At 42.2% G+C, this 72,089-nt stretch overlaps 1 protein-coding gene across 1 annotated transcript; it reads right to left on the bottom strand.

Moving 5' to 3' along the window:
* Nucleotides 1–17,681: 17,681 nt before the first annotated feature.
* Nucleotides 17,682–65,382, bottom strand: DIRAS2 (DIRAS family GTPase 2). Its single transcript, XM_088470046.1, has 2 exons — nucleotides 65,155–65,382; nucleotides 17,682–24,482 (listed from the first exon to the last, which is right to left on the bottom strand). The coding sequence occupies exon 2, from the start codon at nucleotides 24,441–24,443 to the stop codon at nucleotides 23,844–23,846; it is 600 nt and encodes a 199-aa protein (XP_088326172.1). The 5' UTR covers nucleotides 24,444–24,482; nucleotides 65,155–65,382; the 3' UTR covers nucleotides 17,682–23,843.
* Nucleotides 65,383–72,089: the final 6,707 nt, after the last annotated feature.

Here is a 72,089-nt window from a genome sequence, read left to right as displayed (position 1 = left end):
ATAATATAGTGCACCTGAGAGAAGGCCATGGCCTCATGGGGAAGGGCCAGGGAAGAGATAGGGGAGGCCAGGAGATGCTGGGGATAAATAGGGACATAATATAGTGCACCTGAGAGAGGGCCATGGCCTCATGGGGAAGGGCCAGGGAAGAGATAGGGGAGGCCAGGAGATGCTGGGGATAAATAGGGACATAATATAGTGCACCTGAGAGAGGGCCATGGCCTCATGGGGAAGGGCCAGGGAAGAGATAGGGGAGGCCAGGAGATGCTGGGGATAAATAGGGACATAATATAGTGCACCTGAGAGAGGGCCATGGCCTCATGGGGAAGGGATAGTGGAGGCCAGGAGATGCTGGGGATAAATAGGGACATAATATAGTGCACCTGAGAGAAGGTCATGGCCTCATGGGGAAGGGCCAGGGAAGAGATAGGGGAGGCCAGGAGATGCTGGGGATAAATAGTAAATAGGGACTTAATATAGTGCACCTGAGAGAAGGCCATGGCCTCATGGGGAAGGGCCAGGGAAGAGATAGGGGAGGCCAGGAGATGCTGGGGATAAATAGGGACATAATATAGTGCACCTGAGAGAGGGCCATGGCCTCATGGGGAAGGGCCAGGGAAGAGATAGGGGAGGCCAGGAGATGCTGGGGATAAATAGGGACATAATATAGTGCACCTGAGAGAGGGCCATGGCCTCATGGGGAAGGGCCAGGGAAGAGATAGGGGAGGCCAGGAGATGCTGGGGATAAATAGGGACATAATATAGTGCACCTGAGAGAGGGCCATGGCCTCATGGGGAAGGGCCAGGGAAGAGATAGGGGAGGCCAGGAGATGCTGGGGATAAATAGGGACATAATATAGTGCACATGAGAGAGGGCCATGGCTTCATGGGGAAGGACCAGGGAAGAGATAGGGGAGGCCAGGAGATGCTGGGGATAAATAGGGACATAATATAGTGCACCTGAGAGAAGGCCATGGCCTCATGGGGAAGGGCCAGGGAAGAGATAGGGGAGGCCAGGAGATGCTGGGGATAAATAGGGACATAATATAGTGCACCTGAGAGAGGGCCATGGCCTCATGGGGAAGGGCCAGGGAAGAGATAGGGGAGGCCAGGAGATGCTGGGGATAAATAGGGACATAATATAGTGCACCTGAGAGAGGGCCATGGCCTCATGGGGAAGGGATAGTGGAGGCCAGGAGATGCTGGGGATAAATAGGGACATAATATAGTGCACCTGAGAGAGGGTCATGGCCTCATGGGGAAGGGCCAGGGAAGAGATAGGGGAGGCCAGGAGATGCTGGGGATAAATAGTAAATAGGGACTTAATATAGTGCACCTGAGAGAAGGCCATGGCCTCATGGGGAAGGGCCAGGGAAGAGATAGGGGAGGCCAGGAGATGCTGGGGATAAATAGGGACATAATATAGTGCACCTGAGAGAGGGCCATGGCCTCATGGGGAAGGGCCAGGGAAGAGATAGGGGAGGCCAGGAGATGCTGGGGATAAATAGGGACATAATATAGTGCACCTGAGAGAGGGCCATGGCCTCATGGGGAAGGGCCAGGGAAGAGATAAGGGAGGCCAGGAGATGCTGGGGATAAATAGGGACATAATATAGTGCACCTGAGAGAGGGCCATGGCCTCATGGGGAAGGGCCAGGGAAGAGATAGGGGAGGCCAGGAGATGCTGGGGATAAATAGGGACATAATATAGTGCACCTGAGAGAGGGCCATGGCTTCATGGGGAAGGACCAGGGAAGAGATAGGGGAGGCCAGGAGATGCTGGGGATAAATAGGGACATAATATAGTGCACCTGAGAGAGGGCAATGGCCTCTTGGGGAAGGGCCACAGAAGAGATAGGGGAGGCCAGGAGATGCTGGGGATAAATAGGGACATAATATAGTGCACATGAGAGAGGGCCATGGCCTCATGGGGAAGGGCCACAGAAGAGATAGGGGAGGCCAGGAGATGCTGGGGATAAATAGGGACATAATATAGTGCACCTGAGAGAGGGCCATGGCCTCATGGGGAAGGACCAGGGAAGAGATAGGGGAGGCCAGGAGATGCTGGGGATAAATAGGGACATAATATAGTGCACCTGAGAGAGGGCCATGGCCTCATGGGGAAGGACCAGGGAAGAGATAGGGGAGGCCAGGAGATGCTGGGGATAAATAGGGACATAATATAGTGCACCTGAGAGAGGGCAATGGCCTCTTGGGGAAGGGCCAGGGAAGAGATAGGGGAGGCCAGGAGATGCTGGGGATAAATAGGGACATAATATAGTGCACATGAGAGAGGGCCATGGCCTCACGGGGAAGGGCCAGGGAAGAGATAGGGGAGGCCAGGAGATGCTGGGGATAAATAGGGACATAATATAGTGCACATGAGAGAGGGCCATGGCCTCATGGGGAAGGGCCAGGGAAGAGATAGGGGAGGCCAGGAGATGCTGGGGATAAATAGGGACATAATATAGTGCACCTGAGAGAGGGCCATGGCCTCATGGGGAAGGACCAGGGAAGAGATGGGGGAGGCCAGGAGATGCTGGGGATGAAATAAGAGGAAGCTACATGCAAGAATGATAATAAACAGAAATTTGACAGGCCCAAACAGCGCCCCCTGACCTGTGGTGCCCTGTGCAATGGCACCGGCCGCACTACCCTAGCTACGGCCCTGTGTACGCAAGCCCTGGAGCGAGAGAGAAGTTCTCTCGCTCTGGGACTCATTACAAAAGGGGTGGCTGTTGATGGTGATCAACAGCTCGCACCGTTTTGTAGGCGGAGCGGGGGGTGGCTGGCCAAACGGAGACATTCCCGACGGAACGCCTGCAGTTTGGAGGCGGCCCCACTGACATCACTCGTGATGTCCACTGGATTGCTTTGGTTGGCCTGCTTCAGGGCATCGCATTATATACACATTTTTCCTTTCTTTCACTTTAGCACTTCCATTGTTTGTTTAATATATGTATTATTTTCACATCTTTATTTCTCACCTCCCTACATGCAGCAGCAGCTGCTCTTATCTATTCTACACCTTTTTACACTTCACCTTTCCTTATTGGAGTGATGCCCTGGGGTGGCTCAGCTGGGCTGGTTTGGGGGTGTCCTGCGCTCTGGATTCAACCCCAGTATGTTAGGGACCTACCCAGAGGTTACCTGGGCACGGTGGGTAGGCCCATAAGCATGGCCATGATTATGCTAAAACCTCTAATTATTTGCAAAATGCTATTGCAAAATGTATTATACATAATGAGTAATGTTGGAGTTGTGCATCTGTAAATCTTTTTTTTTGTATATTTTTGGAGTGTGTTAGGAAACCAGAGCACCCGGAGGAAACCTACTCAAGCACAGGGAGAATATACAAACGCCGCACAGTTAGGGCCGTGGTAGAAAACGAACCCACGACCTCAGTGCTGTGAGGCAGTAATGCTAACCATTACACCGTCTGTGCTGCCCATATAACATTGCATGTGTGTATGGGTGACCCGCTGACAGGACCGACGTTACCATTAGGCAGCTGCCTAAAGGCTTGGCACCTGGAGGGTGCCGCTGGGGCTTCCTGTCGCAAAAATGATGAAGGTCTCTGTAAGAGACTTTCGTCTCTACGTGCTGCTTATAAGCTGCAGCCACTGCTATCCCCACACTCTGCTCTAGCTCTCTGGCTACAGCAGCCCTTTTGATGTACAGATATAGCTGCTCTCATCATTACTGCGATGCACGCGCACAGTGTCACGCATCGCAGCATTACGGACCTCTCATCGAGTTGCGACTAGGCGCGGCCGGCATTCTCCTCATTAAAGACTATGGCGTGCACGTGGGAACACTAGTCGTGATGGATGAGCGTGGCTACATCTGAACCTGCTTTTTTGTGATAGACTGACTCCAATGATAGTCATCTCTCCAGCAATGTCTGTCTGTCCCCTGCCATCTGACCTCTCCTTCACTCATAGCCAGACAGCTCCGCCTCCCAGTATCAGCTGAAAGCAGCTCCCTGCTGTGCTTGCCTAGTATGGATGTACACAGAGGGGAAGGGAACATTGACAGACAGGTTCCTCCCACCATGACAAGGAGCCACAGCACTACACTGTAATGGGGCCATCACTATCAGCCGCCAGCATCACACAAATGCTCTTTTAATAATAATAATTAATAATAATTTTACTTATATAGTGCTTTTCTCACGTAGGACTCAAAGTCGCTTTACAGACATCAGAAAACAAGGTACATTGTACAAGGATTTGGTGTTGCAAAATACAGAAAACCACATAGAGATAATGAAAATCAACCGAAACCTAGGGCGAGGGTCAGGTGAGTATAGGATCTTTGTTGCAGGTAGTCCCATTGGATTCCCATTGGATTCTATGGAGACAGAAACATGGCCTGGGGTTCGGGAGAGGGGGGACCCTTTTTTTATGGGATCACCACTTCCACTGAGATCACCGGCTTGGGATGAGAATGCTTTGGCCCTGGAGACCCGGTAATAGGGTCTCCGGGCTGTGGCATTACACCCCGGTCAGTTTTTGTCCGGTGCTGGTTTTAAATATAGGGGTACCCCTATGCATTTTATTTCCCCTATATTTAAAACCAGCACTGGCCCTGCAGCCAGGTGCTGGTTCTTAAATTACGTTGGTACGCTACTCGTTTTGTTCTCTGTAATTTTAGGAACCAGGACTGGCTGACCAGTCCCGGGCTGGTTAGCCTTTTCGGGGGCAGTCCGGGGCTGGTTAGCCCTACGTCATTTTTTTCATAAAAATAAACCCTAAAAACACAGGAATCATTAGTGAACATACACAAATAACACTGATTTGTGTATGCTTGATGGCAACTCGCAGATAAGGAGTTAGTGCATTAAAAACTTCTATTGACTCCCCGATTTGCCTGTAAAACGTCCGAATATAGCAAAACGAAAAATGGTAAATTCCCGATTTATGCAGAAAGGAATGAAAAGTACTTCAGATTAGAGCTGATGGTGAATTCATTTCTATTGACAAAAACAGCCGAATTTGCGGCATTAAACCACCCGAGTTCAACCACAAAAAATTAACAAATCACCCAACTTTAATGATAGTAAATTCCCTATTTGCAAAAAAGTTATGTTATCACCCGAGAATGCAAATCGGGACCAACACAAATCTTAGTAAATTTACCCCCTAGAGAGCACAATAAGCGTACTGCAGGGTTGGTGCAGACATTTTGGGAATTAACTTCCATGGGTTATATATTCCACCCACAAAAGGTATCAAATGAGGCAGCCATCATGGGCGCACTATGTAGGATTACCCTGGGTAGAATAGGTTACACCTAGAAGAAATGACACAAAATGGGTGGTTGCAGTGTCCTGACGCTAGGAGTAAGGTCACAACATAGTAGGGTCCCAACATAATAGTCAGGTCCATGTATTTTTCATCCCATCCACGAGTGTACCAGGTGAGGCAACCATGGTGGGTGCACTACTAAGGTTGCACTGTGGGTGATGAACCATGCAAGGACCCAAGTCATATATGGGAAAACTGATATATGTGTGGCAGTATGATATACCCTTTGTGAATAGATCCACATAAAGTACATCCTGCCCATGGAGGATGCACTTCAGTGGTTGTATAGCACACTAGTATATTATACAGGGGGGGTGGAAGTACATTTTATAAAACAGGGAATAGCAAATACAGCAAATAGTGCTGCAGTTCGGCATGACATATACAGATGAGTGAAACATTTTAAATATGAAATGCACTGAATGAATAGATCCACATGTTTGTTCATCCTGCCCAAGAAAGAACCAGCCAAGGCAGCCATCTGGGGCGCACTGCGTAGGTTACATCTGGCAGGGTGCAAGTAGCTTAAGTATAACGTCCAGGTGGAGAAAAAAATTTAAATAAACGGTGACCACATTACAAGTTAAAAACCATGTTAATCTTAATCAGAAATTAAAAAATGATAGAGTGATCTGCAAAAAGCCACAGCAGTCTTGTCGCATCCAGCAGTTTGCGGGGTTCGATTTGGCTGCAGCATTAGACAGCACCCAAACCCAGTCTCAGGGGAGTGTAAATGAAAGTGGAGTGGCAGCATTCCTGTGCTGGGGTGTTTGGGAAACAGTTTAATTTTTGGTTAGAAAGTAGTCAAAAGTCCAAATTCAGTTCAAACTCCGGGTTCTAAAAACAATTCCTGTAATAAAGAACTTTTTAATACCTCTGTCTAGGCTCACCAAGGGGTAAATTTTGTAAAGTGAGAGTTTTTAGAAGTGAGTTTGAGAAGATATGTTGCCCATAGCAACCAATCAGAATCTACTTAACATTTAACTAGCACCTTCTAGAAGATAATAGCTAGAATCTGATTGGTTGCTATGGGCAACATCTCTTCTAAAACTCACTTCTAAAAACTCTCACTTTACTAAATTTACCCCCAAGAGAGGGGTAAGTTCAAGCATATCTCATATATACTAAGATTCTGCCTTCTTTATGTTGTTCCACTGGCCCACTGCAGCCTTATATATTATATACAAGAAACATTGTCTTCATCACAAGTATTTTAGCTTGTAGAACCAAACCCTGTGTTATTGACTCTCCCCACCCACTTACCTGTGGGACATCTGGTGCGGACTCCTCCTGGGCAGCTAGTTGTGCGCCACGGGCTGGCTAAAAAGGGGCGTGGAGGGGGGTGGCATCGTGATGGAGGAAGCGTGACCTCGCGGCACGAACCCCCTGTTAAGTCTCTCCAGGGGTCCAGGAGGTGCAGATTGCCCCTGGGGATCAGTAAGTAAATTTCGTTTTCATATTTACTCTGTCGGTTGTTACTTCTACTTCATACATTTGCATAAAGTGACCCCTGTACTGTGCTTTTATATGTATATATACAGTATATGGGGGTTTTTAAGCTCCTGTCTGGAAATCCTTCATTTGCACCTAGAAGATGTGCAGCCGATAAAGGAGATGTACTGATTTTGTGTGGGTATAGGTTAATGTATGGTGGAGAGGGGTGTGGATGGTATTATTGTAATGTGCAGGGATATTGATTTAATTTATAGTGGGAGAGTATGGACACTATTAGTGTAATGTGCAGGGAGAAGAGGCTTATTGCATTTTTTTTTTACCTTATTCTGAAATCTGACATTTGCAAACCCCTTCCTCTAGGAATCCTGCTTTCACTCTACGCAGCATTCTGCATCAGACCTTAGTACATCTGGACATTAATGCATCTGAACTGCAGGCATGCCAGCCAGGAGGAGGTAAGAGTTGTTATTTTAATTTTACAAAAGTTAAGTGTGTGAAGGCAGGTAAATGGGTAATGGGTAGGGGCGGTAGGCTGTAACTTTGCCTAGGGCACCGAGAAACCTTGCACCGGCCCTGCCCGTCGACCTCCCATACACTGGCTACAGGGAACCCTAAATGCCCACCTGGTTGCGACGTCAGCCCAGACACACTGAGAGGCTGATTGGTAAGAGTGTATATATTTTACCAATCGCCCACTCTGACAGCGGATCAGTCTCCTGACCAATCCGTTGTCTAAATGTGTACCCAGCATAAGATATGATATATCACCCTTTGATTGCAGTGTACACCCACAGTGTACACCCACATGTCTATCATATTAAAATGACAACAATCCTTTGTGTATTAAGCTGCAGTGACTGCAGTCACAATGTCAATATCAAGCACACCACATCTAGTGTAAATATCACTGATAGATATGTGCCACTTTCAATGTACCAAGTTTATTCATCACAAATCAGAGTGCTATGATATAGTCGCTCTCATACAATAAAATCTGTGTTTCTAAAGAGAGAAAGGTGCTGGGATGTAAAATAAATACAGAAATATTTAACAAGTTGTACATCCTGTTGTATGTAGGGGACCATAATAAAACCCAGTCTAGAGTCTGCTAGCGAGACCTGGGATAGATTTGCCTAGCTGGCATACTAAATGGCCTTAAACGCTATGATCTAATGTCTGTCTATGTTCTCTCCTTGCAGGTAGCAATAACACAAGTCCTAATAAATATAAAATAAACACATATAAACAAGGGTGTATCTAGTGATCCAAGCGCCCCTGGCAATGTAATGGTCTGGTGCCCCCCCATGCAGTGCCCCCAATAGTAATCCCCCTACGCTGCATTGCCCCCAGTAGTAGCCCCCCTATACAGTGCCCCCAGTAGTCCCGCCATTCAGTGCCCCCCAGTAGTAGTCCCCCCAATACAGTGCCCCCAGTAGTAGTCCCCCCTATACAGTGCTCCCAATAGTGGCCACCCCCCTAAGTTGCCCCCAGTATTGGCCACCCCTATACAGTGCCCCCAGTAGTGGCCACCCACTCCCTAAATTGCCAACAGTAGTGGCCACCCCTAAACAGTGCTCCCAGTAGTGGCCACCCCCATAAATTGCCCCCAGTAGTGGCCACTCCTATACAGTGCACCCCAGTAGCAGGCACCCCCCATAAAGTGCCCCCAGTAGTGGCCACCCCCTATTTCAGTGCCTCCCCTGTAGTGCCAGGCTTACACACACACAAACACACACACAAAGAACAAAAAAAAAATACAACTTACCTGATCCCCGCTCCTGACGCGACCGCCGCTATCCGATTTGAGTCCCGGACGCTCTTCTCCTGGTCCTGGATGGGAGAGACGTCATGACGTCTCTCCCATCACATGCTGCGGGGGGAGCCGGCACACGGAGCTCATTAGTGAGCTCCAGCTGGCTCCCTCCGTGGACGATGCAGCAGCAAATGAGAGTCTGTCTGACTCATTAGCTGGCTGCTATTACAGGCACACAACCGCTGCTGGCGGCTGTGTGTTTGTAAACGGTGTAGAGCAGACCGCTATCACTGCGGTCTGCCCTACACTTGTGGGGCCGGGGGACTTGTCCACCCCTTGGCTACTGGTGGCACTGCCGGGCGGCACCCCCCCTTTGGTCGGCGCCCCTGGCGAGTGCCATCCTGGCCAATGGGTAGATACGCCCCTGCATATAAACATATTGGTGGGGGGAAAAGGTCAGCTTTATTTAAGAACTAGCTGGAGTACCCCGCGTTGCACGTGATTTTAAGAATGTTTGTTTACACATCATCCTCCAACCAACCTCTCCTTAGGCAGGCCTCACGAAAAGTGTGACAAACTTCCCCATCAAAAGTCCTAAGGTCTTCGAAGGACGTAGGACCTGTAATGGTGTAAAGCAAACTTTGTAGATAGAAGCATTCAAAATTTGTCGGATGTACAGTGTAAACACGGCCAAGAGCTTCTCTTGCTCTGATACCAGGATGACCATCTACAGCAACTCCCTGTTTTCTGCACATAAAAACTTTTCGAGAAGAATTCCATGTGTAATATTTTGGCAGCTCACAGTATAGCAGGGTACTTGCAAAGTCATCATTTTGATACAGTTCGAAGAAAGAAGCCAATGTTGTTGCGTAATTTGGTATAGTCAGAGAGCTGAGAATCCTGGCAAAGCCTGCTAAAGCGCTCTTCGATAATAAACATTAAGATCATGACAAAACATGACAACACAAAACGCTTGCTCCGAGGCCCTACCCATATGCCGTGAGGCCCCACAATCAGCATCCAGCAAAAATTGTGTTTTTTTAATCAATTAAAAATTAACAGTAATTAATTTCGACTTCGACGTGTTTTAATACGCTCGTATGTAAAATTTCACGATCTTGGCTTGTAAACTGTGGATTTGTATAGAAAGACAAATTTTTGCTTTTATATAGTAGATAAGTAAAATAAAATTAAAAGAAAGTATGGCTCCACACAACTGTGTTGCTATCTGCATACCAACCCAATCAGGTCTACATGGGCAGCCTTCTAGCAGCCCATCACACACACTTGAGGTAATGAAACTCCCCTCTCAATGACACACAAAGGTGCACCATGACTGACCCCAGTAAGGTAGAATCAGCCTAACCCATGTACTGTATTGGTAGGGAGAGCTCCACAAGACCTAATAGCTAGATAGCCACTGCTACAGTTATTTTCTGCAATCAAGGCCGACACAAAACAAAAATAAAAGGGCAAGTGGAAATGTCCAAAATCAAAAGACCTATCCTACTCTGAGACAAATCAGTATAACATTAAAACTACATCCACAAATACTCCCCTAATCATCCGATTAGTTAACTAACAACTGCTCATATCACAAGTACCTCCCAACAATATTTTATCCCTTGCAAGAGAGAATATATCAAGACACAGACTAGTTGTTTAATCCACGACATGCATATAAAATGCATTCTGTACTTCAGTTCTCGGGGACCTGAGCCTAGACATAGTTGCATTAGGAACTCATTAATCAGGAGAGTTTCCTAACAGGTGGAGGCTATCTGTGTTACATTTGTATTTAATAGAGGCATTTGCAGCTTACGGTATGGCTTTTTTATGCTGTTACTTGCTCAGTAAGATTCCAGGTTTGGTTGGTGTATAGAATTTATTTCCTCTTCAGCCACATTTGTCTATCAGTTGGCTGCACTTTCCCATACTAGTTCCACTTGAGTTGAATATATGACATGGACTGTTCTTGATTGTGTGCTCTCAGCCATGTTTCCCTCACCCACACTAAACTCATGAGGTTGGTTCAGAATATGTATGTACAGTATTGGTAATCTGTTTAGTGTTGGATTGCTCCTCCGTACCTAAGTCTCCATATCTAAATCTAGTGAGTCCATCACATCATACTTTAGGTCTTTAACAAAAGTTAATTTGTTGTTGATAGTCACCATGCCAGTCCTTAGTTCTAAGATTTTGTATCCTTTGGGATTCTCACCATATCGAGCAAGAATCTCTACCACTGCTCGGTGTTGTAGGGTACTGAGTTTTTCTTCAGGAATGTAAAGAAATTCTTTGCATACAAAAACTTGTAATATAGGTTTGTCATCATGCCAAAGTTCATATACTGTACAGTAGTGTTTTGCAAGTAACTTTCATTGCTGCTTCACTCACGTCCTTTTAGGTAATTTTGAGCATGCATTTGATAATTTTAGTCAGGGTTCCGTTCTTTTTCTCAGTGACCACATTTTGCCCTGTGGTATAGTATATAGAACTGTCTTTAGATGCTCTACGCCATGTTGCCTGTTTTGTGTTCTGTAAATTAACCTCCATTGTCACATCAAAATGTCAGTGGATTTTTACTTTATTTATTGAAACTTGTCATTGTTACATAGGGGCATACTTGCCTACCCTCCCGATTTGGTCGGGAGCCTCCCGAAAATCGTGTGCCGCTCCCGACCTCCCGGGAAGGCAGACAAGTCTCCCGGCAGCTGCCGACCCTTCCTACCCCCCACCGCAATTACAAGAAGCTCCCCGGCAGCGGGGGGCCTGTGATGCGATTCACGCAGAATCGCAACATTTTGGCCCCGCCCCCTGCTTCACACTGCCTGTAATATCGGCAGTGTGTAGCGGGGGCGGGGCCAAAATGACGCGATCGCGTGGCTCCACCACCTGCTCCACCCGCCCAACTCTTGTAGTCTGGCCAGTCCCACCCCCGTCTGCTGCCCATGCCCCCCCCACTCAAGCCGATCTGGCTGCTCCCTCCCGGAAGGGGCAGCCAGATAGTCGGCAAGCATGCATAGGGGTACATTTACAAAAGTGAGAGTTTTTAGAAGTGGAGATGTTGCCCATAGCAACCAATCAGATTCTACTTAACATTTAACTAGCACCTTCAATAGCTAGAATCTGATTGGTAGCTATGGGCAACATCTCCACTTCTAAAAACTTTCACGTTAGTAAATATAGCCCATAGGGATCTATTTACTAAGCAATGTCAGGAGACAGAGTGAAAAGTGATAAGGTGCCAGTCCTCAGCTCCTAACTGCCATCTCACAGGCTGTGTTTGAAAAATGACAGTTAGGAGCTGATTGGCTGGCACCTTATCACTTTTCACTCTGCCTTTAACACTGCTTAGTAAATAGACCCCATAGTCTCTAATTTGTCCAATAATTCATCTTTGTTCTACATTAATCAAAGTCTATAAAATCACTATGTATCTGTTGCCTCCTGGTGTGAGTAATTTCATATCACCACACAAGTCACTGGGATAAATTTACTAAAGTGAGAGTTTATAGAAGTGGAGATGTTGCCCATAGCAACCAGTCAGATTCTACTTAACTTTTAACTAGCACCTTCTAGAAGTTAATAGTTTGCTATGGGCAACATCTCCACTTCTAAAAACTCTCACTTTAGTAAATTTAGTAAATTTACCCCTCTGTGTATGAGACTGAGGGTCTGATTCAGAGCCGGACGCTCTGAACGAGCGCCCGCTCTGAATCAGGGCGTTGTTTTTTTTTGGTGCTTCCTCCTGGACGCTCGCATAGTTGTGGGTTACCACCCACAGCTTATGCGAGCGTCCATGATGATGGTCGTGATGGTCAAGACCATCGCGACCATCGGGCTTGCGACGAGACCCTGCAGTAGGGTCTAGCTGCCACAAGCCCTGGAGTGATTTTGGCTCTATCAGAGCCAAAATCACTCCCACTGACATCACTAGTGATGTCAGTGGGGCCGGACTCAGACGGTAGGCGTTCCCATGAGAACGCCTCCGTCTGGGTAGCCACGCCCCGGCATGCCCACCAAAGGGGGCGTGCTGTCACTCACCATCGACAGCATGCCCCCTTTGGTTGCGAGACCCCGAGCGACGGCTTCCCCGTCGCTCGCCGGGTCTCGCACATGCGCACGATGGAGCAGCCTCCGTCGTGCGTATGTGCATTTGGGTACCATCGACCCGCTTGCGAGCATCCTGAGCTCGCGAGTGGGTCTGAATGAGACCCTGAGTGAGCTTGAGACTTTGCTCTTACTTGCTCTTCTGGCTGATGCTTCTATGCAACACTCACACATCATAATTACTGGACAGGCTGATAGTATGAGATACTTTGTCAGGCCTTGCTTTTGCAGTTCCTCTATGCTTTTCGGGTGCAACATATGAATGCAATTACTCTATCTTGTCTTTGTGTGCGTTGCCTTCTTTTGCTGTGTGAGACAATACAGTTGTTCATTGACTTTGGCTCTGGATATCACCTTCTATTCAGTATAATACACTATTCATTTTGGAATTTGATGGTCTTTTAGCCACTATTAACTCTATTTACTAAGCCTTGGATGCAGATATAATACCAGCCAACCAGCTCCTAACTGCCATGTCACAGACTGTGTTTGAAAAATGACAGTTAGGAGCTGATTGACTGGGACTTTATCTCCGTTCACTTTATCTCCATCCAAGGCTTAGTAATAGAACCCTTTGCTTTTTATAGACAAGAGTGCACCTTTCAGCCCTGGAACATAAAACACATACTTTACTGGTATTACCCGATTGTTAGTTTATATTGGAGCACATGAATAACCTTTAGCTAAGACTTCAGAAGTGATGGACTATCTCTATGTGATGCAAGTCAAATTCTATAAAGAAATATCTATCACTCACCATGTGACTCCCAAATCTATGCAACAAAAAAAGGCAGATGACCATCTGTTGATGGCACCCCACTGATTTCTGCATGCATTGGAACATTTTTCACAATTTTTCTCTGTTGATCCTTTCTGCACATTGGGCCTGATTCACTACAGTTTGCTTTTGCGATCGCAACTGCGATTACGCACGCAGATCTGCTGCAAAAATATGGTATTTTTTCAACGCAAAGCCAGCAGAGACACCCACTACCACTTTCTCACATCCATAAGGCCTCGCAGACCTGCGTATACATCGGTACCATCCCGTAACATCGACCCCTCATACATAATTAAAACAGGTCTGACAGTACTCTGAAATTGCAAATGTCGTTGCACACAGTGAGTACTCAAGCTGCGTATGCCGTCACAGTTGCTAATTTATGCACGCCCAGGAAACGGCGTTCAAATGGACTGGCACGCCTGCGTTTCTACAACCACTCCCCCGTCACCACCCCCAAATGCTGAGTCCTGTCCCTCGATCTGCGATGGCTTTGTATCTGCATAAGGATCGCAGTGCGACCGCGATGCTAACTCACGCACGCACACTGTGGTGCATACACATGTGCAGTACGCACCATCAGCTGATCTGTGTACGCTGTTGCAGTTGCAATCCGTAATGAATCAGGCACATCGAGCAATCTTTCCTCAGGTGTCCCTGTTTCTTCCAAACATGATCAGAGGCGATCAGAGCCGCCGGGTACATTATACAGTATTGCGGCCCGGGCTGCCGCTGAGCTCCTCTGGGATGCTCTGGCACGCCCGGGCCATCATCTGTAAAGACGTGGCAGCGTTACATCACAGGGGCTGCCAGCCCGCTCTCTTTCTACCGCCCGCCTGCATGCCCGCATGTTCGCCAGCTGCTGACAGCTCTGCAGTATGTGAGGGACAAGTTTTTTTTTCTTGTTGATCAATGTGAATATTTCTCTGTGGTGGCCAGCCAAGGTTTTTTTTGTGGGACCAATGTGTTTTTTTTCTTTGTTTGTTTCTGTGTGTTTGTTTCTGTGGGGGCTTTTTTTCAGTGGGGAGCAATGTGGCATAGTTTTTTTTTCTTTCGGGAGCAATGTGATAGTTTTTGTTTATTCTGTGAAAGCCACTGTAGTGTGTTTTATTCCTGTGGGGGCCAATGGGTATGGGAGCCAATATGTATGTTTTTTCATAAGTCTTATCGCCAGATGGTGTGCCTTGGCAATTTCAAAATCTTGCGTAATGTGCCTCGAGTTGAGAAAGGTTGAAAATCACTGTTCCAGTCATTCCTGTTGATAATCTGTAGTGTACCTAATAATAAATGTATTGTTTTACCTTCAGTTAGGGACTTTTCATATTCTATTTATCCTTTTGCTGCTTCATCAAATAAAGGTCAATGGAAGCCAATGTCCTCACGACCAGAGTGGCTGTTTCCCTCCGGCTCACTGCTACGCCATTATTATACTCTGACAAAGATGTTATATGTTAGGTTATATTACAAGTTTACATATGTTAGGTTAGTGTACTCCATGTTCTGAACCTTTACTAAAATCCTATAGGAACTGGGAGGACATCATATGATAGTATATAAGATCACTTTTTAATAGTTTTCTAATTTTCCCCTGGCTGCAGAAAGACATATGTTTGTACATATGATAATAAATGAAATTATGAGGTAAATAAGAGCATATTAACATTAGTTCGTTCCTTTAATATAAAAGCCATAGAAAAACAAACTACAAAATGAAATACACTGACAAATAAGGAATTTTCCTTTAGAGGTTTATGATAGTCAGCTGAGGGTGATGATAGAGCCAATGTTCCACTGTGACATCACTCAACATAGAGACTGCAGAGAACAGACAGTTATAGATTGTTTACATTTGAATCAGGCTAATGTCAGTTGACGGTCAGTTTAGAGAACAACTCATCTGAGGGATAAGAGACTGTAGCCCTGATCAGAGATATTATCCATCTGTACCTTACATCTGTATCATGGCAGATAAAAATTAAAAAACAAAAACAAATTGAATACATAAAGATAGCATGCGATGGTAGGTGACAAACAGTAGGTCATATGTGTTATTTTTCTCCAATCTACATGCAAACATCTTATGACTTATGAACCTATCACACATAACATTACAATGCTCACCAGTGGTTTCCACTGGTCACCCAGAGGGGCCATTAAAAAGCTGATAGGTGTCCTTACCTGAAACCAAGTTATGTAACCACAATGCCAGGCTTCTCCGTAGCAAGCTCACTTCCTTTCATGCTGGAAATCATTTTGGTAAGTAGGAAAAGGAAGTAATAAAATGAAGTCAAAGAATAAAATAAAAAATCGCCCATACAACACCACAGTATCTCATCACTTCCCTGGTGTAAACCTGTAGAAAGTTCCATTCCTCCTTTTCTAATTTATTGGCCTAGTTTCATCTCTCAGAGTTTTGAAACTCCTTCAAGATAATATTGTTACAGACAGTATAAAAATGGCTAAACTCATTTTATGATGTTTTCTTTGTAGAACATTTACCAAATAACAGCCGAGGTCCATGCAGTCGCTTCACCAAACCGACCAGCTATCTGGAGCTGGAAATTTCCACACCAATTCCACAATAGAAAAAATACAGTATCTGAAGAGGAAAGGCCAGAAGGAGAAGGAGCAGGAGGCATCCAAATACATCAAGAGAGGGCCAATACTGTTAAGCAAAAAGATAGAGCACAAGACTGCTTATTTTTACGGCTATGGATTTAATTAAGATTTCTATATATAAAATAATTTTTTATAGATAATTATTCCTTAATTAACTTATATCTAATAATTTTTTGGTAGATTTTCTTAACTTTTCTTAATTTCATGTAAATAGTTTTTCTCTTAATATAAATATCTACTGCAACATCATGTTACTGGTTGTTTCTCTTCAGGACTACTGATTATTCTGCAGTGGCAGCAGCAGCATATTTCCAACAGCAACCAGTGGAATTACTACTGATACAGTAATGATGGGAACAGGAGTGCAGTCACCAATCACTGTTGTTAGTAGGAGATAACAGTCTTATGCTGGGTACACGCTATGCGCTATGGCATTCAATCCGCTGACATATCGCATAGTGCATCTGTATGAGTGTATAGAAAATATGTCTGTGAACTACGTTGGTCCATACTTGCCCACTTTAAGTTTTTCCTCCCTGGGAGAAGCCTTGGGAGAAGCAGGTGGGTGGTGATGGGGGCAGGGCCGGATGGGTTGTGTTATGATGAATACAGCATATTTAACTAGGGGACGGGGCCAAATGATGTGATTCTTATAGAACTGCGTCAGTAAACTATGCCCCCTACTCACCCGACCGCTGATCTCCTGGAAAATTCTCCCCATTCTGCCCACTTCACTAGGAAGTGGGCAGGATGTGGGAGAGGTGCCTACACTCCCGGGGGTGAGGGGGGGTTACCCGAAAAATTAGGAGCCTCCCGCAGTTCCCATGAGAGTAGGCAAGTATACATTTGTCACAGACTTATCACATCGGACCTGCTGCTTAGCTGATGCCATTATATCTTGCAGATATATCGGTGCATCTGGCTGTGTGTACATGCAACCTGCCTACAGCCCATACACTTGCCAGTAACTGACGTCTAAATCTGCTGCTCGGTCTGTGGATCCCTGGGTCGGCGGACATGTCACACAGGTGTGTACCCAGACTTAAAAGGATATATAGGGCAATCAGTCACCAGGACCATAAATGGGTAACAGTTTGCTGGATCCTAGATGCTTGTGTTTGGCATACTGTGAATTGGGATGATAGATTGTTGAAGGAGAACTCAACGGTACCAAAAACAAAACAGATCGACAGTGAGTTTAGATAGTACATATAAAGCAATAGCCTCTATGGGCGCATACAAGTGAGAGGGATGTAGAGTCATATGCATCTCGACTGCATTCACACGTGCAACTGAAGAGTGATCTATCTATCTATCTATCTATCTATCTATCTATCTATCTATCTATCTATCTATCTATTGTGCTGGAGGGAGGGAGAAGGGTGAGGAAGACCAGGCCAAGGTATCTTGTTGTAAAAAGGTGCAATAACTAGGAAACAAATTGATTCATTGTGGGAAATATATACAGAAGGTGGAGTTATTGTGTAGTAACACTTGGGATTACAATAAAAACTTGTATAGGCATTTTTGAAATGTTTTCAAATATAAAATATTATCCTCACAAATGAGTGACTACAATATTTTCTTTTACTGTGGCTTTTATATTTCCTTGTTAAGTTAACATCATAATAACATTCTACAAACAAGAAGATGTACTTTAAAGCTTTATTTTTGTACAAGTCTTTATATTTATAACAGCACTGGAAACATAGAAACATGTAGGCACAGATGACTTTTAATCTGTATATTGAGTAAAATAGATGACATTTCAACAATAAATACAATCTGAATGCTACCATGTAGTAGTATAATAAATATCATGCTCTTGTGTTAAAATTATCCATTCATCTTACATGTTCAATATATCCAATGGTTTTTACATATTAAAGACCTTGTGTACATTTGCATACATTCCATAAAGGGAAAAAAACATAAAATATATTAAAGCTGTATATTATTTTATATTTTCTACAATTTATTGTCTTTACTACCAAAATAAGCATTTTGTACCAATGATAGCATAACAATCATTTTAACCAGCATACTCTATGCAAAAAATACTCAAAAACTACAATAACCATACAAGGGTATAAAATATGATAGGATTTACCAGTTCATATATATAATATTGCTTAGTGGCCTTGCTTGTATCCATGCAAGACAATTATTTAGATGGCTTTGCTAATTGATTTGTTTGAGAATGAATGTAATTGTGAATGGATGTCCAGAATCTGATTATTAGTTTATGTTGTTAATCCTGTAAAAGCATGAATAAAAAAATATACAAAAAATATATAAGTTATGAGTCCCATTGAAACTTTCATCATAAAATGTGTTGATGCATTTTTCCTTTTGTGAAAGATCTGTTCTTCCAACTTTTACATATTTATTTACATAAGTGCTCCAAAGTATTACAAACCCTTTGTATTTACTGCCATATGGACATAAATGATGTAAATGCTGCTTAAACTATAAGGAAAACACAATAGGGGGAAAATGCCCCACATGAAAAAATGTGCCATACAGTACAAACTAAATATGGCTTGGTAAAGAAATTATCCAAGTAGTTATATAATTTGGAAAATAATGAGGATAAAATTACTGTATATATATATATATATATATATATATATATATATATAAATCAGGCTAATTGTTACTGCTAATGAAGTTACTACTTTGCCCTACTGCAGACTGGATAGGGGTGGAGCAAGTGTGAGTATTACGGTATGGTGCTGCCTATAAGACCCCATTCCAATTTTGCTATGGGACCCAGACATTTCTAGTTATTTACTTCTACAGAAATATTTAAAATTTAATTTCCAAAATAATGTTTTAGGACTTAGACAAACGGCATTTGAAACAAATCAATAATCCTTACTGAAGATGTTACAAAGACATATTGGGCAGGATGCACTATAGCGTTTTATGCAGTCAAACTTCAGAAAATGAAGTTTTCAGAGGTTTGGCCACTCACCGCAAATGCACCAAGCCCAGTAGAAGCCTATGGGCTTCTATTTGCGACTCCCTTCTGAAAGGGATCCAATCGGACCTGCACACTTGCAGAAGGATGCCAGAGGAAGTTCGGGGTCATCAAGCCCGGAAGTCCCCATATCGTATAGGACTGCTCTTACCGGGAGAGCTGTCCTTTGTGATTTTATCCATGCATACCGGCGTTATATATGTCGGTATGCATTCAATGAGTGGCGGAATGCATTGCATGCAAAATGCGATGGTTGATGCTTCCCGCCCATTGCGTAGCGTAAATATAATACAATATCATACAATTGCTCCGAGCATGTCCGCATGCGCCTATGCAGATTTGTGTGATCTGGTGCTTACACATTCTTGTACCTGGAGAGGCAAGGTGGTGGAGGGGAGGGGCATTCTGACCTAGACTGAAAACCTTAATATTTGCGCCATTGCGAACACATGCAGACCGGTACAAAGACGCATATACATTTGTGAAAAGCTATTATTTATGGGTGGTCATGGGCATTTGCAAATACAGGTTGAGTTTCCCATATCCAAATATTTTTTAGCACAACTGAGATAGTGACACCTTTGCTTTCTGATGTTTCAATGTACTCAAACCTTGTTTGATGTACAAAATTATTTAAAATATTATATACACTTCAGGCTATGTATATAAGATGTATATGAAACAAATGCATTCTGTAATTAGACTTGGGTCCCACTCCCAAGATATCTCATTATGGTATGCATATATTCCAAATATGGAAAAATCTGATATCCAAAATACTTCTACTCTCAAGAATTTTACATATGGGAGACTCTACCTGTACACAATAATGATCACAGTCATTTAGCATTAGCGAACCGTCTGTGATTGGCTGATGTGAGTGCACCACTGACACAGGTGCTTTCTTTATTGCTCTCTGTGAATATACAAAGTTTTTGTGTGCATATTTTGGCAAACAATGCCATTGGACCACGAGATGGAGAGTTTTATCTGATGTATTAAATATGTTTTTTTAAGTATTACAGTAAGACTAAGGGGCCTATTCATCATCATCACTTAATTTCTACAAAATCAGGTGAAAATTAAAATTTTCACCTGCAATTGTAGAAATTAAGTTATCGGGCCATTCATTAAGAAGATAAAGCAGGAGATATCACAGATATCTCCTGCTGACCTTGCTTTCGCGGAATGGCCCGCTGTCCCCATACACTAGTATGGGGACAGAATTCATCGAACTCTGAAAATACAATATTTTCGGAGCTTTATTGCGGCAGCATTCACGGATCCCTCCTCCCCTGTCCGGCTCCTTCCGCCGGGGCTCTTGTGCACCAGGCTTGCCTACCCTCCCGATTTGGCCGGGAGCCTCCCGATTTTTGGGTGCCGCTCCCGGCCCCCCGGAGAGGCAGGCAACCGTCCCGGAAGCCTGCGGCCATCCCGACCTCCCCCCAGAAAAACAAGAAACCCCCGCAACAGGGGGGCCGGTGACACGATTCGCGCTGAATCGCGTCATCGTGGCCCCGCTCCCTGCTTCACAATGCCGAAAATAACGGCATTGTGAAGAGGGGACGGGGCCACGATGACGCGATCATGCCGCCCGCCCACAATGTGCCGTCAATGGCCGGCTCTGCCCCCAATGTGACATCAATGGCCAGGCCGCCCCCGCTGTTAGCCGACAATCAGCTCCCTCCCGGAAGGCTGGAGTTGATTGTCGGCAAGTACTGTATGCGTAACACTGCTTTGAAAGCAGTGAAGTCGCTCGCAGGGACGGCTGATTTTCGGATCAGCTGTCTCCGCGCCGGAGCAAAGATGAATTGCTCCGGCGTCCGCAGCGAGTTAGAATGTTAATTATCAGGGGCCGTTTTTACCCCGATAATTATCATCATGAATAGACCCCTTTTAGAGAATGCCTATTTCACAAACAAAATACATAGGTAAAAGCTTGGATGCACAGTATGTGTATGTGACGTATACCTAACATAAACATGGTGCAAATGCTAATGATGCAGACCTATAACACATCTTGCTAGAGTAGCATCTGTGCACATGCATGCAATTGCGGGTATTTTAGTGAATGCATGCTTTCGGCACAGTTGCGGTGAACTCACCATCAGCCCCAAATGGTTCACCAATTCTTCTGGGCAACAAAAAGACATTGAAAATAAGTCACTTTGTATTTGGGCAAGAAATGACTGGTGAATGAGAAATATAAAATGCCATTCCAGATGTGTATTGTGCCATGTAAGGAACAGTTAGTGGCAAGCTAGAAGCACTGAAAACTGCTTTCTATTTGTGAAATAGTTTTGGAAATAGCTAATGCATGGCATCTAAAGACACATGTGTTCTATGGAATTTAAGAACAGTTCTTAAACATACACTGACCATTCTGTTAGTTATACTGCTGAAAAATATTGTAGCCTTAATTGATCAAATTTAAATAGTACCACAAAGCTACCATCTGTAGACTCAGACCTTTCAGACAACTTTTGTTATATAACATACAATAGCACAGTTCTCTAGAGTCAAACCACAAAGTGCTAATGGATGACTAATGCACCAGGAATATGGAATGTTGTAAAAGGGTTTAATTCTAGTTATAGTTTTTGGAACAGATGCACACTACAGGTATATAGACCTAGCAACTTTTGCCCATTGTGCTTTATCATAGAGACCATATTACTATACAGAGCTTGTCATATACTGAATGCCATGCTCACAAAAGCTTTCAAATTGTAATAATTTGTGTTTATTAAATAACCATCAGTTTGTGGTTGAAACAGTGTTTTTTTATTTATTAACTGATATATGTGAGTAATGTATTGTACCCTCACAACACCACTAAAGTAACGGTGTCTTTGATGTTTTCAAAATGTATTGATTGCCTCCAGGGCACAGATTTGATTTGTTGACATCAACAAAAACTAACATTAACAAATTACTTTCATATACTGTTGAACTGTATGTACCTTATACTGTGTTATAGACAACATACTCCTTATATCTATTTATTGTGTTTAGTTACTTCAAACAATGTAGCCCATCACTTCCAAGAAGATGGACAGCACTGCCGTATGGGAAAATCTATACAATATTATTCACTTCATTTACTTGAATTCAATTGTTGATGATGCAGCAATACAGAATAACAGAGACATGTTGCCAGCCAAGGTAAATTTAGACTGATATATCTAGCCCTTAATGGCCGGTCTAGAAGCTCTCAGTAAGACAAGGAGTGATTGTGATGATGCTAGTATTATGCATTTAAGAAAAGAACAAATAACCCTTTCAAGACACATAGTAGGCATTGTATAGGAAGCAAAATGTAATTTCATATTCTAGCCAATAACTTATTATGGTACTTCTTTTAGTCTTAAAAGCCATTTATGCAATTTTATTCGAATGATTACAAATTTCTATTGACTTAAATACATTAACCATAAAAGATGTGTAGCAAAATGTAGGATTTATTCAATATATAAAATGAATGTGCTTTTATTCCATACATTTTTTGCTGTAATTTGAGTGTTAAAATAATAATAGTAATAATTAATAATAAATAATGAGGACCAGGTATAGCAGAAAGGCTGTTACAGGATTTCCCACCAGCATTCTGTACTATACAGTATTTTACAGTACACCTGAATTGCATGGAATAACCAGCTGTACAGTTACTTTTTCCATAAATGTAAAGGAATTAGACTGCTCCCTGGAGTAAAGCCAGTCTTATGATGATCAAATAAACAACAATATCACTCATGGGGGGAAACAATATCACTCATGGGGGGAGATTTATCAAATCTTGGAAAGAGATATAGTGAGGTTGCTCATAGCAACCAATCAACTTTTAACTGTAATGTATCTAGTACAGTCTGTAAAATGACAGAAGGTAATTGGTTTATACTTTCTCTCTCTCTCCAAGCTTTGATACATCCCCCCCTTTATTTCCAAGACTTGATAAATCTCCCCTGTGGTATTGGATAATTTCCACAATGTCAGCACATATGTTCTTACAAAATTGCAATGATACTTGATTATGATTTTTTTCAATATAGATAGGGATATTAGCTGGATATGGAAAACAACTGCCGGCTTGCCAGGACCTGCTCTGTAGCTGATCACTGGGGAATAGAGTGACTTCCTTTAATGCTGGCTTTACATCAGAAGGTTTTCCAACCCCTCTAACAAGTAAGAAATTGGGAAGAGAAGACTATAATTTGGTAAAGACATTCAATGAACAAATTATATAAATGATGCCAAAACCATGACAATCATTTTTCCCTATGTTATATATATAAAATATGTTCTAAAAATGGATACAGTTGCTGCTCATATGTTCTGTCATGCATGAAAGTTAAAGATCATATATTTAACATTTGCGCTTAATATGTCCTCAGTAAAGCCAAATGCATGACCAGTTGCAAAAGCCAAAACCCTGTGCTTAAACATCACACAGGTATATTTAATCTTATTTTATTGTCATTCTGAAATGCATGTTTATTGCATGCAATTTAATATATTCAGTCTGTATCTATTAAAAAAAAATCTGCATTTCCTTTACAACCATTTGTAGCAAGTTACATGCTGGAAATGATAATTTAGTCCCTTTGGATGATACCAACCAATGTGAAATTGAAATGAAATTGGCGCTAAAGTATTTTTGAGACTAGGGATTGGTACCTCTAACCCTTTTGAAGTGACCATGGAAAATGATGGGCCATTTATTTCTAGATGATATATTAGTGCATTTGCAAGTGTTGTACATGCTGTGTGTCTATCTTCTGCAGTGCTGCAAAGAGTACAGCACTACTGCATTGCTTTGAGATCATTACACCTTTACATGACCACGCATTTCCCTTTCAGCTTTTCCTTCCGTTTCTGCTGCTTGCTCTTTTTGCCATCTATCTGAAGGCTCACAGTCCTACGTTTCTCAAGGTTTAGAAGCTCTTGAAACAGCTCTTTCACATTGTGGTTCATCTTGGCGGATGTCTCCATGAAGGCACATTTCCATTTTTTTGCTATTGCTTCTCCTTCTGTGCTGTCAAGTTCCCTGTTTTGGCTTTCATCACTTTTATTTCCAACTAGCATGATGGGGATGCTCTCTACGTCCCCTTTAATCTGGCAAATCTGTTCATAGATCGGCTTCAGTTCTTCCAGGGATTGCCTACTGGTGACGGAATAGACCAAAATGAAGGCATGTCCTTTTGATATAGACAGACGCTGCATAGCAGGAAACTGGTGGCTTCCCGTGGTGTCAGTTATTTGCAAAGTACATATACTTTTATCACAGCTGATCACTTGTCTGTAGGTGTCTTCAATTGTCGGTATGTAGCTTTCTCGAAATGTGCCTTTTACAAACCGTAGTACCAGGGAACTTTTACCCACTCCTCCGGCTCCAAACACCACCACTCTGTAATCATTACTTTGTTCTGGCATTTTCACAGATGGGTCAGATGCTTTTCTTGGGAAAAACACCTAAGATAAAAATATATAGATCTATTATTATTATTTTGCTCTTGTATTTTATTTCTTATTGATTCAGGGCTGATTCAGAGTTGGAAGCTGTGTATGCCGTCACAGTGGATCTCAGTGCATATGCTAATGCCACAAGTGGCGTCTTTTGTTAAAAGACACCTACTGCCAGCTTCTCAGATCCACTGCCCGTGCCCAAAGATACAGCATTGGATCCACAGTGCAAACATCGTCCTAACCATCAGACATCTGAGTAACCCTCCGGCAATACTATGCTACTGAAGCCAGGGAAACTGCATTTGAGAACGTATCCACTGGCTTCGGCATGCACAGAAAACGGGGCCCGTTTTCTGTAACGCTCCTCTCGAAAAGCCTACAGCCTGTCAATCAGGCTGCGTATAGCAGGGCACTGTGAACAACGTTGCAGCTTTATCAAGGCACATGCGCACTGCTCCGACGCATACACAGTTCACAAAACATCACAAAACATCACCCATCTACATTACAATTGGAACCGTTTCCACCTCTGAATCAGTCCCGCAGTTCTTACATATAAGAAAAATGTTACATTTCAAAAGTAATAAGAAGCAAGATCAGAAAACAAAAATCAATACACACATTTCACCTGTAGATTACAATGTAATTAAATAATGTTAGACCATACACATAGAGATCTATTCATCTTTTGTGAAGCTGAGACAGTACATTTCTGCTAGCTCCTGTAGCTTTCGAGTTCCAAAATGTAATTGTTTTCTCTTTGAGCACATAGTACACCCAAATTACATGTTATCTTGGCATTCTCTTGGAGCATTGGTTTATACGGACAAAAATAATGTAAGATTAGATTTTTTTAACTGATATTTTATTATGTTTTTACATTTCTACAAATAAAGGCTATTAACACATTCCATTTTCTTGAAAGAGGAAAAGAATGGAACAAAAAAGTATCATTTCCTAAGTATATATATTTCATCAGACACCTAGGTTTTTATGTTTGCAAAATTTTTGTAGTGCTTTATACAATATCAATTTACTGTACTATTCATTGTTTTCCCCTGGCAACCAAGCCACTGAAAAAATCTTTATATAAATATATATTATAGTTTCCATCTCTGTTGGTTGAAACTTTGGTAAATTCAGTTGATCTTGGTTTTCCCATATCTTTATAGCAAGGGTGGGGAACCTTTTTTCTGCCGAGGGCCATTTTAATACATATATAACATTATTTGCGGGCCTGGTTTAGGCCATGCCCCCTCCATGTGACGTCACATGGGGGCAGGGCCACAATCGCCAGTGTTACAGCAATGCCCGGAGCATCCTGAGGATGTTCCGGGGCTGTAAGGGCAGCGATGTGACCGTCTGAAGCATCCTAAGAACACTCCAGGAGGCACTGCTGCATAGATTCTGGCTGCAGTATGCCATTCTAGGAACCCTGCTAGCCAAATGAGGCTAGCAGAAAAAAGCTCTGAGGGCCAGACCAAATGATACCTAGGGCCTTATAAGGCCCCTGGGCAGGAGGTTCCCCATCCCTGCTTTACAGATTAGGAATCAGTTTTATTGCGCCACTACTGGCTCCAAATGGAGAGAGTACTGTGGCAGTGCAGTAGGATGTGTTACTTTGCTGTTGTTATGGTGTTGCTTCAGAGGTAAGGAAATATGTTGCTACAGGGGGAAATGGAAATGTATTGCTATGTGGGATGGCCTCACCCTCCTGCTGTGTAGCATTGCACACGCTTCTGTCTCCATAGGGACCTTTTAACAATTCTACAAGGCTTTTTCCACTAGTAAATTGTAAGTATGTCTAAGCCATAGTTGCCTACCTACCTATATCCTGTGGGATAGTCCCATTTCAAGCTATAATCTGCAGCTGAACCAAATTGTAAATCAAAACCCCCAGATTCTCTGGATTCGTCACTGCAGCCGAGGCCCCATCAAGGAGTTTCTGGGCAAGGACAGTGATTTGCCGCAGTCCCTATGACTGTTGTCCGGACTCTTTGCTGGACCCCTGGCTGTAGAGATTACAGCTTGTCTGACCCCTGCAATCAGTGTCTTCTTATCTCAGCATCTGCTGCTATTGCTAGTGTGAGCTGTGACCACAGTAAGAATTTTTAATTAGTAATCTTTAGTTAAACACACAAAAGGACAATACAGCAAAAAGTTTTAAAATCCTTTTTTTCCCAAGAGATGATCATTAAAGTATGTCTATAATTTCTTATCATATGTTCGCAATCGTAAAGCGAACGGACTATGCTGCGCTATATAAGTAACTGTTAATAAATATATAATAGTACTAATAATAATAATAAATAATAATAATAAATATGTGGTAAACTAACTAAATCAGGCGAAATATAGGTTCAAATATACAATATATATAACTAAAATAGAACATCAAAATAATGGCTACCTTGAAAAGCTTGATCTAAAGGTAAGTATATTTATGTACCTGGTTAATACAGCAAATTGTGGTGCACTAACAGCAGTCTGTTTAAATACTATCAGGATCCCAAACACAATATTCCTCTTAGCAAGATATTCTCAGTCGACACAGCAAGAAGTATACAGTCAGGTGCATAAATATTGGGACATTGACAGAATTTTCATATTTTGGCCTCTATTCACCACCACAATGGCTTTGAAATGAAACAAACAAGATGTGCTTTAACTGCAGACTATCAGATTTAATTTGAGGGTAATCACATCCAAATCAGGTGAACGGTGTAGGAATTACAACGGTTTCTATATGTGCCTCCCACTTTTTAAGGGGCCAAAAGTAATGGGACAAACTAAACAATCCTAAATCAAACTTTCACTTTTTAATACTTTGATGCAAATCCTTTGCAGACAATTACAGCCTGAAGTCTCGAACGCATAGACATCACTAGACGCTGGGTTTCATCCCTAGTGATGCTCTGCCAGGCCTCTACTGCAAATGTCTTCAGTTCCTGCTTGTTCTTGGGGCATTTTCCCTTCAGTTTTGTCTTCATCAAGTGAAATGCATGCTCAATCGGAATCAGGTCAGGGGATTGACTTGGCCATTGCATAACATTCCACTTTTTAGCCTTAAAAAAACTCTTTGGTTGCTTTTGCAGTATGCTTCAGGTCATTGTCCATCTGCACTGTGAAGCGCCGTCCAATGAGTTCTGAAGCATTTGACTGAATATGAGCATATAATATTGCCCGAAACACTTCAGAATTCATTCTGCTGCTTTTGTCAGCTGTCACATCATCAATAAATACAAAGGAACCAGTTCAATTGGCAGCCACACATGCCCACGCCATGACACTACCACCACTATGCTTCACTAATGAGGTGGTATGTTTTGGATCATGAGCAGTTCCTTTCCTTCTCCATACTCTTCTCTTCCCATCACTCTGGTACAAGTTGATCTTTGTCTCATCTGTCCATAGGATGTTGTTCCAGAACTGTAATGGCTTTTTTAGATGTTGTTTGGCAAACTCTAATCTGGTCTTCCTGTTTTTGTGGCTCACCAATGGTTTACAACTTGTGGTGAGCACTCTATATTCACTCTTGTGAAGTCTTCTCTTGATTGTTGACTTTGACACATATACACCTACCTCCTGGAGAGTGTTCTTGATTTGGCCAACTGTTGTGAAGGGATTTTTCTTCACCAGGGAAATAATTCTTCTGTCATCCACCACAGTTGTTTTCCATGGTCTTCCGGGTCTTTTGGTGTTGCTGAGCATTTAGTGCATTCTTTCTTTTTAAGAAATTTCCAAACAGTTGATTTGGCCACACCTAATGTTTTTGCTATCCCTCTGATGGGTTTGTTTTGATTTTTCACACCTAGAATCAACTCCAGACCTTTTACCTGCTTAATTGATAATGAAATAACGAGGGAATAGCCCACAACTGTCCATGAAATAGCTTTTGAGTTGATAGTTCCATTACTTTAGGCCCCTTAAAAAGTGGGAGGCACATTTAGAAACCGTTGTAATTCCTACACCGTCCACCTGATTTGGATGTAATTACCCTCAAATTAAATCTGAAAGTCTGCAGTTAAAGCACATCTTGTTTGTTTCATTTCAAAGCCATTGTGGTGAATAGAGGCCAAAATATGAAAATTCTGTGAATGTCCCAATATTTATGCACCTGACTGTATGTTTAGGGTTGAATTCACACAAGGTCAAATTTAATTTGGAATGTATTGCATATGCATCACATATATCATGTATATTGTGCTGAGTGAGAAGAAAATAAATATCACAGTGAATACTTACAAACAAGAAACCGAGTATTGCAGGCAGCAATGTTAGTTGCTACTAATGTTATATAGAAATATATTGCAACAAGCATTTAAGCAGTTACACTCATATGTGGAGCTAGACACGCCCTTTGCGTGGAGCATAACACGCCTCCCTCAACGGAGTGCTGTGCATTCTACTACCAGCTATAAATTCCCTGAAACTAGTTTTCAACAGTAGGCAAGTATGGTCTAAGCAAGTAAAGTTTTATTTATGCCCACCTTCATTGAGTGTGATCTTCCAATGTGGATCCAGGACTAGAAAATGTTGTGCATCCCTGATCTAAAGAATTTAAATAAATAACAGCCATTATCTATAGATTTACCAACCATGAAATTCCCTGGACTTCCCGTTCTGTAGCATTTAATGTTACAGTGGGAGAAATGCACTCTTCAGAAACGATTACAACTGTACAGTAAATGCCGAAACACCAAGCATGACAATCCTTGATGGGAAAAAATAGAGTATATCTTACTTTATCCAGCCCATAGATTGTCATTTGTTATGTTATAGTATTCATGTGCATTTCCTATAGGTATCAATTATCCTTTCCTACTCTGCCCTCCTTCCAGCAAACCTTAATTCACCGTTTGTAAAAACACAACAGATGTTAGATGCTAGGAATACACTACTATGCACAAGCCCTAGCCAAACTGCATTAATGCAGAGAGATATGTTGATGTTTAGTGTCTACTGTATAAATTGGAGAATAGAAGGCAGTGTATACAATTACAGATGGATTAAAGTGTAACACAATGAATCATGACTATGAAAGGATTAAGTAGTTATTCTGTGCTCTCTTGTGACAGATTTCTGTGAATCACTCAGTATATTTTATTCACTGCATTAAAAGCTGGTATAAAGAAACATTGACTGCAATACTCACTGCACAATATTTGCCATAAAGGACATGTTCAGTGTATAAACGGAAAACTATTACAGTATATGCTGAAGCATTATTATTATTATCAGTTTGTCTTTGTACACAAAAGTTCACAATTATAGATAGATGTTTACAGGTAAAAAAAGGCACTGGTAGAGCATTATAGGTTATATAGAAAATTGTCTCAATTCCAGAAGAAAAATAGGCACCAATCTAATCTAATAATATAATCCCAACATTGGGATTTTTACAGTATTCAAGTAAATTAACGCTCAAAGTTCATAAAGCTATTAGGACTGTCGTCCAAAATAAGTGTTACTATATGGATGGTTTCTGTTTCATTGCAATGTAAGATGCGAAAAACAAGAATAATGGTATTATGAATTCTTAGAGTATAAAACTTAATTTCCCTATCATTAGATTTGTTCAGTGTATTGGTTAAATACTTCTAACATATATTATAAGGTCATACACTAAGGTTCAGTTTTAGCAATGTTACACAATTGCTACAACATAGCTATAATACTTGATGAAATAAATCTCTCAAACACAGTGAAGTGGGAGACATTAAAACATGATTCCAAAACCACATCCAACATATTTAGGACATTATATTAAACTGGATTTGATGCAGGTCAAAAAGTCTGCAAGGTGGTCACTCACACTCTGATGGCTCAGATAGAGAGGCTACTATCTCTGTTTGTGAAAAATATCTCATATCACCAAACACAACTATAATTGTATAACATCATGGGCAACAGCTGGCAAGATAATTCCATATATGGCACTGTTATGTCACTACAACTATGCCCTTTGCTGCATTACCTGCACAAATGCTGGCAGTGCTATCCAATAACGCTTTATGTCCCCTCCATCCAACATGACCAAGATGAGAGCACAAAGTGCTGATAACCCTGATGTAGGACCGAAGGTACTGTAGTGTGAAGATTCCAGTGTGTATTTGTTACTAGCATAGAAAATATCTTAGAAGGGCTTTCCTGTAAAGAATTCACGTAAAACTTGCAATGGTAATTGCGTAGTATGAGAAATGCACCTGTGACATTTTTGTTTTTTTGTTGGGGACTATTCACCCCAAAATCTGTCCTGTGCCAAGTTCTCACAGTCCTTATACTTTTACTCCTCTGGATTTCGGACATCTGCTTCCATTGCTCTGTATCTTGCTAAACAAGATCTATTCTTAAACCTTCACTCTCAGGATCCCGTCCTACAGTATACACTCTTCACCATGAATTCTTATTAACTTCAGACCTTCAACTGTATTGTTACTTCTCTTCTTTCTTTTGCTTAGTTCACCATCTGCCTGCTTGATCATATTCCATCGACACATCATGATGTGACTCAGCACTAGAATTAATGTTTAATCTCTCTTTTCCTCTAGCCTTAAAGCATGCCACGATCATCTCAGTTCTCAAAAAGCATTTGCTGGGACCTATGGCTTGATCCAGCTACCATTCTGTGTCTCTTTTTACAAGTCCCTTTTTCTTTGTCCCCATTCTTTTATACACTCCATATAACCTGTCTTGCACCTTCTTTACTTCATGGCCAAGAATCTCATTATTGTTAAATCAAAGAATAATTTTCACCCCATTGCTTTCATTTTTCATTGGGTCATTTGTCAATTACAATGGGAGATCCTCTTCCAGAACTCAGCTTACAGTATGCCACATACTCCTGCCATGTGCAATGTCCCCATTAATCCTCATCTACGTAAGTCATGTCATTATAGATGTAGTCTAACTCTATACTATACTTTTTTCCATTACTCTCTCCATCTGCATAGCTGAATCTATTTTAACTTCCATAGTCTCTTTATGGGGCTGTTTCTGAGTAGAACGGATCTCTGTGCGCAGCAGCAAATTGCACGTTTTTTGCATAGAGCACATGCGCAGATATGGATATACGCATCTTCATATATCTCCGTCCTATTCTGAGTCCGACAAAACTCGTCGGATCTGTCTTTCAGTGAAATTGTGGGTTTCGGGGCAGCAAATAACGCAAGCACATGGAACCACACTGACTTGCTGTAGTGTCATGGGAGTGTCTTAGGTGTGTAACTAAAGCTCTGTATGAGCGGAAGCCTGCAACTGTTGGATCTCTTGCACCTAGCACGGGGCTGGTGCAGGTGGCGTAAAATCAGTGGAAGGCAGGGGTTTTTCGCTTGCAGCAGCACGGATTCTCTCATTAGCTGAACGGAATCTTACATTAGCATAAGGCAGTAAATCAGGCTTCTGCAGCTGTACGTGCAAATCAGTATCAGCCCCTATGTCTGCAGATAACGGGCAACTTACTGCAACTTTGGTCCTGCCCCACCATCAATGATATCCTAGGGCTAAGCAGAAAGTGTCTGTGTGCAACATGAATAGTAGAGTAACTCTGCATATTACTGTATATTATAAGGGCAGCACATGCTATTATCTTCCTCCCAATTACTACAGTCACCAGAAGCTCACTGCTGTTGTACAGGGACCAAAATCAGTGAGCAAGTGTTATTTACCCATATAAACTCCATATCCGTTTCATCGTCCCATGGCTTCACGTCAAGTAGGATGGAAGACTTTGCGATAAGTGCTGGTTTTTTAGATTTCTTTAGGAGAAAAGGATGGTCAGTTAGTAGTGAGTTCACGTTTTCAGACGTGGATAGACAAGTTACCCAGAATGTGGAAGCTGCTCTAAATCTTGTATAAACTTGTAACTTTAGGCGAGTACTGGCACCTTCCTCCATGGTAAAAAATACACGATACGGTAGATTGAATGGATATAGATAGATAGATAGATAGATAGATAGATAGATAGATAGATAGATAGATAGATAGGAATCCTTCCACATTTTAGATGAAGTGAGAAGTAACATGCTGAATGTAAGGCAGAGCTTGCAGCAGATGCCGATAGCTTGTTGCCAACTCCCTGCCTCATTGTTAGTGAAGTCACTGGTGGCTTTTTATAGCTATAAGGATGCACGTATGTGGGGAAGCAAGCTGTAAATATGCTGTCGTCACAAAATAAGTGTAACATATGTTCAACATTTTATAGCCAAGAGCTTATTAGCACTGTAACTAAGCAGCAAGACTGTAAATGACCACGACTGTCTTCTCATTATGTCACATAGTGTGTCATTATTCAAATGTAGCTTTTACTAAATAAACTAATATGATGTGTGACTTACAGTGGGTATAAAAGGGATACAATATCTAAATCACTATTAGAAACACACTGACTTCTGTATGCTTCCAACAAATGCCATGTTACAGCCCAGCACATAAGCAATATAATAGTAAAGTAGAACTTGTGAGCCCACAACTTAGCGTAAGCTCTTACGAGCAGGGCCCTCTACCCTCTTGTGGTTCTCCCTACTTTACTTTCATCTACTTCTTACTCCCCAATAAGGCACCTAACACTTGGTTGCTTATGCTTTGCTGCTTATGTGGGTGTTATGGTCACTCATGTAACAATGTTTATTATACATGTCCATGTCCTGTACTGTATTGTATTGTAAGTCACTGGTCACCTATTTGTTTATGTACTTTGTAAGGTGCTGTGGAACACTTCTGGTGCCATTTAAATAAATTATAATAATAATAATAACAATTACATACATGTCAACATTCCAAAATGACATTCTAGGCTATGCCTCCAATCCATCCAAACCATACCCAAATCTGTATTACCACTATACACCAAAGGAATACCCATTCTTAGTTGCTTTGGGAACTTCTCAACTTTATCTCGCTTAATAATCCCCTATGTGTGATAGCAGAGAGCAATAGTTGTACTAACTAGCAAATATAAATGCAATTAAAACATCTATGTCAAAATATGTAAACTTTGACTTTATATATTGAGCCGGAAGCTCACTACTGACATCACTGGTGATGTCAGTAGGGCCGCCCACAAATGGCAGGCGTTCCTTCAGGAATGCCTCCGTTTGTCCAGCCACCGCCCCACCCCGCCTACAAAACGGGGCGAGCTGTCTATCAACATCGACCACCGCCCTGTTTGTAGCAAGTGAATTTTTCACTCACTACGGGGCTTGCGCACACACACTGCGCACGCCACATGTGCGCAATGCACAACCATCGACCTGCTTCCGGGCGCATAGTGCTTGCGAGCAGGTCTGAATGAGACCCTAAGTCCCTTGCCACCATATTGGGGTAAAAATACATATTATAGTATGTAAGTGCAACACTGACTGCCTTACTGTACAGAGAATAAGAGCTCTGCAGTTCAAGCCACACAATAAATGATGGTGCGGCAGTAAACCAAAATGCAGCTGTCTCATTTTGATTTGCTCCTATGCTGCTTGTTGAATGCCCACTGGCAGCAGGGATAAATGCAGAATTTCTTGCCTGGGAATTTTTAAATGTTAGATTTCGCTATGAAGGAGAAAAATAAAATACTTTTTCACATACAATATCAGTATATTTAATTATATATTTACGATTTTTTATTATAATGCCCCCCGTCTGCATTATTCTTCTAGTACACAATGTCTGTATTTTTTTATAATGTTATAATGCTCCCATGTATGCAATATTCTTCTTGTGCCCCCTCTCTGTATCTTTATTATAAAGGTCCCCTGTCTCCATTATTATTATTATTATTAAAATATTTTTTTATATGGCGCCACAAGTGTTCCGCAGGGCCTTACAAAGTACATTATCAAATAGTCTGACAAGTGACTTACAGTACAATACCATACATGACGAGGGCAAGAATAATATACATTGCTACATTAGCGACCATAACACCCAGATACGCAACAGAGCAAAGCAACCAAGTGTTGGGTGCCCTAGTGGGGAGTAAGAAGTAGATGAAAGTAAAGTAAGGAGAAGCACAAGTGGGTAGAGGGCCCTGCTCGTAAGAGCTTACATTCTAAAGGGGAGGGGTAGACAAATAGGTGTGACACAGATGGGGTAGGCAGGGAGGAAGGAGCATGTAAAGAAAATGAAGATGAGAGCTGGAAGGCTTTGATGAAGTAGTGGGTATTGAGAGCCCGTTTGAAGGATTGTAGAGGTTATTAATGTGCTCCATCCTCACCCCATTCTCCTCGCACATACACCCCGTCTGTATCTGCCACAATGTGTATTCTGACCCTTCTCCACCTGTATGTTCCTGATAGGGCTCTCCTTCCCCCACCCGCGATTCATACCATGCTCCCCCAGAATTATAGCCTACTCACCTACCAAGAAACTGCCTGTTCCTTCTGTCTTCTCCAGGCGGCTCCTCTGAGGCATTGTCGTCGCGTCATCATTACATCATGAGCGCAATGCTGCCGGGAGCTAGGTGCAGCTGCTGCATCCTGGTCTGCAGTGAACACTTCAGAGAGATCATCGGTGCCGGACATTTTTAGGAAGGAATACTGGGCTCCTGTGCAGCCCTCATCCCGCCCTTGTTACGCCACTGATAGTACTAGGAGCAGGCAGAACCCCCCTCACCCAAGTGTCCGGCCGCAGCATCGATAGGAGGCAGAGTGGGGGTGTGTCTTTGGGCTGGGCCATTCAGTCAGTGCTATTGTGCGCTGGCGTCAGGGTATGAGTGGGCGGCCTCCAGAGTGTCCGGGACTAAAGTCCCGGAAGTCCCCCACTGATGGCGGGCCTGTGCGCAGGATCCCCGGCACAGGAGTGAAGAGACTGCTGATGCGGTCACTTCACTCCCAGCACATCACAGGAATGGGCTCATTTCGTAGCCCCTTTCCTTGTATGTGCTTTTTCATACCTCCCGGTGTTATGATCGCATGGTGGAATGTGATCATGGGTGCTAATATCGCGTCCAGATCACATTGCAAATGCGATCATTAATTAATGGGCCTCTAAGTGCGGGGGGCGTGATGCAGTTTTCATCATCATGAAATTACACAAAATGCATCTCCCACCACTGCGTAATTATGAAAATCGTAATGTGTGGTGCCACATTTATAAATGTGCCTCCATAAACAGCGGGTAAAATAAGTTCACATCAACATTTTTCTCAGTAAATATATTTGTAATGGGGCTATTGTAATTAAATTTTCACCAAATGTCTGCAACAACCCATGCAGTCCACACATGCAAAGAAATCAAACCATATATATCCATAAATTAAGTTCTGTGATTGATTTCTCTGCATGTGTGGATTGCATGGGCTGTTGCTGACATTTGGTGAAAAAGTGTTTAGGTTTGGTGAAAATTACATTACAATAGCCCCATTACAATATATTTACTGAGATAAATGTTGATGTGTTCAATAGTTATTTTACCCGCTGTATGTTGCCCTCTTGCCTCCTCCTCAATAAAGGGATAAGGTAGCATATTAGCAGATACAAGCAGGTAAGGTATGAGATCATGTTGATTCTATTTCTATACAGTGCTGAAAACTGATTCTAGCAGTTATCTAAAACACTACATAGTAACTGCTCTCCAAGTAATGTACTTGAAGTATATTATTGTAGTAGGTTTCTATAATCGTCTCCCTTCATGTATCCTGGACATAATCTGTTTTAGATTTTAAGTACAAGTCCACAAAGTCTAATAGTGTTAGAGACACCAGATGCTGTTTGTCTTGTCTGTAAATCACATTCATCATCACCCCTCTCCTGCATACCTGACAACATATTGTAACTTGTGACAAACAAGAAAGGGAATTAACACACAGATGGGACAGACTTCTTTTTATCACACCGAGAACATTCAAATATAACACCCCAGTGTGTGCAATAACACTACCTCTATAAATACCTTGAATTTATCTGCAGTGCCTCCAACAACAGCAAACAGACTTGATAAGCACACAAGATAATAGAAAACTGCATTACATGCATCTTACAATGGTAAAGGTCAGTCCATAGAAAGGCTCATGAGGAATGCACATGAATGTAGAACTATAGTTTATAGTAGTGGTCAACCTGGATTACGAGTTGTCATAAATAAGTAGAAAGGGAAAAACAAATAGATTATTAGTACAAGACTCTCAAAGCTCTGACAAGTAGCAATAAATAAAGCACTATTATTTTACCCTTTATTAATATGACCCAGTGAAATGTAATCTAAATCTTCTACCATACGAACAAGAATTTATTAACCAGTATGCATTTGACTTATGGCAAGAATCCACATGATCACAGGCCTACATACAGTATATAAACTGATTGAACTGAACGTATAGCCCCAGTGCTGTGAGACAGCAATGGTAACCACCAGGGTCGCCATAAGGGGGGACTGTCGGGACTGGAGTCACAGGGCCGGGCAGAGAGGGGGGCCCTGAGTGGCAGCGGTACGGATTTGTGCTGAGCTGCCAGCTTTTGGCAGCTGGCGCACCGATATTGATTACATGACATGGAGATACAGCGCTGGCCTGCGGCATTACATTATGAATATGGTGCTGGCCGCCAGCCAATCAGAGCTCGTGGAATCCTGATTGACTGTTGGTCTGCAAGCTGTGATTGGCTCGCAGCCGACGCCATAGTCGTAATGCCGCTTGTGCTGTTTCCAGCAGCCGTGGCGCTCAGATCACTGCTGTCTCTGAGCGGGAACCCGCCCCCTCCTCGGCTGCCTCAGCAGAGGATAGCTGTAATCAGGTTAGTGCAGTTCGGAGTACCGCCTGGAGACAGGCTGCACTCTGTGACAAGGGACCACCAATAGAAAGCAGAGAGCAAGCCTCCTGAGGACTGGAAAGGGCAGGGGCGCTATTTGCATGTAACCTGGTGGATTAATGTAGTTTTATATATTGAACTTTATTATATATATACTGCCCATTCCTATAACATCTAGCTCTGCTCCTGCACCAGGTCTATGGGTTATGGCATAGTCACTGATCCTGCCTTGTGTCTACCCCCAGTACAGTCTTCCCTGCCCTATGCCCTCAGCCCTGGTCCAGCCTTCCCTACCATGTGCCCAACCAATTAAGGTCAAGCCTTCCCTGACCAGTGCCACTCCTCCCACCATGTCTAGCCATCTTTGTACCCCCAATAGGTCAAACCCTCCCTGTATTACACTTCCTCATAGTCTAGCCTTCCCTGCCCTGCATCCCTCTTAGTCAAGCCTTGCCTTCCCTGTGCCACCTCATTACAGTCCAGCCTTCCCTGCCCTGTTTTTTTTTTTTGTTAACTGGCTGATGCCTGACTCCCACTGTAGCTTCAAACACATTATCCACAGCTCCTCCCACATCTGCTCTCCCATCCCACCGGGGGGGGGGGGGCTGCCTATTTTGTTTTTACCGGGCCCCACAATTTCTGATGGCAGCCCTGCTAGCCACTGTGCCATGCTACCAGGGCCATAAGTAGGGTAGTGCGACCAGTGCCATGGCACAGGACACCACAAGGGCAGGGGGCGCTGTTTGGGCCTGTCAATTTTCCTGTTTATTATCATTCTCACTTTCTCTTCTTTTATCCCCAGCATCTCCTGGCCTCTCCTATCTCTTCCCTGGCCCTTCCCCATGAGGCCATGGCCCTTTTTGCAGGTGCACTATCTTATGTCCCTATATAAAAAATGGGTGGGGGGGTGCCAATGCTCAATGCACAGGGCACCAAAAAGTCTAGTTACGGCTCTGCATGCTACATAACGCAAAATCAGCTCTAAATATGTCCGTGCAAATTATAAATTATTCGCTTAGTATTTTCTCAGGAGCTAACATTGTACTTATTACACAAACATACACAAATTCACAGACACACACCATACTTGCCTACTGCCTCGGAAGTCGAGGGAGGCTCCCGAATTTTTGGGTAACCCACCGCACCCCCAGAACAGTAGACAGATCTCCCGCATCCTGTCCACTACTTCCTAGTGAAGTGGGCAGGATGGGGAGATTTTTGGGGGAATTTGCGGGTCCGTAGGGAGGGGGCGGGGCTAAAATGTTGTGAATTGCATAATTTAGCCCCACCCCCTTCTTGCGGACCCGCGAATTGCAGCCTTTTCCCGTGAAGGGACGGGGCTTGATGACGTTTACAGCCTGGCCCACTCCCGAACCTGTCCACAGCATCTCTTCTCCGATCTTGCTCCTGGAAAGGAGGAGTGTAAAGTCGGGAAGTATGACACACACTAAATGAAATAATTGAGAGATTTACTGTAATGTGTTTCACAAAGTGGCCATAGTTGTATTAATACTGATCTTTAGGGGTCAATCCTATAGGTGCAAATTTTGAGTTTGCTTCTTGAAACTCGCACACCGCACTTATTGTAATTACCTTTGGGGTGCCTAAACTAACAAAAAAGTTGATTATGGGGTAATTAGAGGACATTTTTTTTACCCCAAAAAATGACATCTAATTATTGGACTAATTAAGCTAATTGGAAACTTCCAAATGCCTAATTAGTCATTAGGGGGGTGTCCAAGGGGTACAGCACATATACGGACATTTTAACCTTAAAATAAAGACTTTCCTTTCCATCTCTCACCCTCAGGAATGTGCGAGTGGAAAGTTGCGAATTCAGTCTGACTGATTCAGTGCGAGTTGCTAATTGGATTGCAAAATGAATTCGCTATGCGAATTCGAAGTGAAAATAGCAACTCGCACCTTGCAATTTTTCTCTTAATAGGTTTGACCTCTTAGGGGTCTATTTACTAAGCAGTGTTAGGAGACAGAGTGAAAAGTGATAAGAAATTGATAAGGTGCCAGCCAATCAGCTCCCAACTGTCATTTTTTAAACACAGCCTGTGAGATGACAGTTGGGAGCTGATTGGCTGCTACCTTATCACTTTCTTATCACTTTTCACTTTGTCTCCTAACACTGCTCAGTAAATAGACCCCTTAGTGTCTTACCTCTCCTCACCTTATGCCATCCATAGAACCAAGTATATGACTGGAAATTATTATTACAAACAATAATGACAACCCTCTAACCTTATTGGATTACGTTTCGCCTATTCCCAAAGTCATCTGGATTACAATAATGCAATCTGCATCACCTCACAGTGGGAAGTGGGAACGTGGTGACACAAGGATCGCATGCAACAATCTCTAAGCCAGTTGCCAGTTGCTATACATTGGTCATTATATATATTTGTTGTTACAATCAGTCTCTGCTTTGTTATTACTATAGAATTCTATTTTTAAAATAAATTATAACAAGCAAAAAAGAAAATATAGATTGGACAATTTAAGGGCATTATACACACAGTCAGATATGTCAGATGAACGATTGAACGATTTGCAAACGATTGAATGATTTTTTACTGTATTAAAATGAATGGAAATCATCCAAAACTGACTGCAAACATCAGATGTCAGATATCGTTATCTGACAAACGGGAACACGCATCGTTCATCGTTCATTGTTGCACACATGTCAGATTTTCTTTCAGATATGAACAATTGAACGGTTTTTACAATCGTTATCGTTCAGATCTGATAAAAAATCTGACCGTGTGTATGCACCATTAGACACAAATCACTTGATACAGTATGGGGAGGGAGTTTGCAACAGCCGGCGGTGGTGCATGCACAGATACATTCTCCCTGTATTTTTTCCGAATGATACAGAGAGAAGTGTGCGGATGGAATTCTCAGGCACAGAGCTTTATCACAAGCTCTCTCCCTGCATGCAGATGTTAGTACATCCATGTGATAGTTCCTAATTTTGCAATGCCAATTTAGTCGATAATATCACACTGCAACCTCATTTTAAATGCGGATTGTAGTAAATGTCGATGTTGGACATAATTGAGCATTTTTTTTTACTGTGTATGCCTCTAATTCACACACCCCATGCATCCCAATTGTGTTTGTACAGTGGGCCTGATTCAGAGGCGCTCGCAAAAAGCGAGCGCTCGCTCTGAATCAGGGTGGGCGCTGATTTTTTTAGGAGCGGCCTCGCTATAGCTGTGGGTGTGTTACCACCCACAGCTATAGCGAGCGGCCATGATGATGGTCGCGATGGTCAAGACCTTCACGACCATCGGGCTAGCAACGAGACCCTTGTGGTAGGGTCTCGTTCATCGCAAGCCCCAGAGAGCTTTCGGCTCGAACAGAGCCGGAAGCTCTCCACTGACATCACTCGTTCCCTCGGGAACGCCTCCGTTTGGGCACCCACCCCCCCCCCCCGTCCCGCCCACCAAAGGCGACAGCTCGCCCCCTTCGGTGCGAGACCCGGAGCGACGGATTGCCCGTCGCTAGCCGGGTCTAGCGCATGCGCACGACGGAGCCGGCTCCGTCGTGCACATGCGCTGTGGGCCACCACCGACCCGGTTCCGAGCGCTCAGCACTTGCGACCGGGTCTGAATCAGGCCCAGAGTCGTAGCTGCAATTTCAGATGCACATACAGAGAAATACCTGGGAAGTGACTGGGAGGTGGCTAATTGGACGCAAGGAAATGGTCAGTCTTAGGGGCGTGTTATGGGAGTGTCTGTAGTATCCAGTACCCAGTGAGGGGTGCTAAAGGTGCACAACCTTCTGCCTCTCCCACTAACTGACTCAGGGTAAAGAGGTATATATACTAACCTGCGGGTTTTTAGAAGTGAAAATGTTGCCTTTAGCAACCAATCAGATTCTAGCTACTATCTTCTAGAAGGTGCTTGATAAATGTTAAGTAGAATCTGATTGGTTGCTATGGGCAACAACTCCACTTCTAAAAACCTGCACTTTAATAAATATACCCCACAGTAGCAGGTTTATATAGCTGGACTCCTCTTGATCCAGGAAAGGGTGTGGTTCTTCCCTGATCTTCACAAGGTTAACCATTTCCTTAAATGTAGGAGAGATCCACTCTGCCACATTCCTCCCCCATTAAGGGGTGATTATGAATCGCTAAAGCCTGACTCCTCAGCCTTGTTTGGGACAAAAAGTCCACATTCATATTAAAATACATAAAACTGAAGCAAGCAAAGGCAGACTTCATATAACAAGGAGTAATCAATTCTGGATGTAGAAATATACATGATAATACATCCAAATATGCAGCAAAGAGGCGCTGAGAGGGGAACAGGTACTAGTAATTACCAGCTGCTGAGGAGGACATAGTATTTTTCATAGGTTTTTCTGGAGGGGGTGTGGTCACGCCTCCCAGGTTTGGCCACACCCCCTTCAGCACCCTGACACCGTGGCTCTCACAATGGCCCTGCTCTTGTCTTTAATGCTAAAGTTATTGAAAAATAAAATTCTGAATCATGCTGACACACAAGTTATTTTTCCTATAAATCGGTTTCTGATTGGCTGTTGGAAGTGATGACAGTGCCACTGCTCCATTGTGACATCATAGAGGCTGATGCAAATAACAGTTCTATAATTGTGTACTGTATGCTTCATTTCAGCTAATGCCAGTTGATGGTCAGTCCAGACAACATCACATCTAATTAGAGATCAGAGATATTACCGATATTTGATTTACTTCTGTATAATGGCAGGTAAGATTCAAAATTATCTACTACATGATCATTCATCGTGTGTTAAATGATTAATATCAAATACAAAAGCAAACACATTACATACACATAACATCTCTTGGCAGGTGACAACCAAGTGACCAAAATATGTTAGTAATAATAGTAATTATAATAACACAGTTGCTGTTAGCACTTATTCTTAACATTGTAAATCTATATGTATCTACCAAAGTCTTATATATCTAGTAACAGTTTACTTATGTTGAGCTATATTACATGTTTACGTATGTTAGGTTATAATACACTTTTTCGGTATGTTAGGTTAGTGTACCCCATTTTCTGAACTTTTACTAAAATCCTATAGGAACTGGGAGGACATCATATGATAGTATATAAGATCACTTTTTAATAGTTTTCTAATTTTACCCTGGCTGCCGAAAGACATATGTTTGTACATATGATGCAATTATGAGGTAAATAAGAGCATATTTACATTAGTTCATTCCTTTAATGCAAAAGCCATAGAAAAACAAACTCAAAATGAAATACGCTGACAAATAAGGAACTAGTTTCTGATAGTCGACTGAAGGTGATGACAGAGCCGGTGTTCCACTGTGACATCACTCAACATAGAGACTGCAGTAATAGACAGTTATAGATTGTTTACATTTGAATTGAGCTAATGTCAGTTGACGGTCAGTTCAGTGGACAACTCATCTGATCGGGTCGATAGCCCTGATCAGAGATATTACCCATCTGTACCTTACATCTGTATCATGGCAGGTAAGATGGAAAAAAAAACAAATTGAATACATAAAGATAGCATGCGATGGTAGGTGACAAACAGTAGGTCAAATTTGTTCTTTTTTCCAATCTACATACAAACATCTTATGACTTATGAACATATCACACATAACATGACAATTCTCACCAGTAGTTTCCACTGGTCACCAAGAGGGGCCAATAAGAAGCTGATAGGTGTCCTTACCTGAAACCGAGTTATGTCTGTGAACAATGTTGGTCCATACTTGCCTACTTTAAGTTTTTCCTCCCCGGGAGAAGCCCGGGGAGGAGAAGCAGGTGGGCGGTGATGGGGACCAGGGCAAAGCCCGTTGCTGTAAATTACGCTAATACATATTTAACTAGGGGACGGGGCCAAATGCTGCGATTCTTATAGAACTATGTCATTAAGCTATGGCCCCCTACTCGCTTGACCGCCGATCTCCAGGAAAATTATCCCCTTTCTGCCCACTTCACTAGAAAGTGGGCAGAATGTGGGAGAGGTGCCTACACTTACGGGGGTGTGGGGGGTTACCCAAAAATTCGTGAGCCTCCCACAATTCCTGGGAGAGTAGGCAAGTATACATTGGTCACAGACTTATCACATCGGACCTGCTGATTAGCTGATACCATTATATCGTCCAGATATATATCGGTGCATCTGGCTGTGTGTACATGCAACCTGCCTGCAGCCCATACACTTTACCAGTAACTGACGTCTAAATCTGATGCTCGGTCTGTGGATCCCTGGGTCAGCGGATATGTCACACAGGTGTGTACCCAGGCTTAGAAGGATATATAGGGCAATCAGTCACCAGGACTATAAATGGGTAACAGTTTACTAGTTCCTAGATGCTTGTGTTTGGCATACTGTGACTTGGGATGATAGATTGTTGAAGGAGAACTCAACGGTACCAATAACAATAGCCCTTATGGGCACACACAAGTGAGGGGGATGTAGTCATGTGCATCTCGATTGCATCCACACTTGCAATTACAGAGTGGTAATTAGAGATGAGCAGGTTCAGTTTCCAGGAAACCGATCCCACCCAAACTTACCTGATACGAGTGGATCCAAGCAGGGACTTGGATCTCCCCGCCATTTTCGGATTCCAAAATGAGAGAAAACGTCATCTTCCCGGCATCAGATCTGGATCCGATATAAGTCCCTCCTGCAGTGATTCAGGCACCATTTGACAGGACCGCAGGAGGTGTTGAATGATTATAAGAGGTGATTATAGGAGTGAGGACCCTTTCAGGCAATGGCACCCACATGTCCCTTGGCGTAATACTGGCCGTGCTAGAATTGATGTAGGCAGTTAGCAAAACATTGTTTATTATTTTTATAATGAAGGACCATCTATAATATAGCACCGACGATGGACGTCACTGGGCCCGAGCGATTGGCGAAGCACAGGATTCCGGCAGAAGCTGGTCAGCCAGATGTGAGTGTACAATCCTAAGGCTAAAAACTATATTCCGTGCGGCGTAGGCCGCAGCCCGGACCTCTCGTAACAGCATGCCTTATAGTTGGGAAGTGCCTGCGCTGGCTGCAGTTAGCGGTATGTCAGAGATACCAGAACATAAGGATCGAGATCAGCTACCCTGTGCAGTTGTAGCCTGTATACAGTATCTGTCTAGTTATTGTAGCAGGAATAGTATTACATGAGGTGACAGTCACGGTGTGTAATGCTGCGGTAGGAGCTCTGGCAGGATCTTTGTAACAATGATACCGGGTGTCAGCCCAAACCCCCTGTTCCCTCCCAGTCAAAGCCATTTTTAGTTTCTTATACCGATACGAATGTGACTTTGTAGGTGAATGGAAAAGTTAAAGCTTTAAATCCTTAATTATTTCCCCACCATGGACATCAGTATCAAAGGGTGTCGGAGTTACTGACTTTATTAGAAAGGTATTTTATATTAGTATCCAGAGGAACAGGATCACTGGGATGGTTGCATATCTGCCTGATTGTCAAACATGTCCCACAATGATGTCCTCTACCATGGTATCTGTTATATTCTGCCATTCACAAACAAAGCTTTCTTTATTTAAAACTTTCATTTTGTTTCTTTGAAATTTTTTAAGCATCAAGTAAAACCAATCTGTAGTTAACTAAATCCACATTTTTTTTATAATGGTGGAGTTGGCTGGTGTAGTATTGCAGTTTTAAAAGTGTACAGTACACTATTTGTTATACAAGACTATGTACAATCGGAAATATAATAGGTATAGGCTTCCTCTATTGAACATGTTCTTAAATTGCAGCCATTCACGTAGTAGTTTAACTGACATATATCAAACGATATTAATGAAGTGAGAGTGATTAAATAATTTCAGTGACAGTTTTACAACTCCACAAGGAACAATAATGTAATGTGCTTTAAAATACTTATGAGTTATTGTTCAGGTTTCACCAGTCTTTGTGTTTGAACTATTGTAATGTGATCTTCCTCACGTGCTACTAAATTACCAGACTACCCTTTTTTTAATTCACTATGCTTGAGGAACAACAAGCATGTGTTAAAAGTTGAGTGCCAAAAGAAATTAACATATGTTATCATTAGCTAGCATTATTATTTATTGTCTTATTTATATGGCACCATCTAGTTTCCCTGGTGCTATACAGGGAAAAGTACATTGATCCGCTATGCTATAGGCTTGTGATCAAGGCCCTCTTACTTCTCTGTACCTGAGTCAGCAAGGAATGCAGTTGCTAATACACACACAATGGGCCGATTGTTGCGTACTGTGCATGCATCACAGTGCGTGAGCCAGCTATTGCGATAGGGACTGCGATTGCAGTGACTACGCAGACCCATCGCAAAGTGATTGACAGTAAGTACCGTTTATTGGTGGTAAAGGGGTAGTGGGCCAAACGCAGGCATGCCAGTGCGCTTGAACATCGTTGCAGGTGCGTGCATAAATTATCCACTGGGATGCCCTAAGCAGCCTGAGGCCTCATAGTGTGCATGGCTGTTAACAATTAAGGTCAGACCTTCGGCAAGTGTGCATGAGGCTGCGATGGTACTCGGTTGTACCGATGGTTTCGCAGTCTTGCTAAAATTACGGTAAAGTGGGCGTCTTTATGTAGTGCAGCGGTGACAATGCGATCGCAATGAATTAGCATACTTTCGCAGTTGAACTGCGTGTGTAATCGCTGCTGCATTCACAGTTGCGTTCCATAGTGAATCAGGCCCTCTGTTAGTACCCAGTCTAGTTTTATCATTGTTTTGTTCCCAATTGTAAAGTGCAAATGAATATGCAGGTGCTAAGTAAATGTTTATAATACACACAAACAATACACTTATATACAGTAACTGTTCAAACAGATACTACAATGTGAAACATCAATTAGGGCCGGAATCAGAGGTGGATGCAATGCTGATGTGTTCACAGTTTCCCATGTTATTTGTACTGCGCATATGTCCCCATGGCTTAGAGATGGGGGTCGCAGTGAGGATTTGGACGTAGATTGATTGACACTCAGTGACTGTTTGTGGGAGGTAACGGTGGTGAATCAAACGCAGGCATGTCGTGACCGTTCTGTGTGTGTATTGCTGCTAACAACTGCGTCCACGTACGCAACTTTACTGGCGCTGGTGGCTTAGTACCGACGGACATTCTGAGCAACCATAGTGTTGCTCAGAATTTTGATGTTGCAACCGATGATGCATCTTTGTACGCAAGCGGCGGATTAGAGATCCTGGCAGTTGCGACATTATCATATTTTCTCACTACCAATGCATAGAAAGATGCACCCGCTATGGGATTAGCGTCCACCTCTAAATAAGGCCCTTAGTGAGGTATTAGACTGAGTGGAACCATACTTAGATTTTTATCTGCTAAAAGATAATTATACTTAATTTACAAAGTTTAATATTTATATGTAAAATCAGTATACTTCAGCAGAAATGCACTTCTATATATGCATTTTTTAAACTGGTTAGATAACCCTAATGCTGGCCATACGCTGGAAGATTTTGCAGACAATCCAACCAAGCAGTACTGAGGGGCTCAGTGATGCAACAATATCCAAACATCCTTAACCTCCGACCCTAAGAAACCCCTAATACCCTAACACTAATACCTACCTTACCCCCGACCCTAACCAAAACCCTAACCCTTCCTCTAACCCTAAAAAGGAGTCTAGATGAGACAAATGGTTCTTATCTGCCGTCATATTCTATCTTTCTATGTGTCACCCTGGTGCTGTAAGTAACTTAACTGAGCAGCATTAACCCTTGGCACATAACTGCACACCAGTGTTTTCGTTGTCTCTGCCCGCAGTGCAGCATTAACCCTTTATTGGTGCACACTGGTGCCGGCAAAAAGTTTTTGGTTTGTGCCATCAGTACTATAACAAGTGATTCACAGCAGTGTGTAAAAAATATAAAGTATAAAAAAAAAATGTTTGTGTGTTCAGAAGACCTTAAAATTATCGCCCCAGTGCGTCGCAGTTGGTGGGCAGTTGTTTGTTTTATAAAACTAAACCATTTTTGTGTGTTCAAAAAACTTCAGGCCGTGACACTGTGTTTAAGAACACTAGTGGTCAGTAGATCAAGGGCCACAGCCTTAATATTATCTGTGCAGTGGGTCGCAGTTGGTGGGCAGTTGTTTGTGTTATAAACATAAAACTTTTTTTGTGTGTTCAAAAAACTTCAGGCCGTGATACTTGACCTACTGAACACTAACGGTCAGTAGGTCAAGGGCCACTGTGTTAATAATATCTGCTCTGTGAGTCGATATGGATCAAGGCGATCAATCGATAGAGCAGGAGCAGCAACCAAGTACTAGCGCTGCAGCTGCTGCTGCCACAAGTCATGATGATACTAGTCCTTCAACGTCATCTACTAAAGCCAGTGCTCAAGGGCATAGAGGGCTTCATGGCATCTGAAATCAAAACAACATTTTACATTGCTGAAAAAAACATCACCTCTAATAAAGGGAAATTTTCCTGAAGAAAAACATAGAATTGCCAACATGCCATACACACAAGCAGTGGCAAGGAAAGGCTCAGGCAGTGGCAAGGAAAGGCTCAAGCCTTCGCCTTTATTTCTGAGTGGTGGTTCTGCAAATGCTGTCAGTCAGGCATCTTCTTCTACCTCACATGACGAAGCAAGACCTCCTCACACAGTCTAGAAGAGGTGTCAAAGAATTAAAACAGGAACATTAGTGCTAAAAAAGCACTATGGCAGAAGAACAAACTGTGGCCCTCATTCAGAGGCGGTTGCAAGAAGCGATCGCTCTCTCTGAATGAGGGCGGCCGCTTCTTTTATTTAGTGCGGCTTCCTGGTCGCTAGCTAAGCTGTGGGTTACCATTCACAGCTTAGCGACCAACAAGGGAGATGGTCGCGATGGTCAAGACCATCGCAACCAACGGAGCTTGCGACGAGACCCTAAGGTTGGGTCTCGGCAACCTTAAGCCCCAGGGAGCTTCCTGCTCGATCAGATTGTAAAAGCAGCTTGTGAAATTAAAGGAGGAGATCAAATGACTTGTAGATCAAGTCCTTTACTTGCTTTGCCAGGATCCAAGTGTTGTCAACATCTTGAAAATGGATCACTACATTTTGTCGACCGTGCTTGATCCCAAGTTTAAGTCATATGTCATGTCTTTCTTTCCAACTGACACAGATATAAAGAGACGCAAAGAGCGCCTGGTGAGCAAGTTGTCAGCTCAAGTGGCACATGAACGACAACGTCCCTGGCAATTGCGGCTGCCAGGAAAAAACTGAGCTCTCCTAAGAGACCCACCGGTGATGCAGATGAGTCAACAAAATATTTTGACATCTGGTTAGGTCTAAAAGAGTTGCCCAATATTAGTGACACCTCTACTGTAATGCAATCTGATACGGTAACCATCCTCAGAAAGGCGGAGGATTATTTTCATGATAGTTTACAAATGGACATTTCAGACAGTCCCTTTGACTACTGGGAAGGAAAAAAATAAATTTTGGAGGTCCTTGTACAAACTGGCTTTGCTTTACTTAAGCCCACCCTCCAGGCTTGTCAGTGATCGGTGTAGAAGCACTATTGGTACTATTTACCTACTTCTCAACACTACCACCACTTCTTCCTCAGTCATGTGGAGTGGCCTGGGCCACTGATACCTAGTTGACTTCTAGACCCATTAGACATCCTACAGATTCAGCATTTCATTGTTAAATGGATCAGTCCTAACAGGCTCATTAGTACTGTTGGACAAATCATGACTAGCAGGCACATTAATATTTGCTTGGTATATCCACATTAATGGGTACAGTATCAAGGTTAGATATATCAACCTTAGCAGGCACATTAACGTTGCCAAGTATATCAACTTTAATAGGCACAGGATCATGGTTAGATAGATCAGTATTCATAGGCACATAACAAGCAAGTCAGTCCATGTGATCCCTCCTTTTTTGTTTCTTGGGTTTAGGTGATTATACCAAAAAAAGAAAGAAATCTAGGGTAAAGAGAAATGTATCTCCAAGGGTCACTGTGGGTACCTGGGCAGGCATCTCTTCCTCAGGCAAGACAAGAGCTGGAAATTAAGGCCAGTCACAACCTATTAACACAGGGGCTGGTAACCACAGACACACATGCACACATAATTCAGCAGTCTTTCCTTTGATTATCAAAGGGACCACAATGGCAAGATAAGCCCAAATATTCCTGTGCACATTACAAATGTAATCTAATTTGTGGTGCAACAACCACCATGGGGAAAACAAGTTTCTTTATATAAAGGTAGTAGTGGAGCCAGAGTCCACAAAACCTTTGACCAGTCTGTTTCCCACCTGTACATGTACCTGTATCAGAGTTTGGACAGGGCATGTGTTAGCTGATTTAGGAATCGATTCCTGGACAGAAAAAAATAAGTCTGCAGACACTCCCATTTTTGATGCCCTGATAGGCCAAACATAAAAATACCTGTGGGGGAGGTGACAGGGAAGTCCCAAACTCTGGATCAGGGTACAGACCTGAACCTCTGCCAGTAAACCTGCGGATAGGGGAAAAAGCAGTCCATGATGGCAGCCTTGACTTGGTCATAAACCTTTGTAGCCTCCACAGAAAGGTCTACAAATGCAGCTTGGGACTCCCCAGTTAACAGCGGGGCAATCCGTATAGCCCAGGAATCTTTAGAACATGCTTGCGAGGTAGCAACCCTTTCAAAATTAGTGAGGAAGGTGTCCACATCATTCGAGGCCTGCAATTTTGGGGAGACTGGAGCCGCTGCCACTACTTTAGCAGCAATTCTCCCTTTTTCAATGTCCTTACGGTGGCTTGTTGAGGATCCTTGGAACCGGATCCACCTCATCCCACTTCTAACACCACACTGTAGAGGGTTTCAGGTGATCATAGGAGACTGAAGTGCTTCAAAATAATGTAATAATGTCTCATGAGCAGGGCCCTCTACCCACTTGTGCTTCTCCTTACTTATGCTTTTATCTACTCCTTTCTCCCCATTAGTGCACCTAATGGTGCATACACACGGTCAGATTTGTCAGATCTGTCAGATGAACGATTAAACGATTTTACCAAAGATTTGAATGATTTTTGACTGCATTAAAATGAATGGAATCGTCCAAGTCTGACTGCAAACACATCAGATGTCAGATATCGTTATCTGTCCGTCGGGAACATACATCGTTCATCGTCCATCGTTCAGGCATGTCAGATATGTCAGATTTTCCTTCAGATATGAACGATTGAACAATTTTTTTAATCGTTATCATTCAGATCTGAAGAAAAATCTGACCATGTGTATGCACCATTACACTTGGTTGCTTAAGCCCTGTTGCTTATTTGAGTGTTATGATCAGCAATGTGTATAAACCATATCCTTGTCCTGCACTATATTGTGTTGTAAGTCACTGGTTTATGTACTTTGTAAGGTGCTGCGGAAAATAAAAGTTCAGCTTATAAGAAACAACATTCACAGAAGTACAGAAAATATGTAGGTCAGAGTTTGTAGTATCAGCACCCAGAGAGGAGTGTTAAAGGTGCACACCTTCCTATCTCTCCCACTGACTGATTCACAGTAGCAGGCTTATCTACCTGAACTCCTCTTGATTAAGGAAAGGGCATACCCTTGGTTGTTCCCTGTTACAGTGTCTCCAGGGCCCTCTTTGGATTACCGCTGAGAACATCGTGGGACAAAAGGTGAGTATTGGATCTTTTTTTACAGGTACAACCATTAGATATTTTACGTTGAGAGGGGGACGTGAACATCTGGGAGCAGGTGAGTATGTATGTATGTATGTATGTATGTATGTAATAAAACTTTATTTTCACGGTGTGTGTGTGTCTTGTTTTTTTTTACACATTTCTTTACAGGTGAACTACATGTACCATTGAGCCCTTAATTAATGCCCCGCATGCTGGTACTTGTGGTTCTCCAAATACCAGCATGCGAGGGAGGCTTGCTGGGACCTGTAGTACCACTGTAATAACAATGTGAATTATTCTAATTATTACACACTACACCTACACTATCAACCCGCCACCCACCGCCAAGGGGTGGCGGGGATAGCCCCAGGCTATCAGCCTCGGCCAGGTGTGCCCTGGAGAGGGGGACCCCTTTATTGGAGGGGTCCCCAACACCCCAGGGATCCCTGACCTGGGCTGACTAGTGGTCAGGGCTGATGCTGCGGCTGGGGGACCCGGTGAAAGGGCTCCCCTGGCTGTGGCATCAGTCCCCCGCTAGAAAGGGTCTGGAGCTGGTTTTAAAAATAGGTGGAAACTCACGCCATTTTTTTTCAACCTATTTTTAAAACCAGGTCTGGCCCTGCTGTCTGGTGCTGGTTCTTAAATTACGGTGGAACCCTATTCATTTTGTTCCCTATAATTTTAAGAACCAGGATTGACTGGCAAGTCTGGGGCTGGTTATGCATTTGGGGGGGACCCTATGTAATTTTTTTAAAATTAAAAACACTTTATATTACATATACAGGCAGAAACATACACAAATTACACTGATCTGTGTATGTTACGGCCAAACTCGCAGCTCAGGATGGTGGTCTATTTGAAACTAATTCACAGTGAGTTTGCTACAATCTCACATGAGATTGGAGACTTCAATCTTAGTAAATTTGTGAGTTGCATATTTTTCATCTGAAGTACTTCCTATTTTGGCCAATGGTGAGTTTTTTCGAGTTTGCAAACGCACATTAGTTTTAACAGTAAAAAAAGAAAACTCACTTCAAACTCACTCGAGTTTGTCTTTAGTAAATTTGCGAGATGAAAAAAATGCCTAAACTCACGTGCGTTTGCAAACTCACACAAACTCGAATCTTAGTAAATTTACCCCTTAGTGTTGAATTAATTTACAGATAGTAGCAGAATCCAGCTAGAAGGTGCAGTTTTACACCTTGGAAAAACAATGTAGCACTGTAGGCTGAGGGTTTAAAATACTCAGAAATGGGAAGGTGTGTCCTACATCTAGTCCACAGAGAATAATATTGGGCCCCAGGACGTAGTCCAGAGAATAATAATGGGCCCCACGGGGTAGTCCATAGAGAATAATATTGGAGCCCAGGGGGTAGTTCCCAGAGAATATTGGGCCCAGGGGGTAGACCACCGAGAATAATACTGGGCTCCAGGGGGTAATCCACAGAAAATATTGGGACCCAGGGGGTAGTCCACCGAGAATAATATTGGGCCCCAGGGGGTAGTCCACAGATAATATTGGGCCCCAGGGGGTAGTCCACAGAAATTAATATTGGACCCCCGGATGCATACACAGACTATAGGGGTGAGATCACACAACCCTCAGGAATGCACACAGTATGGCCTGAAGCCACAGCACCTCCTGTGCTGCCCCACTTACTGAAATTCCTACCTTGTCTTGAGCACTTTGCCTTCAGCCTTCAAATGCTCTCTCCAAGCCCACCTCTTCTATGCAGAATACACATGATATTAGTCTCTCTGCATATTCTAGCAGCTCCAGTGTCATGCCCATTCTGTATCCCATTAGCTCAGCATTGCCCTCTCCCCAGGGGCGTATTAAGAGATGTGGGGACCCGTGTAGAATCCCCATCCGGGGCCCTCTCCTCTCTCCCTGGCGGCCAGCAGAGCACTGACTGCAGCAGTAGGCTCTGGCCACTAGTCTGCGCATGCGCAAAATGCAGCGAAAGTGGCCGCTGCAGCCATTTTCCAGGCGTTTAGTGCAGCAATGCTACAGCCGACGCGGGACTTCGGAGAGGTAAGTTTTAAAAAATATGGGTGCAAGGTGTGGGCCGCCCTGGACCCAGGGGCCGTGTGCACCTCACACCCTGTTCCCATTATAGATACGCCCCTGCCACTCCCTCTAGACTATAAGCTTCCATAAGCAGAGTGATCTCTACCTTTGTCTCACCTAAGCAACTCCACCATAAAGCTTGTCTGTACTTTGTATAACTTGTAACTGTGACTGTGCGGAACTTACAAATGAACGACACAACATTTGTGGATCTCATGGCACATGAACACTTGCTCTGCATATATCAAGGGCTTAACATTTTCAACACAGTTCTGAATTTAAGAGTTCTATCTTCGAAATGGAACAGGTTACAGGAAATGTGCACAGACCATTTAAAAATATTGGCAGTTGCTACCCACATCTTATTTCTCTGTTAAAGTTCATTATTGATTTGAAAAGAGGGTGCCAAGGATTAAAGTGATATGCAATGCTACTAAACACTGCCGTATTTGCACTTTATAGGAAGAGCTCAATCAGCAGTCTCCTACAATGTATTCAAGAAAAAATGCAATGCAGAAAATATAAGGGAACAGTTGATAGTTTGTTTGGTATGTTATATGCTTCAGGAATTCTGGCTCTATTTAGCTAAGATGTGTGACACTCCAGAGTTTTAATTATTGATAACGTCACCTTTTAATGGGAATTCTTGTCTGTAAGCATTTTGTTTTTAAAATTACTGATAGTGGTTATATTGCATTAAATGTCAGGAGCAGTTACACAAATACTAAGGGGTAAATTTACTAAAGTGAGAGTTTTTAGAAGAGAGTTTTTAAAGTGATGTTGCCCATAGCAACCAATCAGATTCTAGCTATTATCTTCTAAAAGGTGCTAGTTAAATGTTAAGTAGAATCTGATTGGTTGCTATGGGCAACATCACTTTTAAAACTCTCTTCTAAAAACTCTCACTTTAGTAAATTTACCCCTAATGGTCTCATTTAGAGCTAGAAATAAATATAGCTAAATATGTTATTTGTGCCAGTGGACAGTGACTATGTAAACATAATTATTTTATTATAGAATATAAAGTGAATTAGACAGCAAATTAACAAGTTTAAAACTTCTCAGCCAATCATAATCAAATGTCTCATTTTGTTTTATCAAAGTAAGTCACATTGTTTATTCCCTGGACTTGTGTGTTTATTTGCTGGAATTCAATCACTTGTAATTTCTGCACACCTCATACATTTTTGGTTATAAAATAAGTCTATTTATCAAATAATATGGTCTTACCCTATAGTAGCCTATGGGCTACTAACTTGCATCCCCCAATGACGCACACATGCACAGTGTGCTCCAGGGACCCAAACCAGGAAGACGTATGATATCGTTATGCTATCACAATGCTTCCGGCTCTTCTTATCGAAGCCTGTCTCCTGGCAAGAGGATTTCACTAAATTCACGTGAAGATATTCCTGTTCACTGTGCGAATATGGTCAAAAAATATCACATACACATTAAAAAGGCAAATTTTTGATAAATATATGACCCTATTACTTCAATCTTTAAACCAAAAATGTATATAAAAAGGTAGATGTAGTGATGATGGCACATGCCTCCTAATAGTTATTATGTTGTATCTCTTACGTACAGTACATCATTCTCTTAAACAAGAGTATTTCCTCTGGATGATTCATACTTGTATAATAATTTTAAGTGAAGTATAATCTATAGTAAAATATAAAACAAGAATTGTGAACATATTGTTCTCCGCAGAATAACAGCCAGAACAACTTATGAGACTGATCAAAATCCACTAAAATCAATAATATAATTTATCTGTATCACTGGCATATAATGTCATATGATATTCACAGACTGAACGTTTGTGTACATTGCCTGTCATTCGCCCGGATCACCAGACAACTGTCTCTGTGTAATGTTGCTCACAGCACGTGGAACCAAACTTTACACTGATCTTGTCATTTAACCACTTACCTGGCACTAATGCATAGGATGCGACCACAACTAGCTGTGCTTCAGCTGATATAGTTGCATCCCATGCGTCCATGCGGTACTGCTGTGTCCCCCATCTAGAATAGAGGAATCCATTCTGCACATATTCCGAACGGATGTCCTCCTCCTGCTCTGGGCCCCTGGGTAGTGATGTTGTGGTCTGTGACCGCCAACATTACTCCCGAAATTGCGCCCTGCACTCTGGGGCGCATGCGCCTAAACCAAAAGTGCAAGGAGGGGAACATGGTTCAAATAAAATATTTAGATATATTTTTAAAAATGCATTCAAATCAAATCTTGTAGAGAGATAAAGTGGGGAAGTTGCTCATAGCAACCAATTAGCTTCTTTAGTGTAATTTTCATTTATCTAGCCCAGCCTGTAAAATGACAGTTAGAAACTGATTAGTTTGTATGGGCAATTTCTCCACTTTGTCTCTCTCCAAGGCTTGATACTCTACCCCCAAAAATACATAAAGATGTTTTCTTGGATTACCATTTTTGATAACAATTTAAAACAAAAAATACACGTTTTAATCCATTCCTGTAAGGCGTGCAGTCAGGATGTTGACATGTGGAGAGTCATTCCACACCAGAATGTCACATTTTATGATGTCAACATGATTAAAACGTATACACCTAATATATTGATATCTACAAAATGTCGACACACTGAAAGTGACATCATATGACAATAGAAATTATAGGGCTAACGTAAGGTTAGCATTAGGGTTAGTATTGGGGTCAGCATTAGGTGTCAACATTTGAACATGGTTACTTTATGGCAGTGGAGACATATCCCAAGTCGGCATTGTGTATGTCGACATTATGAACATGCTGGCATGCTGTAGTCTACATTATGATTACTGACATTATAAATATCGACAAGTAATAGGAACCCTTCTGCAATACGCCACAGAGAGATGATAGATGGTTTTACTTATGTCTTTTCAACCGAACATGGATATGGTCTGATTTTTCATCTGGTCATTTTGATTATATTTTACCAATTTTAAATAAAAGCATTATTTAAAAAATGTACAGTGGAAAAAATGACGTACTGATAAATTACTTTTAGGCAACACATTCGGGAAAATGTATGACATACTGTATCTCTCTGGAGAATGGCAATTACATTCAGTATACCAAAAGGAAAAGGGTTACAGATAATGGGCCTGATGCTATGTTGTACACTTACAGTTTTCATCCAAACTATGCATGAAAAAATAATGCTGCATAACACATATAGTTTGTCTATAGCTTATGATGTGGAAATTGGCATAGTTTATTAATAGCATCTGCATTAAGATGTGATCATGATGCGGCTGCACTCTACAAACACCAGTCATTATCATAATTTTGGTGATGCGCAGAGCCGTAACTAGACTTTTTGGTGCCCTGTGCAAGAAAGAGCATTGGCGCCCCCCTCATTTTTCAAAGGGACATAATGCACCCAAAAAAGGGCCATGGCCTCATGGGGTAGAGCCAGGGAAGAGATAGGAGAGGCCAGGAGATGCTGGGGATGAAATAAGATGAAGCTACAAGTGAGAATGATAATAAACAGAATATTTGACAGGCCCAAACAGCGCCCCCTGACCTGTGGTGCCCTGTGCCGATGGCACCGGCCACATTACCCTAGCTACGGCCCTGGTGATGCAGGACCCACACTAGGAAAAAAAACAGCCTGCGGGTGTTGGGGTAACAAAGTTTATTTTATTTTAAGAAAAAAAATGGCCTCAGCAAGTCCTGGCAGGCATGAACCGTACCAGCATTCCCTTATAGAAGCTTGCTTTCCCTAAGCTTCTACATGCCAGTTATGTGATTCTAAAACTGAGTTTCCCGGCATAATTAAATAAAGCAGTTTCTACTCAGAGAAAATTCTAATTTATGAGCAGCAAAACATTCTCTATAGCAGTGATTCCCAACCTCGGTCTTCAAGGCACACTAACAGTCCTGGTTTTAGTGATATCCATGGTTGAGCACAGATGGTTAAATCAAAATAACTGAGATACTAATTGTCACCTGTGCTCAAGTATGGTTATCCTTAAAACCTGGACTGTTAGTGTGTCTTGAGGACCGTGGTTAGGAACCTCTGCTCTATAGGTTCAAATACTGCTTTGGATCTGCCCAGACATAGATTTCTGCAAGGTAATTGCAATTATGCAGGAGCAGGAGTCTACACAAGTATAGGAAAAATGTTTGGAAGAATAAGGGTTTCTTACAAAGCATCCATGTCATTCCGTAACCCACGTGATGTCCTGGGGGCAGCACTGCACCAGGCGTAACCTGGTGCCCACCAGCCCAATTTGCCGGTGAAATGGATGCTGGCCCAATGGATGATGTGCTCCTGGATATTTAATAATCCCCCAAGCTAGCCATACAGGCACCTCCACTGGATACCTCCATTCACATTTAACAAGGACGGCGGTAATACATTTACCACTGAGTGTACACCTCCAAACACTGTCGCCATACAGGAAAAATGCTTTTTAAAAAAAGCATTGTTTTTCTTGCAAATTTTATTACAATTATTATTTGATTTGTTTCAATTTCTTTTTTATTAATCTGCCACTGGAAGCCAAGGCTGTGCTCCCAGTCTGCGACCTGGCAAAAAGAGTGATATTCATGTGCGGAGTTTACCAGGGCTGGTCGGCAAAGCAGTGTCTTCTTAATGTTGCCAGGCAGTATCACTGGGGATCTGAGCATCTGTTCGATTGTAAAAAACGATATCTCTGGCAGAAGATACTCAAACATGAGTTTGGCAGCAAAAAACTTACAGGCAACACAAAATGACAATGTTACTTGGCTTGTTACAGTACCTGCTCATATTCTGGTGGGGTGGAGGAGAGAAAATGATGCAAATGACGAATTACAAAATGAGACTAGGTGGACCTGTGCACCCCTTCGCTAAGGTTGTTAAATTAGGACTCTGCAATGCATAAAGTAGCCATAGCAGTGCATCTTGTTTTGCAGATCAGTGCAGAAGTGATATTTGCTTTTGCAGAACGTAATTACTGAAAAAAGCTGAAGGGGTGGAGAGACCCTGTTTTAGGTGAGTCCCTTGCTATGCCCTGACACACATATCCATTTCCTCTCCGCAAAATGAACTGAAATTTCCATTAGCTAACAGCTACAGTAGCTGTCTTCAGGTCTCCTCCATCATGTCTTACTGAAGAGGCGTATTTCCAGGTACACTAAGATGGATGTAAAAAAAGCTTCAAATGCACAAAATTGTTGGATGTAATAAAGACAGCCCATATGTCCCCTAATTCTTATGATTAACTTGTACTGTTTTAGGAGAAAAACAGAAAAATGTGTTTTACTGAACAGGGTGGCTTTCATGTGCAATGACTTTTCCAGCATTCTGCACACATAGGCACACGTCTAGTTTCCAGAGCATAGGGTGGCCTTGTATGCGCCGTTCAGTCACACCAGTGCAAAAACAAAGTATTTTATGGAACACACTGATCTCAGTTCATAAATGCTTTGCGCTGTAAGGGCGTAATGCACCTGAGGACGCTAATGCGATCACAGCTGTGATTTCGCACAGAACGCTATTGCAAAAATATGCTAATGCCTGCCAAAGTACAGCCAGCATAAAGACGCCCACTGCTGCCTTCTCATATCCGTCCAATATCGCACTGCTGCGTAAACATCGGTACCTTCGACGCACATCAAGCAGTCACGCAGAATGTACGGCAAGTCTGACCAGCCACAAACACTGCAGCTCTCCTCTCACGCAGAGAGGTCTCATGCTGCAACTGCAATCGCAATAACTAATTTATGCACACACCTGAAACGTCGTTTAAAAGTTCAGACACACCAGTGTTTACCTAACCACCCCCCGTTACCTTCCCAAACGCTGACCACATGACACTAGCTTTGCGAATGGATCCGTGCTTACGTAATTGCAAAGCAATCATAACGCGTGAGCAGTGCGACTTACGCGCATGCACAATGGCCCTATAATCGCTCTAATTTTGGCATTGCATCTGCTGATGAATCAGGCCCTAAAAGGAGAGAAGCAGCCAGTCTGTAATCAACACTGCCAGCCTTGCTCTACAAAGTCAGTAAAACTAGGTTTGTCTAAAGGGGATGTAGTCAGCATCCCGGCATGCGGGATGCTGACGGGCAAAATACTGGCGCCGAAATCCCGACAGTGTCGGGATCCCGGCACCAGAATCCTGACAGCCGGCATCCCGAAGGGAAGTATCGGGCATTAGGGGGAGGGTCAGGGTGTGGGGGTTAGGTTTAGGCACTGAAAGGGAGGTTAGGGTTAGGCACCGGGGAGAGAGGGTTAGTCTTGCCTTCTTTCCTTATGGGTGTTGGGATTCTGACTGTCGGCATGCCGCTGTCGCTATTCTGACCAGCAGCATTCCGACCGCTGGGATCTCATACAAATCTCAAATGTAATTTCTCAGAGGTCTGTCCGGCTTAAAGGCTATAGAGTTATTTGTATAGCACACACTAATTATACAGTACTATACAGAGACTATTTCAATCCTTGACATCAGTCTATGGCCTAGTGGAGCATGCAATCTATGGTCACTGTCACTTGGACACATATACACACTAGGGTTCATTTTTTTGTCAGAGGCCAATAAACCTACCGGTATGTTTTTGTAGTGTTGCGCCTGGAGAACCTGGTGCAATGTGTGTAGAACATACAAACGCTAGACAGTGTAGTGGTCAGGAGTTGAACTCATAACCTCATGTTTTGCTAACCACTAAGCAAAATATGGTGGCGATCCTATTGTTTTGGGCGCCCAATGTAGCAATTCAATTGTTTTGGGTGCCAATTAATTATGTGCCAATTAATTATTGCGCTTGGCCTGCCCAAATAGACAATTTTAGCCACATATAATGGCTAAACCTGTCCTGGTTAGGGCTCCCAAACTGCCATTTGTGCACCCAAATCACACACTTTTCACACACGAGTCTTGTTTAATAAGTGATAATAAAAGTTATCTATATAATAAGTGAGAAAGTGAGTGTGTATGTATGTCTGTTTGTCCTTTATGCATGGCCAAAATTTTTGTACCTAGCTCCACCTCATGTTAGCAGCTGCGATGGCATATCCGTCGGCAGCTGAATCACCCCCTCTGTTCTGCAGTGACTTCTGAAACTCAAGTGATTTTGGAAGCTATACTAATTTCTGTTCTGTAAGTCAGTCTGCTCCTGATATACCCCGTTCCAAACGGTGTGAGAATACACCTGTCTGCACTGTCATTTACTCCTAATGTGCATAGTTATCCTGGTTATAGGCGAGGACAATGTAAGAAAATGTAAGAAAATGAAGGCTGCAGGTGTACTTCAGGGTCCAGTCTTCAACCTGGATGGGTATCCCTGTTAGTATATAATATGCGGGTGATATCTGTATCTATATATAAGTGGTGACATCACTCCTTGCCAATAATTTACATACATCCATGTTAAGCTGGGTACACACGTAAAGATATTCTGTCCAACCATCCAACTAGTTGATTGGTTGGAATGAAAATCTGGTAAGGTATGAAAGCAAATGACAATCAGCAATTTGCTCCCAGACGGCAGAAAATGGACAAAAACTGTTGTTTGAACAAATTGTTTAGATCAAACATTTAACAAACTTGTCTGACGACCATTTTCATCTGTTTTCTGGCATTTAGGAGCAAATTGCTGATCATCATTTACTCCCATATGTTATCAGATTTTCATTCCAACCAATCAACTGTATTATGTACAGTATAAGGAGTCATATAACAAAACAAATAAACAGCCTGTCCTTTTTCAGTGTTTATTTAAATCTTATATAAGATTGCAGGTTTTGTCAAACATGGGTAATTGAGTACTACCTAATCTCTATAACTGTATTACCCAGTATGTATGTTTAATACATTTCCCTTCAGATTTTGAAAAGGACACTGAATAGAAACCTGAGGTTTTTCTTTTACTGTTTTTAATCCAGCCCATCCCCATTCTGGCAAAGTTATACCTACTGTCCCATCTGCTCAAATTGTACAGGGTTTCGCTTAAAAGTCTCACTGGGGAACTCATTTCTCCCACAGTTTGGCTATCTATCTCCCATTGCAGCTGGTAATCAAAAGTTTGCAGTGGACGGTGTTAGCGCTGTAACAGGACAGCAGTGCGCTTCGTGCTAGCCACTTCCCCTAAACTGGTGGCATCAAGATGTCACGCCTAGGGGGAATGGCCACCGGCTCTGGGAAGTTGAGCACTGCTTTGAGCATCCTAAGGACGCTCCAGGCAGCTCTACAGGCTCCAGGCGGTTCTGCAGTAGCTCTACTGGCTACGGAGTGCGGTTCCCGGCACCTACAAGCCACATGCAGGTGTCATGGGGCAGGAACGGTGTTGCTCCCAGGTCCCTGTGTCCTGTGTGATGGCCAGGTCGCACATACTGATCTTCGAGGCCACAAGCTTTCCAGCCAGTCATTGTGGGAAAACTGCCTTACCCCGCATAGCGTCTTAGTGGACCATGATTCATACCAATTCTGAATTCAGAAAATCATGAAGAGTCCAATTTTTTTTTATTTATGATTACTCTACAAATAAATACACAACAATATGGCGACGTTTATGGAGATAGAGCAGGAGGAGATAATCGTCTGATGGGAGAGGCTGAGAAGATTGAAGTATTGCTTGCTGAGTGTGGGCTAGATACTGTACATGCATGAATGCATCTAGGTATTCATCCACATACAAAAATAAAGTTTTACAGATTAGGACTATTTAAGTGAGATTCAAGGCCCATTTAGGGAGTTTTAAACGGATACAGGAAAGAGGATTGTAGGTTCATCTTAATCTTCAAACACACAAAAGTGACATAATATAATATTATTATTATTAATATTAATAAAAGAAAGTCTTAATGTCTCCTCACTCTCATAATTAATTTACGACATAAATGATGGCAAACCAAGAAGGTAGTCCTGAATCTTTGGTAGGATGGACTTTTGCAATTTTTGGTCTTTCCACTATCCGCACTTACAGATGAGCCCACATCACATGCCTGTGAAGGCTTTTCCAGGGCAAGCCCCAAACCTGAAATGTGGGCTATGTATTAATGTGCTAATAGGTGAATTTGTGAATAGTTCTGCATCTCTGTGAGTGTTTCACTTTAATAAATGACCTTTATTATGTAATCTGCAGGAAACTGATGAAAGTTAGCTGATGGTTTTTATGAGCAGTATTTAAGACTGTTAAGAATGATTTGATAAGAGCTGCAGTCACTAGTAAGGAGTATGTACTTACTATATATGGAGAACAATCAGTGCTCGCTGAAGTTATGTGAATGAAGACTATAATCTAATACAAGTAATTCATTCAATCAGCAGCATGGCACCTGCATTTCCCATAAATATTACATTAAATAAAGCTTTATTCATTTTCCTTTTACTGTAGATTTAAATTAAGTAATTTTCTCTTACTCTGTTTATTTACTTTCACCACCGTGTAGTCATCCACTTCACCCCATGCTTGGGAGCAGGGACCCGCTCTGTCACCGTTCATATGTAAGATACTTTATTTCACGTTTGAAAAGGGACTTCTACCCCCATGTTCAAGTGTATTATTTTATCTGTGGGTACCTATATGGTGTATAGCCCTAAATAACTTTTTGCCCATTTTGCATTAGTTCCGGATAGAGAGGGAGCATCAGACTTTGCAGAACCACTAACTTTTAGAGTAATGCATTGAAAATATACACTTTGATATAGTATAAAAGACAACATCCCCAAAAAACACTCTGAGTTTGCACAGTGCTAACTACTAGTATTGTGGAGGTCAGGGGTTAATTCAGTACATTATAGATGCACCAAGGAGCTAACCTTTGACCTCCCCCTACTCAGACCAATAATCAGACATCAGCACTGAACTTATAGCTGCCAGAATTAAGTATTTTATGTTTTTCGTGTATTTAAATATAAAATCCAATTGTAAAATCTATCATGTTACGTTAATTTGATTACAACATACTATACTAAAGCCTGCAATATATGAGAAGAATTTTAGGGTGCATTAGTTCAATAAAAATAGGAACATATCCAGGTACACAAGTGTAAAACGAAAGGTGGGTACACATCAGACGACCTACAATGTGACGGACGAACCAGCCAAACCACAATGCGACGGACGACATATTGTGCGGTCCATACACAGCGCGTGATCTGGTGAACGACCATGCGATATGCCGTTCACCAGCCGCATCCAAATGCATGGGTCGTCAGTCGCATTGTCAGAGTGAGCTGCATGTAGGGCCGACCTGATGTTGCGACTGGCATATGGCCGACTTAGAGAATACGCATTAGCCGATTTTGACGATATGTCAGACCGATCTGTCGGATCGGCCAAAATATCATCTAATGTGTACCCACCTTAAGACTGTAACTATAAATTGTATAACTGCATATTCAGACTTTGTTAAATAGCCTCTACTAAGCCCACTGTTTTGCCTGTTGGTGTTATTGCCTTCTACGTTCATCCATCAAGTACTGAATGAGGCTAGTTTGTACAATGTATAATCAATAGTTTGCATATTTCAATATTACTGTTATAGTAATGGCCTCACATTAACATACATGTTGTATGGTAATTAAGCAATTATAGAATCACAATTTCCATCACTGAAGGTAGTACTGTTGGATGGATGATCTTCATCACAGTTGTTCAGTACACTGTATATTTAGTTCATTTTGATACCTTTATGTCTTTATGTCCAATTATTACGATTCACTTGTACTCTAAACACCTGAAACAAACCGAATATGTGAATAAAGTTCCTACGTTTTCTTTCTGACCATGCTAATATACTGTATTTATTTTGAGCACACATACTTTATGAGTACCATTTTAATGCATGGATTAATTTAATATGCTATACCTTATTTAACTTATAAATGACATTTCTTTAAAAACATACTGTGCAACCTTTTGCTTATATAATTTAAAGCCCGCTGACTGACAGTCCTTTATAGTATATAAGCATCCAAGATTATCTGATTATCTAACTTTAGATGGCAGCCAAAGCTACATTACATGGGAGGTTAAATATCAGAGTACTGTATACTGACTGCAAATCAGCTGCAACAATATATGTCAGAGTCCTATTGCTTTTTTATACACATCCACAGGTATCACAGAATGTCACCTCAGGAAAACATTTCTATATGGTTATTTCTCATTTTATTATCTCACTTATAACTACCTTCTTCTGCATGCATTAGAATCATGTTATCATTATTCTGCCATGCAATATAGGATTTAAAGTGCTTGGTAGATTACCCGTTTTATGGAAAGAAAGCATCAACCCTATTAGACTTTGAATATTAAACCATTTTCTTTGTAGTAAAAATATATTGCATCAGTGACATCAATATGTTACATACATATTACCGTGACAATGAAACAAAACAAAAAAATGCAAATAAAACAATCTTATTTTTCTTCTAAGGTTATGTAAATTGCAGCAACAAAATTCTGTTGACCCAAATTAAATCTGTTGGGTTTTTTTTGTACGTTTGTTTTTAACCATTTGCTGCCTTTTGCTGAAATTGAGGGAGCTAAGCTGGTTAAAGGATGTGGTGTTTCAGTATGTCTTCTCTGAGTCACCACAGATAAGAAAATCAATGGTAATGTATAACAGGAGTCCCATATCAAAGGCCAGATTTCCTCCCTATAACATCCCATACCAGCTATGCTGTTATTCTTTAAAGTTTAGAAAGCAGAGCAGAGATGTGTAATTGCTTCCCTAGTGCAAAGTATTGATTCTAAATCAGGATTATAGTACATTAACTGAAAATATCCCCCACAGAACTGAGAGGGATTTGTCTTTTAATGTTGCTACCCTGCTGAGCGTACATTGTACCAGCAGAGAGACAGAAAGGGAAGAGGTCCAGCGGAGATGTGCCAGAAACATCTTTATTTTCTCACCCTATGTAATAATCAGGTGAGACAAGTCTCTGCATGATCAGCACAAAACACTATACTGTATTCAGCCTGTACATGATACCGTTTTTATGTATAAAGTACAATATACAGAAACCTACACATTGCCTATATTTGTCTGTTTTATCCTTATTTCCGCCACAGTAAGACATCACCTTACTAGTTTATGGTATTCAGTACCTAAAGGTGGTGATGTCGATGCCACTGACCTTAATTCTAATATTCAACTGTATTTTCTTTTTAATTAGCATTGTGTAATCAACATTAATCAGCATTGCATTAGAAATGAGCATCGTACATGGTAAAATGCAGGAGAATTACCTGGTAAAGAACAAATCAGCAAAGGAGATCTTCAGATTTTTGCTGTCATAATACAAGCAGAGCTGCCTTTATAATCTGGGTCTGGGTGGTGAGGAGCTGTCCCTTCTGTGACTGATATTTGCAGCTCAATCTGCTGCACTGTGCGCCCGGCTCACTACTGATGTCCTGTGCTGCTGCTTGGATGTGCTGTGTGCTTCTTGCTGTACTCTCTGGCTTCTCTCTTTCTCTCTCTCCCCCCTCCCCTTTTGTCTATTACTGCCTGGGCCTTGGTTGTTGCTTTTGCCACAGTACCTTGGCTACAGTTTTCTTCCAGCCTGTGTACGAGATCAGGGATAGACTGCTCCTGCTTCTGTTTCTCTAATGGCGACTGCACAATCAAAGAAGCTTTTTAAGTGCCACCTACTGAATGCTCATGTGAGCAGTCTTTTTTCAGAAACACTTGATATTTCTGGCTAACAGGCTTGGAACAAATATAGTTCTATGTGATGGAAAATGTTAAGGTTTGGAAGTACATGATGTGCAGTGTGATGCAGATTGCTGATAAAGTACAACAATAGCGCACAGCACTGATTATAAGGACCTATTGTAGAATTTGTCCTAAAAATTGCTTTTTATTATAAACCTCATAAAGAAAGTGGTAGCAATATAACCAGCTCCATCCAATGTCTGGATCTTTTAATATAATATAGATACAGTATATATATATATATATATATATAGTCCCACAGTGCCCCGGCACTCACTCAGAGATAGTAGGTACTTGCGCTGGTGCCTTCCTAGGAACAAGGCTGTTCCAATACAGGCTGGCGGCACTCAGCGTCTTAATAAAAGGTATCCTTGATAACGGGCACTGGCCCGAAACGCCGTTGGAATAAAGAATTATACCTTTTATTAAGACGCTGAGTGCCGCCAGCCTTTTTTTCTATATATATATATATATATATATATATATATATATATACATACTGTACGCATATATATCTATATAGATATCCTGTGTATATATAGAGAGAGAGAGAGAGAGAGAGAGAGAGAGAGAGAGAGAGAGAGAGAGAGAGAGAGATATATATATATAAAAATACTGAATGTAACTACGGTATCTGTATAAGTGTCCTTTGTAGTACAGGCAAATATGTCATTTTGATCGCATTGAATGTCTATGGTTATGTCTATGGTTATGTTGTGACACCCTATAAACAGCTCTATGGGCACGTTCTGACACCCTATGAATAAATATTATTATTAATAATAGTAATAACAAATAATGCTTGGACAAGGCCACACTGGGTAAGTCTGTTCTTTCTATTATGATAAATGATATTTACTTTATTAAATTAATCAGCATCACAGTAGTTGTGTACTGCTATGAACACACATTTTTAGTGTGTGGAGAAAACGCTGCCTACTGTGTCAGATTCAGCTAATAAGAAGCAATATTTATTTTTAAGTGATTTTAGTGCCAGGGTCAAGGAGAAGTCTACTTTGAAGGTATGGGGCCTGATTCAGATTTGGGAATAGAGAAGATCAGGGATGGGGAACCTCCGGCCCGTGGGCCATATACGGCCCGCAAGACCATTTTATCAGGCCCGGCCAGCTGTGGCTCTCTTCCCTCTCTTTGTTTTTTCCCGGGCAGCGCTGAGCACTTGGCTACCCGGTTGTGCGCGGAGCCGCAGTGTGACATTAGAAGTCACACAGCGCCATCCAGCCCTGGCCGCCCATCCTCCTTCATCCCGCCCGCAGACAGCTTAAGCGGAGGAGGACGGAGAGGTGCAGAGCAGTGGGACACGCAGTCAAGCAGCCCTCAGGCTGTCTTCAATTAATAATAATACAGTGCTGCTGAATATCTGAGGGATGGAAGGAGGAGGGAGTGAGCCCTGCTGATGCACTCCCAGGGAGCCTTGGTGCTGCACCCCCATACCCAGTGACTGATGACTGTGAGACAGTAGGTGTCTGTGCCTGCTGGAGCACCCAGGGCCGGCGCTTCCATTAGGCAGCTTTAGACAGCTGCCTAAGGGCGCTAGGACCTGAAGGGCGGCTGCTGACGCTGAAAAAAATGAATGATGTCTGAAAGAGACATCCTTCCATCAGACGATGCTACACAGTTGCCTACCCTCCAAGTGAGCTGGGGGCAGGGGCTATCGCAGAATAACAGCCAGCAGGGAGAGTAAGGGGGGAGAAGAGTGTCCCAGTCAGAAGTACTACTCACATGCTTGTATGCATCACAGTGACAGCTCCTCCCCCGGGTGTCAGTGTGCAGTAAGAGCCTGATTCAGAGCCGGACGCAATCAGCCGTTCGCCCGCAGTAGGTATGACCGTCCAAATGTCAAACCAAGCGCTCGCACGGGTGGTCGCTCGTAGCGAGTCTTCCGCCCCATATTTCCACAACCCCTCCACTAGCTAACGAGCGTCCGAAATAGCGAGCGCACTACTCGTTTTTGGATGAAGTGTTCGCTCGCACAAGTACGACCGGAAGTAGGCCTGTCATTTGTCGATTGCATTGTTTTTCCTTCGTTACACATCCGTGTATCGATTGGTGGCAATCATTACCTTAATTGACTTAATTGTTGGTCGAAAGTTTTCAATCTTGTTTCTTTTTTGAATGTTAATAAACTTTGTTTGTTTTGTGTTCATTTCGGTCCACAGAATCCGTCCGCTTTTAACGGCAAACTTGTTTTTTTTCAATCCAAAGGCAGTTTGTTTGCTTTTTTACTAGCTTTTATTTTGGTTTTTAAGTTTGAAATTCTTTTATTTCCAGCTTGTTGCTAACGCATCCAAATGCAGCAAGCCAATCATAAGTCACAATATATTTTTAGGGGTTGTTCACATGACTCACACATTAACCAATAGAATTCTTCATGTTATTTATGAAAGTACATTAGCCAATCAAAATATAAGGGTCCATGTAATAAAACTGATTTGTGTAAAAAAAAAACCATTGCCATCATGAGAGCCAGTGCTTTTACATGGCGTGAGCTGCTGGTGCTCACTGAAATTATTGATCGCCATATAACGGACATGCCGCCCCCCGTCACCAACCAACGCAAGCGCCAGGCGTACGTGGAGGTGCGGCGCAGGCCATGGGCCATGGGATTTCGGAGGACCATCGGCCAATTAGAATGCCGGTGGTCGGATTTACGACGCTGGTCCCCACACCTGCTTGCGCATCTTCGGATGAGGATCCACCGGCGTAAGTGAATATTTGAATGTTTATATATCTATGACAATCTGTTGTGACTTTTTGTCTTTGCTAATGTAAATTTGCATTAATGCATGTGCATGTGTGCAGTATGCGTTTTTTTGGGGCTAAATAAGACCTTGTTATTGTTTTTTTTAAGATTAATATTTTCTTTTTGGTTAATGTTTTCCATTTAAAATGTTTTTTGATATACATATTTGCTAATATTACAAACTATACATCATTTAGGTCAGGAGCGGATCCAGAGACAGAGATGGAGGCCTGCCCGACCCCTCTCCCCAACTCCCACCATCTCCTCCCCTGCCCACTCCTCCCAAATTTCGCCACCCTCCCCTGACCTGGTCATCCCTATTTCCCCTCCCTCTCCTGCTCCCCAAATCCAAATAACCCCTCCCTCCCCTGTCCTACCCATCCACATTCCAACACCCTCCCCTGATGCACCCACTCCTGAATCCAACCCCTCCCCTTTATCCCCCCCGGACATTTCGCCCCCGTCTTCACACATCCACTGGCCCACTTTGTAGGAAGAGGATCTGGGCCAACCTGGCCCTGAACCTGCGGGTATTTTTTTTGGGATGTTTGCAGTTATTGTGTTAAAATGTGCCCTATATGCATACACTGTTGTATCCCTGCTTACAATCTACGGGCAGTCCTTTTTTTTGTTTTTTTATTGTTTCTTTTGGGTGGTATTTTTGTTTAATATTTGCTCCAAATTTATTTATTTTTTTAAACGCTTTTTTATTTCTTTTTAAAGTTTTTGTGATTTTGTTTTCCTAAATTTTTGCCCAATTTATTCATGTTTCTAAACAAAATAAACTTTACAATAACCACATATGCCAGAGCCAAATACAAGTTTCATTGTTTTTTAAAAAATGTCTACACTAAAATCAATATACAAATGGTGTAAGGATTGTTCAAACCACTATTCTCATGTTCATGTTGTTTTATTTTGGTTTTGGTGCCAATTGGTAATTTAGGCAAATTTATGTTACCACTATAGTTTTGCAACAAAATTAGCATGGTATGTAAACTTTATTTAAGTGTAAATAATCCTGTTTTTCTTGTATGTATTTTTTAAAAAAATCACATTTAATTTAAACTCATATTTGTCTTTCTACAGACCCAAGGATGCGGGATCAAGCCATTTTGGGCCAGATAATGGCAATGAGGGGACATTTGGTCCAGCTGCTGGTCGCAATGGACCATTTGAGTTTGTTTTTGAGACATTCATTTATTCTGTTATTTTATTTTGTAAATAAAAGCTGTTTCTTTAAACCAATCTCATTTATTGACTCCAAAATTAGCTCACAAGGTCATTTTTTTTTTGGTGTAAACATTTGGGTTTATGGAATTTGCATATGAAAATGCAAACAATGTGGCATACTAAATTTTTGGAGTAAGTATTCTTTAAAAGTTAAACTTTAAAAAAAAAGTGGTTTCCAAGACTTTAAAGACATATTTGTACATTCCAATAATTGGGCCAATTGACATTAACGCCATAATGTTTTTCGAAAAATCCTTTATGTAATTATTTAATTTATTCAAAAATATCCATGCAACTCCCAAAATAGTTAAAAAAATATGAAAAAAGGTAGGCCCAACTATGCAAACATGTTGTTAATTGTTATGTTGTTTTTAAAATAGTTTTTCCCAAAAAAGTTACAATTAAAAAAAAAACACTTGTAATTTAAGTTAAAAGGTACTGTCCTTTTGCTGGTTTTTCAGGTAAAAAAAAACAAATATTTATAAAATTAGTTTATTATACAATATCTCACAATAAAAACAAAATACACACAAAGATTGGAAACAAAAAATCAAGAACTGCTTGAAGATGGTGCATGCCAACATGTTGTCCCAAAATCAGGTAAGAAACACATTTGTCCAGGTGTGAAGGTCATTTTTGAGTCATTAATGTCACAGGCAAGCATTTTCAGGAAGTAAGAAGGTTGTTGTTTGGATTTTGCAAAAAAAAGGTTAAAATTCGAAACATAGGATAGTAAACACACATAATTTTCAGTCTTCACAATGTCAACAAATGTAAAACCAAGAAAATTCAAATACCTGAAAAAGCGGGAAACAACCTCATCACGTATGGCCCCCCCTGACACTCTCCTCCGACCAACCTCGGGGGGGCCATCCTCAGGCAAGGCATCCTCATCCACTCCTTATGGCGATGTTGTGAAATATCCCACACAGGACCACAATTTTGGAAACCATAGCCGGCAAATACATAAGGTCGCCACCAGAGCGGTGGAGGCATCGAAATCGGCCTTTTAAAAGGCCAATACAACGCTCCACCACCTGCCTGGTGGCAGTAAGTGTGGAATTATATTGAGTTTGTGGCCCTGGTGTGGAAACCAAATAAGGAATGAGCAGCCAGGGCGTGCAAGGGTAACCACTGTCTCCTGTGAAAATAAAAAATCATTCAGTACCATTTCTAAGTCAACAGTGTTTGGTTTAAAAATTAGGGGTACCACTTAGCCAGAAGCCATGCATCACCAGCTTGTAGGTTGTTTAATTTGTGCCAAAGCCCTGATTGCCGGATGACAAATGAATCATGTGCATTTCCTGGAAATTTGGCATTCAGGGACAGGATCTGGAGGGAGGCATCACATACCACCATTACATTCATTGAATGGAAATGCTTGCCTTTCCTAAATATGGCCTCCAGCGCTGCTGGAGGCTGAAGTGGTATGTGAGTGCCGTCCACAACCCCTATGATGTGTGGGAAGCCTGCAATTCCAAAGAATTTCTGCTTCACCACATTAAGCGAACCCATATCCAATGGCATATTAATAAAATGATGGAGGTGCTTAAACAGTGCATCCATTACTGCCCTCAGGATCCTTGAAAAGGAGGATTGGGAAATGCCTGCAACGATCCCAACTGTGGTCTGGAAGGATCCTGAGGCGCAAAAATGTAACACCGACATTAACTGCATAAGTGGTGGTATTGCTGTTGGATTGTTAATTTGCCTTTCAAGATCACTCTCTATTAATGAAAGAGTGTCTAGGATGATTTGGGGTGGTAAGCGATACAGCCGTAAAACCACATCATCAGCCATTCCAAAAAGGGTGACACGTGTTCTAAATATCTGGGGCCTTGCACGCCTACGATGCCTACGCCTAGGAGGATGTTCAGGAGGATACAAAATACCGGTAAATGGTACGCTAATACCACAGACAGTAGATGTGCAAAATATATGCAATAGAGGACACAAAATACCGCTAAATGGTACGCTAACGCCACAGACAGGAGATGTGCAAAATATACACCAGACATTTCGCATTTTTGATGGCCAAATAATCATTTGGGTTAAAAAAAAAATGCATAATGACATCCCTTAAAAAAACATGATAAATGTTAACAATAAACAGGGTCTAATGTATCTCAATAAACACTTACCATACAAAGACGATCCCGAAACTCAAAATGCAGTCCACAAGACAAAAGGAGATAAATAAAAAAAAAACTAAAAAAAAAAAAAAAAACATTTTAAAAATAAATTAAAAAAAACAAACAACCAAAAAAGCTAACCACCAAACTTACCTCAAAACCCCCAAAAAAAGGCTTATTACAAAAACGCAAAAATGCGAAAATAAAAAAAAACAATCGCCAACTCGCACAAAATCCAAACAACTTCACAAACCACAACTCCGCACCTCTAACAACCACCAACCACTTCTATCAACCCACCCCGAAACAAGGCCACAAAAAAGCCTTAAATAGACCTAACTTT

Source organism: Taudactylus pleione, unplaced genomic scaffold (genome assembly GCF_031769625.1).
Source record: "Taudactylus pleione unplaced genomic scaffold, aTauple2 ptg000095l, whole genome shotgun sequence".
Classification (NCBI taxonomy): Eukaryota; Metazoa; Chordata; class Amphibia; order Anura; family Myobatrachidae; genus Taudactylus; species Taudactylus pleione.
This window is presented reverse-complemented; position numbering and strand designations above follow the sequence as displayed.

Excerpts from the sequence above, each read along its gene's own strand:
- DIRAS2 (XM_088470046.1), bottom strand. The coding sequence starts at position 24,443 with ATGCCAGAACAAAGTAATGATTACAGAGTGGTGGTGTTTGGAGCCGGA.